The 71,769-nt window shown below is 46.6% G+C and overlaps 1 protein-coding gene and 1 non-coding gene across 2 annotated transcripts; both read left to right on the top strand.

The window, feature by feature from the left end:
• The first annotated feature begins 15,706 nt into the window (after positions 1-15,706).
• Positions 15,707-15,813, top strand: LOC130042490 (U6 spliceosomal RNA). The gene has a single exon (XR_008795238.1). It is a non-coding gene; the product is annotated as a U6 spliceosomal RNA (small nuclear RNA).
• An 8,653-nt stretch (positions 15,814-24,466) lies between these two features.
• On the top strand, positions 24,467-40,854 carry LMNTD1 (lamin tail domain containing 1). The gene is made up of 7 exons (XM_056134601.1): positions 24,467-24,514; positions 25,488-25,556; positions 29,129-29,274; positions 37,423-37,609; positions 38,048-38,167; positions 40,030-40,218; positions 40,684-40,854. The coding sequence occupies exons 1-7, from the start codon at positions 24,467-24,469 to the stop codon at positions 40,852-40,854; spliced, it is 930 nt and encodes a 309-aa protein (XP_055990576.1).
• The last annotated feature ends 30,915 nt before the right edge of the window (positions 40,855-71,769 follow it).

Genomic DNA, 71,769 nt, shown 5'->3' with positions numbered 1-71,769 from the left:
GAAAGAGGATAGCCAATGCATGGAGGAGACATCCGTGGGGACTAGCTGTGACCTAGTATTGGTGACACTTTAAGGACAAAGAAGAAGTAAGGAGAGAAAAGAGATTCCAGAGAAAGTCCAAGGTCATGACACGGAGAGTCTGGGAATTCGTCCTCTGTGCAGTAGCAAACTATTCGGTGTGGCGGGCACACTCAGATCTGCTTTAGGAATAGAACCTTTAAGGTGCCGTGGAATTTAGGTGTCAGGCTACCACAATTACCTAGGATTGACCTAATTGACTGTAACTTTGACGCCTGGCTGATATGACATCAAAGGTCACAGGATGTTGGGTGGGAACGATAGTACCCGCCCAAGGTAGGATCCTTGCCTTGCATACTGTCTACCCGGGTTTGATTTCAAGCACCATACATGGCCCCCCCAAGCCCCGCCAGAGTAAGCCCTGAGCACTGCCAAGCGAGCCCCACCCCCACCCCAAACAAAAACAACATGAAATAAAGACTGTGGTGTCAAGAGTCAGTCTCTTCCCCTATGTTGGCCCTGACCCACTGTCAAGGAGGTCAGTGACTACATTCCAGCCACCCAGCCACTGCCTTTGTAAAAAGTGGTCAGAAACTGACCCCTGTGTTTGGCCCAACTTTCCATTGGCCAGGTGGAATCTCATGGCCACACCCAGGTGAAGGAAAGCTGGAAGTGCTTTCCTATGGGGAATGAATGAGGTACTGGCAGTTATAATAAAGTTTTGGAAGTGAGGGAATCCATGGAAACTCGCCCTGCTGCATTGCATTCAGAGGGTGGAGGGCCAAGATGTGCAAGTCAGAGGGTGATGGTGGTTCTGGATGTCTGGCTTGACTGACGAAATAGAGATTCCTCAGTGGAGAATTTTTGTTCCATCAAAACGCAGAAGGGAAACAACAAAGACAAGGCAGAAACAAAACGTTGCTGTATGGAGTCCTCTGGCCTTTCTGGAAGTGTCATAAGCAAGGCTGGTAGAGCCCCTTCCATGCTCTGGTGGCGATGAGATGCAGTAACCGTGTACATCAAAATCATCAAAATCAACACCTTTGTAATACACTAGAAATTAATTTTTTATATAACAGTATAAAGACGAAAGTCTTTCGGCCTTTGCCATTACCCACTCACCAGAGCTTCCTCTGAAAGTCTGGATTTTACTTACAAGTGAGCGAAGAAATGCCAGAACCCAGATATCACAAGACTTTCTTCACCTCAAGATCCCAGCCTTGACTGTCACCGAGAAGAGCGTCTGGGGAGTGGGGTTGTCTTGGACACCTTGGTTTCCTCCTGGGTAAAGTCAGGCGTTCTGGTAGATGATATCCAAACTCATATCAGCTACAAGATTCTTTGGTTCACTAATCTGCCCAATCACCTCACTTAATCAGCAGCTCAACCAAGAACCTTGTCCCATACCTAAAGGAAAATAAAAAAGAACCAAGGCAATATCTCAAAGTTCAGTAAACACAATTTCCTATCTAATGGTTTTACATCTCTTTTTGTTTGATGAAAAAATTAAAAAAAACTATTTACTGTGGTCTGGTGGTATTAAATGTTGGCAAATTAAATGTTGGCAAATTTACAAAGTCCTTTATTAGAGAGGATTTTGCCAATTGCATCTCAATTACTTTAAAAGGTTTTGCAGGGGGCATTACTTTTTCCTGTTCTGCACACAGTCTACATGTAGTCCCTGAAAATATCTCCCTTGTGTCCAGAGTATTTTCCTGTTCCGTGGGTCGAATACACTTAGTTCCCTCTACTACAAAGGATAAAAAAATCCGTTTCGTGACAGAGAAAAGCAATGATAGCAGCATGGTACCTTTTTTTGGCATAAATAACACTTTATAATTGCTAATTTCCTATATCCAAATTTAGCTGAAGATTGCCGCCTGGATCCGTGGTATTTTGCAAGTCTTAACGAGCAGGACGCAGAGATGTTGCCAGGATTTCTGAAATGCCGGTGCATCAGGAAGAGCTTTGGGTTGCCGAGGGTGGGCCTTTTGGAAGGATTATTCAAGCCCAAGGCCTCGGACACCTTAAGGCTCCATGAATATGCCCGTCCAGTGTACAATAGGAGGACTCAGGTGTTTGCCTTGGCCACATTTCTCTTCTCTTCAGTTCTCCAAGGGGTTTGGTGCCAGTTGGCTGCCATCCTCAAGGTCAGCTGCTTTTAAAAAGTCAGCAACTTAAATGAGAAACAGTAATACTTTCAGCAAGTACAATCCATTTTACTTGGAAAGTGTTTCAATGGGTCTTTCTTTTTGATGCAAAAAAGAAATTTTTGGAAACCTGATAGAAGTGTTATACTTTAGAACTCATTGCTAGCAGAAGATTTGCGTTCTCGAGCCAAAGCAAAATGTTTCTTCCTGAACAGCATTAGATCCCAGTCTACAGGGAACATATGCTTTTTTCTACATGGCCAGAAGAAAATAGACTCCAAGGAGAAGACCATGATGATAGAATCAGTGTTCACTCCTTAGCTTTACGTTCCCTACGCTCCCAAAACATCTTCAGCCCTTTCAGTTGTATTTTTCAGTGAGTCAGAATATATGTCTTTGGTAACTCTCTCCCAGCTGCAGTGAGTTACCTTTGCAGGATGTTGGGCTATACCCGTCTGAACATGCATTCCCAACAAGGCCTCGAAAATACCTTGGACTTTGTAAACTTCAAGAGTTTGCTAAATCCAAATTCCCACTGAGCAATTTTCTGACCTAAAATAACTGTGTGTGGGAGGCTGTTGGGCCCAGAGAACTGGCTCAGTGGGCCGCTCCAGGCCATGTCTGCCCTTCCCAGGAGGACGCCCGGGTGGGCCAGGATGGTCAGCCTCCTGCACGGCTCATTTCTGCCTGTTTCAATGCAGTTCAAGAGAGAGGCATTCTCAGTGTGAGACATCTGTTTTCTATCTGGACATCTATACGCTGCGTGTTTACCTCTGCACAGATGAACTATCCTTATACGGATGTACAGGGACCCCTCGCTTTTGGAAAGATCATTTTCCACTGGCTCCCTTATGAAGACAGATTTTTTTTTTCCTTCAAATCAGAAGTAGTCCTAAGAGAATTGTCCCTTTGTGTGTTTGGGATCTGGGTGGGTGTGGAGGAGACCATGCCAGAAACAGCAACTCCCAGAGCAGCTGGGGGCCCCCACGAGCCCTCCCCGGGGACCTCCAACCCTTGCAGCCTTGCAGTGTGTGTTTCTCACAGTGTTCCTGCTCTGACCCCACATGCTGTGAGTTTAGGTCTCCTGTGCAATTTGGTAGGTGACTTTTAGTCTGGGAGTGCTCAAAAACTGTCCCTATAAATGAATGCTTCTTTGCTGCCGACTGCTTTGGCTTCTGGAAGGTTGGAGAAGAACACTTTCTTTCAGGTAGGGGACCTTACGTCTGTGGCTCAGTAGAGTGGCAGCTCTCCCGGCTAGGTATGGGGCCTCACCTCCTCTAGGCCTCACCCCTCCTCATCTCCCAGCCAGGCTTCGACCCCATCCTGGGCCCTGCTGCCACAGGCTGCCACCAGCTCTCCCAGGGCTGTGTGTCCCGGGCTCTGCTCTCTGCCTTCCGATCTCCTTCCTGTTATTGCAGAAACCATGGAAGTCCTGTTATTCCTCCACCCAGGGCCCTCATCAACCTTCCGTCTCAGAGTAAATTCAAGACCTTCCCTTGTCCTTCAGGCCCCCAAGTCTGGCTTTTTACTCAAGTCCCACTTACCTCCACCCCCGAATTCCTCTATGGGTTTCCCACTCTGTGCTCTCTGCCAAGTCTCACTGGTCCAGACACACTCCTGATGGGATGCCCTTCCTCTCCATCCACCCATCCCATTGTTGTCCCTTCACCTGTGTGTGACTTCATGAGGACCAAGTATTAGAATTGAGTCTACTGGGGCATGACAAACATTTACTGCTTTCGAAGCAAGTTACTAGCTCTTAGCGAGGTTAGGGGCTGACCAAAGCCACGAGGTTTATAAGAGATTTCCCCCAATTCCATTTTAGGTTTGCCTTATTCCAAAGCTGTGCTCTGTCCACTCAGTTTCAAAGAAGGAAAAATCATGCCATTACCAAATCCACTGGTTATATATCCAGCCCCAAATGATCAAATCATAGCAGAGTTTTGATCAGCAAAAGGTTGATGATCATTCTGATTTAAGGTAGGCAAACTTTATAGAGTAATTGTTGAGATGAAATGAACGCTACCTATCTTTGGTAGAACAGCTAATGGTGGGTGTCCACATTCTGTCCCTTTCTCCAAACCTAGAGGGAATCCTGGTCACCCAGTCATTTTACCAGTGAGACAGCTGCATGGGACAGCTCACACCCTTCAGGTTGCAGCTGCCGGAAGAGGCAGACCCGGGCTCACACCTGTGATCGGGAGTGCCATGTGAAACGTTAGACAACGGTGCTGAACAAGCAGGAGCCCGTCAGAACAGACACCGACCCACAGGCAGTTAACATTGCCCAAGTGTGACTCTGATGCCATATCGTCAGTACATCACAGCACAGACATGCGAGAGCACAGACAGAGAGAGTAGAGAGCAGGGGGAGAGGTGTTCCTACCTGGCCACAGCATTGAAAGGACACCGCACCCAACCCAGGAGGACAGGATGTTCCAGACAAAGCCTCCACATGAAACATGCAGCCACCCATAGGGTTTCAGAAATCGTGCGATTCGTGGAATCAAAGAACAAAATGGTGACTCCAGAGGCTGGGGGTGGGGGGACAGGGTATTAGTCATCAATGGTATAAGGGGTGACATAGCACTGTAACACTGTTCATCAATTTACTCGAGCGGGCACCAGTAACGTCTCCATTGTGAGACTTGTTGTTACTGTGTTTGGCAAATAGAATATGCCACGAGGAGCTTGCCAGGCTCTGCCATGCAGGCAGGATACTCTCGGTCGCTTGCTGGTCTCTCCGAGAGGGATGGAGAAATCAAACCTGGGTTGGCCACGTGCAAGGCAAACACCCTACCCGCTGTGCTATCGCTCCAGCCCAAGAAGTGACATGGAAGGGTTAAATTTGAACTCCATTGCAACAAAGGTTTCAGTAGAGCTACAAAAACTATAGGCATCTGCTGAACACATTGTACCAATAGTCAGTGAAGTTGTTTTGCGCACTTAAAATTTTAAGAGGCAGAGCTCAGGGTGCCGTAATAACGTAAAATTAATATAAACATGCACACCTGCAAACCAAGGCTGGAGAATACTGGGAAACGTCTAGTCATCTGTGGTGGTTAGATTCCAGGGTCAGGGGGACAAATTACTGGAGATCTGGGTAGAAAGTGGCTTTGGGTCAGATCCCAGAGAGAGGAGGCTAAGACTGTTTCAATTTCTTTGTGGGTATCAGAGAACTTAAATGATTGTATCTGTGCTCCGGGGTACCCTGGCGATGCTGTCAAGAATATAGGAATGGGAGAAATTATTTAGAGACTATTGTGATTGTTTGGGAGAGATTGGATAAGGTTCTTTGCTGGTTTTGTTGCAAAATGAAGGGGTTGGATGCAAGAGACACTTTCTAAGAAATGACTGAACGTCCTGAGAGGGAATAAAAAAGGAATATTTGAGGATGAATCTCGAAGTTAAAGCTCGTAGCTTGAGCAATGAGATCCATGTTTATTTGACATATAACTTACAAGTTAAGGTTTCAAAGAAAAATATATAATTACTTTGAAACTAAAATATGTCATTACTCCTCTTTTGGGAAGAGACTTTGATTGAATTGCATGGTGTGAGTCAATTCATAAATCAACAGCCATCATTTATAAATACCCGAGTGTTCTCGGAAACAAAAGTCGGCATATTTAGCTCTTTCACTGTCTTGATTGTGGCTTGCAAACCTCCCGAGGGAAGCCTTGGAAGCGTTTGCTTCTCGTGATGCTTCGCAGACACCCGAGGCCAGCCTAGCTTCAGCACAGCCGTGAGAGCTGCGTGTGGCTCTGTCTACACCGACAGAAGTGCATCCCCGCGTCACCAAGCCGTGTTCTCATAGAGCGTGCGATGCGGGAAGGACCTTCTCCATCTGTTTGGTTCTCACACCTGGCCAGGCTGCTGTGGAGGAGGCCAGAGAAAGAACAAAGGGTTCGTGGGGCTGGAGCAATAGCACAGCAGGTAAGGCGTTTGCCTTGCACGTGGCAGACCCAGGTTCAGTTCCCAGCCTCCCATATGGTCCCCCTGAGCAGCGCCAGGAGTAATTCCTGAGTGCAGAGCCAGGAGTAACCCCTGTGCATTGCTGGTGTGACCCAAAAAGCAAAAAAAAAAAGAACAAAGGGCTTGTTTTTTAGAACGTGCTACTTTCCCAGCCTTGAGGCACTTAAAACTCCTCAAGCTAAGAGCCAGCCCCTGAGCGGTGCCCCCCTTCCTCCTCTTCTTAGGTGTCATTTCCCAAGTAGGGGGACACTCCCACCGAGGGACTCAGGGTCAGTCTCATCTTCTGCAGTGGTGGGCCTGCCTTCCTGAGGGGCATGTGTGCCACGTCGTGTGATACCCCCCACCCCCGGCCTGTCCAAGTAACAGGGTTCTGCCATGTATGGTGGGTCAGGGAGAGGGTGAGGACGAGGCCAGGAGTGAGGTGAAGTGAGCTCTTCCTCGAGACTAGGGGGCCAGATCTCCCCCCCCCCCCCGCCCACACACACACATGGCTCTGCTGGGTAGTGTGGCTGTGTGTGTGTGTGTGTGTGTGTGTGTGTGTGTGTGTGTGTGTATGTTGCTTCCTAGATGGCTATCGGCCCTGGTCAGAACCTCGAGGAGAAGTTTGCTTTCACTCTGTGCCCTTCTCCATCCTTCAGGCGAGCACCCCTCCCTCCCGCAGGCTGTTCTCTCTCTAACAGCCTGAAGCTGCGGCACAGCAGGTGTCCTCGGAGTCTGGCCCCATCCTTGTTGCCCGGACTGAGGCAGGTACTGGGCGTTTCCTGCCCTGGTCACCTCTGGCCCCCAGAGGCAGTGGGCACCACAGACCGAGACTGCAGACAGGGCTTTAGGTCAGGCTGCTGGAGCCTTTTGTGGGTAATTCCACATTTCAGGTTTGCGTTTCCCCCCCCCCTCCTCTCTCTCCTCCTGGTGTTAAAGGTGAGAAAACCAAGTTGTGTCTGCAGGGGCGTGGTCCTGCCCCCCCCACCCCCTGTGCCGAGGGGTCTGACTCGCTTCCTTCTCTTGCCCCATTCCCCTGAGTGGTGGGCCAAAGTCGGGCCGTGTCTTCGAGGCATGCATGAGAGATGCCCAATCCCAGGATGGCGAAGGCGGTCACAGACAGACCTCAGCTCCCGCTCCTTCCTCTGGAGCCCCGGCGTCGGCTTCTGCAGGCCGCTGCCTGTCTCTCCCAGCCTGCCAGCGCCTCTCACACAACCAGGTAACACCCTCCAGATGGGTGATTCACTCTGTAATTTGAAAGGATAATGGGCTTTGTTAATTTGTAATTTCATCAAGATGTAATTTGTGAGTAAAGAGGGTGATAAAACTCTAATTGCCCCTGTGGTGGTTTTGTACATTCCTCTGGAAACATTTATAGGGTTGATTGTTGCGCACTGGGCGAGGATCAGAGAGACTCAAAGGAAGGGCCCTGACCTCACGGAGCTGAGTGTCAGGATGGGTCAGGTATGTGCCAAAATAAGATAAGGCGATGGAGAAAGGCATGGTGTGCGAGTATGTGTGTGTGTGTGTGTGTGTGTGTGTGTGTGTGTGTGTGTGTGTCTGGTGTGGGTGAGGGGAGGGGGGAACTTGCCCCCTGGTGTTCAGAAGAGAGAAGTCATTGCTAATTGGAAGAGATTAGAAATACTTTCTGGGAGACATGGCGGATGATATTATTATTAAGATAATAATTACCACTTATTATGCTGTAAGCACATTCTTTAGTGCCTTATGAACTAGACATTTGTTTTATTTTCTAAATAAGAATATCGGTGTTGAGAGTTGGGGGTGTGGCTCAGGGCTAGTTTTTACTTTGAGCAGAGCCCCAGCAGCTGAGGACCTCCAGAGCCAGCCACGGCCATGCTGGGACCACTCTCCACACGTCCGGACGGGCCTCATGCATGAAAGAACTGGCAGAGGAACCCGGGCATGCGGGTCCCAGGGCTGAGGTCTCCAAGCCTACTCGGATTGGGACTGGGCCTTCTCCACCCAGACCCCCCATCTTCCAGTAGGTAGGCGTCACACCCACCAGCTGCCACCAGCGCCAGGTTGGTCCCATCAACGGCCAAGACGCAGAGACTATAAAACCCAGCTCCCGGAAGCTTGCGGCCACATTCGCGGCCGTGCCACATCTTATTATCTTATTTTTCCTTTGGAGGACCTGGCAGGCTACCGAAAGTATCCTGCCCGCACGGCAGAGTCTGGCAAACTTCCCGCGTCGTACTCAATTTGCCAAAGACCAGTAACAATGATGGGCCTCATCCTCCTAATCCTGAAAGAGCATTGAAATGGCTCTTTTAAAATCTCAGGGCTAGGAAGAAGGAGACGTTACTGGTGCCTGCTCGAGGAAATTGATGAACAACATGATGATCGTGATTCGTGATTATGCCGTATGTACATTCTTTAGTGCCTTACGAACTAGACATTTGTTTCATTCTCTAAATAAGAATATCGGTGTTAAAAAAAAAAAAAGAGAGAATATCGGTGTTGAGAGTTGGGGGTGTGGCTCGGGGCTAGTTTTTACTTTGTCTGTGTGAGGCCTTGGGTTCTCTCTATGCCGTCACAAACAAAACTGGTCTTGAAGAACAGAAACATGTTTGGAGCAGAAGCGGTGTTGGGAAGGGTGTTGGTCGGCCACAGGGATAGCTAGAAACAAACACACGAAGGCAGATGAGGAAGGGCAGGTACAAGATGCTTCGCAGATATAGGCGGAATGTTAGGTGACTAAGGACGAGAAGCAAGAGAAATGGAACAGCATATTATTGGGCTTGGAAGCGGAGGAAGAGATATCACGGGCCATGAAGAGCGAAGGAAATTAAGCTTCTGCAGGTGGTTTTGGTGGGGTACCCGGGGACCAAGACTTGTCCATGACAAGGCAGCGGCTAGGAAGGGGAGGGAGGGAGGACAGAAATCTAGAGGACAAGGAGGAGACCTCTAGGGTGGGCTTGAATATGAATGTCCCAGCCTTCAGGGTCACGGGAGAGAGGGCTGGGGAGGCCCCAAGGTGAGACACAAACTTGCAGCATCCTCCACCTCTGGTCTCCCACATCTGCCAAAGTCCAGTTCTGTTCTGGGCAGGCCACGTGGCCTCACAGGAGGTCATGCCTAGGTCACTGCAGCCCCCAATGCAGACAAAGACCTTTCAGGGCCCAAGAAATGAGCAGAAAGCAAAAATGAGACACTAAGTTGGGAACTGGCAGGTAGGGTGTCTGAGGTCAAGGCCAGTTATCCATTTTCAAAGGCATAAGTGTACCCCAAGTACTCCAGTTTTTGGATTGGCAGAAGCAGCAGGGATCAGGGTGCCACAGAAGGGCCTTCAGGGGGGGCCCCAGTGGTCATTTCCATCCCACAGTGAATTGTATTCTTGGACATTGGGGACTGTTTGCCCAGTGACCTCAGGCGTGGGAAGGGCAGGTGTGGCTTTATTTCTAGGGGTCAGGGAAGGCAGCTAGTCTCTCCTGGGCTCACTTTTATCCTAGGGTGACCCCGGCTCTCTGTCCATTAGAAACATCCTTAAAATCAGGGACAGTGAGTTGGGTTGGAAAAATCCTAGTCTCACCGGAGGAATTGCTGCATTCGAGGTTAAAGGAGATATTAGAGTTATAAAATGGTTTTGCAGATACAAAAGAGAAAAAAAAACTTAGGGCAAACTGGAAAATAGCAAAGGACAAAACCAAAGGGGAGGCTGAGGACTGGGTCTGACACAGGACCCTCTCAATCTGGAGAAAAGGGGGGTTGGGGGGAGGGGCAAGGATCTGGAGGGGAAATAGAGGAGGACGTTTCAGACAATTTCAGAAAATTTTGCCAACGGAGTGGAATGTTCCACGAAGCATTAAAGCCACCAGAGGGTCACTTGAGCCCTCAGAGCAGGCGCGGTCGGTCCATGACAGCGAGCCAGCCAGCCGGCGAGGTGGACGCAAGGAGTCAACCCTGCTGAGACACTGGCTGTGCAGGGAAGGGAGGAGGAGAGAGAGGAGGGAGGGGGAGAAATTGCCAGCACGTGAGCTCAGAGTGGAGAGAAGATTTCCTGTTGATTTTTAAATCCCTGAAAAATGTCTTTGAAAATGTCCTGGCATTTCCTCCCTCCCTCCCTCCCTCACTTTCTTCTTCCCTCCCTCCCTCCCTCCCTTCCTTCCTTCCTTCCTTCCTTCCTTCCTTCCTTCCTTCCTTCCTTCCTTCCTCTCCTTCCTTCCTCCCTCCCTTCCTTCCTCCCTCCCTCCCTCCCTCCCTCCCTCCCTTCCTTCCTTCCTTCCTCTCCTCTCCTTCCTTCCTTCCTTCCTTCCTTCCTTCCTTCCTTCCTTCCTTCCTTCCTCTCCTTCCTTCCTTCCTCTCCTTCCTTCCTTCCTTCCTTCCTTCCTTCCTTCCTTCCTTCCTCTCCTTCCTTCCTCCCCTTCCTTCCTTCCTTCCTTCCTTCCTTCCTTCCTTCCCTCCTCCCTCCCTTACTCCCACTCTTTCCCCCTCCCTCCCTCCCTCCCTCCCTCCCTCTCTCCCTTCCTTTCCTCTCTCCCCCTTCCTTCCTTCCTCCCTCCCCCTTTCTTCCTTCCTTCCTTCTTCCCTCCCTCCCTCCCTTCCTTCCTCCCTTCCTTTGTTTTAACTTTAAGGCAACACCCCATGGTGCTCAGGGCTTACTCCTGGTTCAGTGCTCAGGGATCACTCCTGGCAGGCTCAGGGCCAGGTGGGCTCTGGTGATCTAAACTGTGTTGGCCGCATGCAAGGCCAGCGCCCTCCCCACTGTGCTCTGGCTCCTGTCCCAGCATGTCCCACTGTCCCGCGGCTTCTCTTTGCTTTCACAGGGCCCAGAACCCCGAGTCCTCGTGACAGTCAGGCTTCCCCCTTCCCATGAGGATTTCACTCATGAGCTCTATTGTCCTGGTGTCCTGGGCAAAAGCACTGTTTCTTGTGCTGACTTTGGGACCCTTCCTCCCCAGAGGTCAGGTCTAGCCCGTTGCGTGGATCAGGACAGAGAACTGCCCACCTGAGCTGCTCAGAGGCACCGACCCCCATCAGCTACCCAGGGGCTGAGCGCCAAGCCAAGGATAACAAGACCTTTTTTCATGCCAGTGGCCACATTTCCCGCGGCCTTGCAACATCATCTTCTGCTTCAGTCCCCTAATACCTGCAGTGACAGCTTTGAGAGCGAAGTGACTAGAACATACGAGAGAGTGGGGCCAAATGAAAGTCTCCAGCAACAAAATAAGGGAAGCTTGCCTCACCTCTGCCATCAAACGAGGCCCTGGGCTGCCCTTATTTCTTTGTTTGCTTTTTCGTCCAAGTACAGCACTAAGTGGACGTTTGTTCTCTTGACTGTAAACAAGTGGCACCAAAAGGCAAGTCAGTGTTTTTCTGAAACTGTAGGAGAATGAGGTGCTGATCATGGCAGCCCAGGTCTCCCAGGCTAATCCTTCGGAAGAGGACGACAAAGGCTGGGGGAACGGAACAGAACTAAGACACCAGGAAGAGAAGGAAATCAAACTCGGGATTCAAGACGCAGAAGAACATAAAGGCAAATCTGGCTTGACTGCCCTCAATATATAATATTTTGTCCTAGATTTCCCAGGTTATTTTAGGAAACGTTCACTGAGAGCACGAGCAGAAACGCCACAGATTTATGTGAGGTTGGAATTCAAGACCCAAGAGGAAGAAGGCTGGTCATGCCCCCTCGAGACCAGGGCCGGAACCTTGACGTGGCGTTCACACTGGAAGTGTACTAGAGCCAGATCGGAATTGCTCCAATCGTCTGAATTCCTGATTAATTATACCAACGTGGACGTTGGGCTGGAGCGATAGCACAGCGGGTAGGGCGTTCGCCTTACACGCGGCCAACATGGCCGACCCGAGTTCGACTCCTCCGCCCCTCTCGGAGAGCCCGGCAAGCTACCGAGAGTATTCGATATGCCAGACACAGTAACAACAAAGTCTCCAATGGAGACGTTACTGGGCCCGCTCGAGCAAATCCACGATCAACGGGAGGGCCTTTATTAACGTGGACGTTCTAGTTCCCCGGCCACTTACTAAATCCTCTGTGAAGGAGTATGACATCACTTAGGACTTGCGGTATGGCTAACGTTTCCATGAATGATGTTTGGTGCTCAGAAATCCTGAGAAACACCAGGACTGCGGGCATGAGGTGACCTAGACATGACAGAGGTCACTTCTGTGGTAGCACAGCTTGTGTGGTGAGTGACTAGAATAGCCTCACGACTCAAGACCAGAAGGACAAATACTCTCCCTTTAAAATGAGCTACAGCTGTTAGAAAAGATGAAGTCACGAAATTTACATACAAGTGGTACTACATGGAAAGTATCATGTTAAGTGAAATGAGTCAGAAAGAGAGGGATAGACATAGAAAGATTGCATTCATCTGGGGGACATAAAGTAACAAAATAGGAGACTAACACCCAAGAACGACCGAGATTAGTACCAGGAATTTTACTCCATGGCTTGGAGGCCAACCACACATGCTAGGGGAAAAGGGAGCTCAGAGAGAGAAGGGAGCACCAAATACAGGGTGTTGGGAGGATCCTCCCAGGATGGGAGAAGCATGCGGAAAGCAGATTATAGATTAAAACATGATTGCCACTCAATTCCTGTCTTGCAAAACAAAGCATCCAAAAGGAGAGAGAGAGAACAAAAGGGAATGCCTTGCCATAGAGGCAGGGTAGGATGGGGTGGATGAGGGGTGGAAGGGATACTGGGATCCGTGGCGGTGGGAAAGGGGCGCTGGTGGAGGGATGGGTATTTGATCATTGTATAAGTGAAACACAAGCACAAAAAGGTGTAAGTCTGCAACTGTACCTCATGATGTCTCACTATTAAAAATTTTTGTAATAATAAAAAAATAAAATAAATAAAATAAAATTAGCTACAGACTTGGGGGCTGGAGCAATAGCACAGCAGGTAGGGCGTTTGCCTTGCACGCAGCCAACATGGCCGAGCAGGGTTCGATTCCCAGCATCCCATATGGTCCCCCAAGCACTGCCAGGAGTAATTCCTGATTGCATGAGCCAAGAGTAACCCCTGAGCATCGCCGGGTGTGACCCAAAAAGCAAAAAAAAAAAATAGCTACAGACCTGAATAGACATCTCTCCAAAGTGTCCAAATGGCCCCCAGACAGAGAAACAACTCAGTATCCCTGAGGAACACTGCAGGATGGACTTAATCATCAGGAAACTGAGATCAGCCACAGTAAGACACCCGCTCGCACTTGGTCGGGTAACCATTATCCAAAGGAAAGTGCTAGCAAGTGTTGGCGAGGACCAGAGAACAGGGAGCCCTGAATGTCCACGTACACTGGGGGAGGATCAGCCAAGTGAGAGCTAAAACTACTATGAACCTGCACAGACTCTCTGGGTGTGTAAGTGGGTGTTTGCTGAAGAAAACAAAACACAGCCCAGGAGAGAGACCTGCATGCCCATGTCCATTGTGGTGTTGTTCAGAACAGCCAAAACATAGAGACGTGGATGAGAGAACACAACTCTTATCTATTTATGGAATATCTGTCACACTGTCACTGTCCTCCCATTGTTCATCCATTTGCTCGAGCGGGCACCGGTAACATCTCACAACAAATTGTGTTACTGTTTTTGGCATATTGAATACATCACGGGTAGCTTGCCAGGCTTTGCCGTGCAGGCGAGATACTCTCCGTAGCTTGCTGGGCTTTCCAAGAGGAGTGGAGGAATCAAACCCTGGTGGGCCGCGTGCAAGGCAGACACCCTACCTGCTGTGCTATAGCTCCAGCCCATTTATGAAATGCAATAGTACAAAACATCTATGTATGTGGGAATATTGTTTAGCCATAAGAAGGAAGAGTCTTGTTCATCTGCAGATGCGTAGAGGGTATTATGGGAAAGGAAGTGAGACAGACAGATAGGCATGTGTTGGGACACCACTTCCTCGCAGACATTGAGCAGGAGATGAGGTCATTAACAGGATTCCAGTACACAGGAACAGAAGGATGCAGGAGTGTGGGGGAGGGGAGATGGAGGCTGGCCAAAGGGTACCGGCCTTGTAAATGCGCACAGTGTGGTATTCCAATGCTTGGATGCTTGGCCTGATGACTATATTGTATCTTGCCCTGTTGACAAAACTATATTGTTCACAGGAGCTCTGCCGGGAGCATAGAGTTAGGCAAACACATCACACCCACAGAAGAATCTGTGCAGGCAACAGGCACAGCAAATGGCCTGCATGCAACATTTATTTCTTACTGTGAGTATATTCCAGAGGATCAACTGTACATTTAAAACACACAGACTTTTGTCACTCAGACCACTAGGGGAAAAGGTATCTCAGATAGAGAAGGGAGCACCAAATAAAGGATGTTGGGAGGATCCTCCCAGGATGGGAGAAGCATGCTGAAAGTAGACTATAGACCAAACATGATTGCCATTCAATGCCTCTTTTGAAAACCACAGCACCCAAAAGGAGAGAGAGAACAAAAGGCAATGCCTTGCCACAGGGGCGGGGTGGGATGGGGGAGAATGGGAGGTGGGAGGGATACTGGGATCCGTGGTGGTGGGAAGTGGACACTGGTGGAGGGATGGGTATATGATCATTGTATAATTGAAACCCAATCACAAAATATGTAAGTCTACAACTGTACCTCATGGTGTCTCACTAATAAAAATTAAAAAAATAAGAAAAGAAACAAGAGAACATAAGCAGATATCTGGGAGATGTACTGAGGGATGCCGGCGGAGCATGGACACAGAATGCCTGGCCCTCATGGGGCTTGAACTGTAGACTGTAAAGGAAGGAGAACATACGTGGTAACAACGCAGAGTTTTCCAAAGTGACTGGACATTAAGACTCAGGAAACACGGTGAGTGCTGAGCAAAAGGAAAACCACAACCAGACTCACTGGGGTGGGCGGGCCCTCCAGATAGAGCATAGCCCTCAGAGCCATCTAGAAAAAAAAGACTTTGCTTCTGGGCCGGAGACACAGTATCGTGAGTACAGTGCTTGCCTGACAGACAGCCGGGTTCAAGCCCCAGCACCAAGTACAGTCCCCAGAGCACCACCAGAGTGACCCCTGAGCACAGAGCAGGAGTAAGCCCCAGACTCCTCCAGGAGTAATTCCTGAGCAGAAAGCCAAGAGGATGCCCTGAGCATTGCCAGGTATGGCCCAAAAGTAAGACAAACGAAAAATGTTCTCTAGTAATTTCTTTAAACCTGTTTTGGACTGCGGATGCTTTTCTGCTACAGGTTTGCCAGCAGGTGACTGAAGTAAATAAAACCACAAAGCCGTTTCAATCAAAAAAACTCCAAATCAACCACTTGTCCATCACTCCTTAATTTGTTGGGTGTTTTATTTTAAGACATGTGAGCTGAAGTTTGAAAGTTTCTATAGCATGCAAATGACACAAGGTGGGTTTCTCTTGGCTGGTGGAAAACAAAATAGACGAAGTGAGCAGACATAATTAAAGTTTAAAATATTAAACATTAAAATAATTTTAAAATCTTATTTAAATATATTATAAAGGGTGCAGTACTCTGAGGATAATCTCTGGCTCTCCATCCCCTCTGAACAAGTTGAGAGGCCATATCTTAAAATAGCATTATATGCCTCTAAAGAACACGAGTAGTGCTCACTTCGGCAGCACATATACAAAAATTGGAACGATACAGAGAAGATTAGCATGGCCCCTGTGCAAGGATAACACGCAAATTTGTGAAGCGTTCCATATTTTTAACTCACTTAATCACTTAATCACTTAACTTCCCGTTAGTCGTCGATTTACTCAAGCGGGCGCCAGTAACGTCTCCATTTGTCCCTGTCGCGTGCTAGTGTAGCCCAATGGCATCTGTTCGCTCCGGGAACATGAAGGGCCTCAAACCGATCGTTCATGATCTTCACGAAGAAGTCTGACCATCTGGTAGGTGGGCGGCCACGCGGTCTTTTGACATCCCGTGGGATCCAGTCGGTAACAGCTCTAGTCCAGCAGTCGTCTTTAAATCTCATTACGTGACCAGCCCATCTGATTTTTGACACCTTGGCAAATGAGACAGCGTCCCTGATTCTTGATCGTCGACGGATGTCAGAACTCCGGATTTTTTCTCTCATTTGAGTGAAACGTGATATTCCAAGCATAGCTCTTTCTATTCTTCTTTGGGAGACCCGAATAGCGTTCTCATCCTGTTTGCGTAGGGCCCAGGTCTCTGAGGCATATGTTAATGCAGGAAGAACAGTGGAATCAAAGAGATGTGCCCGGAGCCAGAGGTTCTTCGTCCTCTTAGCTATTTCTTCGACGTTCTTGAAGGCGTTCCAAGCCGCTCTCTTCCTCTTGCGCAGCTCGGGTGCCAGGTCATTTGTCATGTTGACCTCTCGACCTAGGTACACATAGCTTTGCATTCGGAGATGGTCGTTCCATTGAGAGCGAATGGGGCGTCAGGAGCAAGGCTGTTTCTCATAAAAATTGTCTTCGTAAGATTCAGCTGTAGTCCTACCTTTCCACACTAACGGTCAAAGTCGGCCAGCATTTGTGCCGCTTGGCTGATGTTTGGTGTTATTAAAACAATGTCATCAGCAAAGCGGAGGTGGTGTAGTTGCCGACCATCTATCTTCACTCCCATTCCTTCCCATTCCAGTCGTCGCATGATGTTCTCGAGGGTGGCACTGAAGAGTTTCGGTGAAATGGTATCACCCTGCCGCACCCCTCTCTTGACATCAACGATCACTTCTTTGTAGAATGGTGAGATCCTGGTAGTGAATCCGCAATACAGCTCACGGAGGATCCTGATGTATTGGGCTTGAATGCCCTGATTGGCTAGGGCTTCAATGACCGCTTCCGTCTCAACAGAATCAAAGGCCTTCTTTAATTCAATGAACGTTAAACAGAGCGGCATCTTGAACTCCCGAGAAACCTCAATGAGCTTGGTTATCGTGTGGATATGGTCGATGGTGCTGAATCCTTTGTGGAACCCGGCTTGCTCGCATGGTTGTCCTTCATTTTTAACTCAAGCACAAAAATTTGTAAGTCTACAACTGTACCTCATGGTGTCTCACTAATAAAAATTAAAAAACAAAAAAGAAATTATTCACATCTATCAAAAAAAAAAAAAGAATGTGAGTAGGGGCCAGAGCAATAGTACAGCAGGGAGGGCATTTGCATTGTATGCAGACGAGCTGAGTTCGATTCCTGACATCCCATATGGTCTCCCAAGCACCGCCAGGCGTAGTTCCTGAGTGCAGAGCCAGGAGGAACCCCTGAGCATTGTCGGGTGTGACCCCAAAAGCCACAGAACATGAGTAGAGCAGAAGCTTGATGCAGATGGGCCTCTAGGGATGTCACTCTGAGATCCCTTTGCCTTTGACATGTAAGTGACATCTGCGGACTTATCACTGCATGAGTGCGGGCGGCCCCGCCAGACCACTCTCCAGCCCGAGGAGGTGGCCCTGGGATACGTAGGTGCAAGGAGGGACCAACCAAATAAAGACACAAGACACAAGAGACAGAGTGCAGTTTAGAAACACAGATAAAGGGACAGGACAGGACCGGACCGGACCGGACCGGACAGGACAGGACAGGACAGGACAGGACAGGGCAGCAGGGGTATTATATACTTTGTGATGCAGGAAACTATGCTTACATCACGGAAGGCAATTACATCACTAGGTCATATCATATATTGTTAGGAGAGTTACAAAAACTACATGTTTCATGTGCTTGATTAGTCAGTGTCAGTAAATTCTTATTCTTGGGCTAGCTGTGACAAATGTTTTCTTTTAGACAACCATACGTAGCTCAGAATATGCATAGGCTGTGGTTAGAGCAGACGCAGTACCAGATTTGCGCTAGTCAGGACCCGCTTGTTCAGGGTCACGTAGGCCAAGATAACCATACATAGCACAGGCACGTAGGCCCTTGGTCAGTTAAAGGGCCAGCTTCCCACACATGAGCACTGCCTGGGTCCCGGCCAAGGGGAGTGTCTGGTTGCCTGAGATCTTGTGAATGGGTAGACTCTGAAGGACAACGGAAACTTGAACGCCCCAATTAATAGGCGTTCCTTTTCCTCTTTCCTTTCCTCCTTTTCTACCTGCAGTAGAACCTTACCAGGCCCTAATGTCAAGGTCAGCAGTAGTATCATCTAGTGAGCAATGTTCCCATCTGTGGATCCGGGAGAAGGAAATGAAGTCGTGTCTGCAGCCCAGCACGATGCTTTCCGGAGGGCTAGCACCACAGGGCCTGTCTGTCCGGCTCCGCAGTGCTTCGTTCCTGGACCTCAGAGCACCCTGTTTCCAGCTGAAATTCTCAGCCGCATGTTCTCCCTATGGAAATCAACTTTGGTTTATTTCTCTGTGGTCTGAGAGGAGACAGAAATTGTCTTGATGTAAACAGCCATCATCCACCCAAGATGTTTTATTGCTGCTAGCCTCTTCGTAAAGCCCCTACTGTGAAAAAGTTCTCCACGCGTGGGGACAGAGGATCAGAAGGCATGAAGCAGGGAGCTTTTTAAATATTGCCTCTGTGTCAAGCTTTGTCTCTTTTAAACATTATGGGAAAATATGGTCTTTTGCCGCCAATGTCTATTCTTTTGATCAGCATAAAAGCACACGGTATAGCCAACCACACATACTAGGGGAAAAGTGAGCTCAGATAGAGAAGGGAACACCAAATAAAGGTGTTGGGAGGATACTCCCAGGATGGGAGAAGCATGCGGAAAGTAGACTATAGACTAAACATGATTGCCACCCATTGCCTCTTTTGCAAACCACAACACCCAATAAGAGAGGGAGAACAAAAAGGAATGTCCTGCCACAGAGGTAGGATGGGATGGGGGGATGGGGGGTTGGAGGGATACTGGGATTCGTGGTGGTAGGAAATGGGCACTGGTGGAGGGATGGGTATTTGATCATTGTATAATTGAAACCCAAGCACAAAAATGTGTAAGTCTGCAACTGTACCTCATGATGTCTCACTATATATATATATATATATATATATATATAAATCATTATATCAGAAAAAAAAATCTCACGGTATAAGACTCAGTTCTCAACCTTATATCTGCTCCCAAGGGCTTCAGTTTCTCAGGCAAAATTCTTCCATTTTCCCAATCAAGGGTGAGACGAGCTGGCCCAGGGTCCGGGGAATAATTCAGCAGAAAGGGGAGGGGAGGGTATCTGTATGCCCCAGAATGGTCTATATCCTGAACTCAGACTTGGGTGTTTGGGGGGAGCAACTCCCCACAAAAGGCAGAGGGGACTCCCTAGTCTGCCCTCCATGAGCTGCAGAACCCTGGCAATGTGATCTCTGAATCCCCACACACCCTTTGCCCGTCATTATAGGGAATTTTCAGCATTTACAGAGAAGGAAAGCAGGTGTGATGGATCGCGCCATAAATCCATCACCAGCTTCCGTAGGTAAAGCCAGACTCGTCCTTATCTTCTCTGCCCGCTCTCTGCCATCTGAGGGATTTGCAAGCAGAGCAGGCAGCCTATCATTTTATCTATATGCATTTCAGCGAATGTCTGATTTTCTTCAATACAATATGGCGCCACATCACACCTAAAGCATCTAAGTGACTTGTCAATATCATTAAATATCCAGCATGCTTCCATTTCCGGCATCTCATTTATGTTTTACAGCTCACTTGAATTGGGAGCTAAGTTACAGCCACAAGTTGCAAACGGTTCCCCGGAAAGCCTCACGTCTGTTTAATACCCGTGGCGAGTTCCTGTCCCCTGGGTTGGTATTAGGAGGAAGATACAGCAGACTCGGGCTGATTTGGGTTGTTATTCTCACCACTGTGTGGCAGGAGTCATATCTGCACCAGGAATTTCACTGAGCAGTATGGCCACCAGTGAGTGACTCCTGGAAATATGGGAATAAATGAAGATGCAATGATCGACCTGCCCCATGCACAGGACAAACTCTCTCCTTGGAATTTTTTGCATATGCTTAAAACATGCAAAAATACTTTATGTTTGCATGCAGTGTGGAATCGAACTTCAGGCTTACAGAACTAGAAGTTCGTTCTTTTCCCATCTGTGAAACATACGTCTGGCAAGTCATGTGCATTCAAGAAAATTTGTTGCACGTAGGATTATCTGCCACATTGAAGAAAGTTCAACCTTTCTACTCCTGGCCTCCGGATACCACCAGCACCCCCACCAAGTCTGTGTCCTCTCTGAATGCTCCTCTCTTTTAAATTTTTTTTTTGGGGGGTCACACCTGGCGACCCACAGGGATTACTCCTGGCTCTGCACTCAGGAATCACCCCTGGCAGTGCTCAGGATGCTGGGAATCGAACCTGGGTTGGCCGCATGCAAGGCAAATGCCCTACCCGCTGTGCTGTTGCTCCAGCCCCTCTTTTAAAATTTTTTTTTAATTTTTTATTTTTTATTATTGAATCACCACGAGATACAGTTACAAGCTTTCATGTTTGAGTTACAATCATGCAATGATCAAACACCCATCCCCTTCCACCAGTGCATATTCTCTGGTGGAGAATTGTCCTGTGTGAAAATATCCTGTGTGAATTCAAAATTATTGAATTATTCACACCAAGATTTCCTCAGTTGTCAGAACTTTGTTTCTCCAAACCATCTTGGAATTGTGAATAGGGTCTCTGATAAAAACAAATGAGGTCATAATAACTTCATGCTAATGTAAGACATTTTTAACAACTAGGAAGCTATTTTGACAAGTAGGATTGGGAAAGGAACAGATGGAGGAAAATACTATAACTCTAGTTTTCTTTTCCTAAGGTTAATTAAAATATAGTTTGGTAAATTTTAGTTCTATATTTACACACAAGGCTTATAAGGAATCGTGCTTTATCTCTATCATCACTGTGAAGAAAATGTCATCAACTATTTAGTCTCTTGCTTAATTGCCTCTTACTCTGATATACTTCTTGTCTTTTTTATTCAAATTTACTTTGTTTATTGTCCTTTGCTTTTAAGTACTGTTCAATTCCTAGCAGGTAGTCATTTTCAAATTTAACTTGAAAATGCAATTTCCTAAGGCAGGAATTGTTTATCCATAATACTTAGCCATTGTTGTTTTATGGAATAGAGGCTCAGTTAAATGTGATATGCTCTACTCTGTCCATAATTATCAGGACCAATGTTTCTTTATCACTGCATACAATGATGTACTTTCACTTGTGTTAATTTTATTCCCACCACCATTTTCATGACACAGTGTGGGCCTTTTTACTTAGACTCCAATCTGAATTAAATGAATTTTTCAAAAACCTGCTGTTGGCATACCTAAAAAATTTAGATATCGAGACTTTGATTTCACTCTTTCTATCAATATGTTTCTTGTTGTCTTAAAACTGCATTTCCTGTTCTTGTGGATTCCCATTTTTGTGTTCAAATGTTCAGAGGTATTTGTAAAGAAAACCCATTATAATTCCTACCTCTTGATCCTCAGAAATCCAAAATAGGGCAGCAAACATTTCAGTGGCAAAGATGGTCTTATGGGAGACGTAGCTTACCCATCAGCAAGCTAGATTATTCCGTGTCTGCAAAGTGCCAGGCAGCTACCTTACCCACAGAGTGGTGGGTCAGTGTGGAGCTCTGTAACTATGGAGACGTTCCATCAGAGTGTTCTACTGGGCGTTCGCCAGGCCTAAAGGTTGCAGTCACAAAGGTAGTGCTACTGGGTAACTGTCCTTCTTGAACAGCTTCTGGTGATGGCTTCACCCATTCATCTTGATTTCGCCAAAATCCCTCTCCAGTATCTGGGTTGGCCAGTGAGTACTTAAAACACTGATGTTAGAATCCTTGGCTCCAAACAACATGGTAAAGAACCTAAATCTGGCAGATACTTTAACAGGTAGTCAGCCGACCAGGTGCCACGTAAAACAAAAACTCTGCCTTGACTCTTTGCTGTCCTCATTGCCCACTGTCATGATTTATTTCGCCAGGAAAGAAAAGTGACTCTCTTCTAGCTCAGATGAAAGAAATGCAAGCCAGCCCGGGAACAGTGGAGACCCTAAAGAGAGAAAGCTATGACCCAGCAGAAGAAGGGAGGAACCAGACCCAGTAAGATTGATAAGCTCATGAGGAGGGGCTGAGTTTGAGAGGAAAGTGGTGGAACTTGGCCTCCTGTTCCAAAGTCTGAAGTGGTTTGAACTAGAATGTTTTCCACTCATTTTCTGGAATTCAGGAACTGTCCAACTCTCCCTCCTGGTTTTATACTAGAAAGCCCACCTTAGACAGATCTCCGTCATCTCATGGCTGTCAGACATTCCAGACCTCCCACCTAACACAGCTTCCACACTCGGTACCCAAGGGCCCTTTCACTGACCCAAAGACAGAGAACTGCTCAAGGGTGACCTTTTCTGGCTCACTCTTCAAGCCTGTGTTCCCCCTTGAACATTTATCTTGATTGTTTGTCTCTCTGTCTCTTTGCTACCTCCTTCCACTATGAAGCGACCCGTGTTCTCTTTTAAACACGTTTTCCTCTCTTTGTCTCATCTCATGTATAAGTAAATTTTTATTTTGTTCAATAAAAACTATCTTGCATCACTAATTTTTTTTCCATTTTGGCAATATCTATGAGGAGGTTAAATATGTTTGGGCTGCTAATGTTACTCATTCTATTCACTAAAGCATTGGTTTTCCCCTGTTTTCTTTTAAATGACTGCTAGCATTGAATATGTACCCTATAGTGAATGAATGTTATTCTGGACCTAATAAGCTTGCATTAACCATCTCTAAAATATTTTCTCATAGAGGTCAGCTGAGGAGTTATTGTTGGGCTTGCCAGTGTAGCACCTCCCAAAATAACACTGAAGTCCTGGAGTATAGTTTTTGCATCTTCCCCTGGCTTAGTGCAAATCAACTACAAAGGAAACAAATGCCAAAGAGGCACTTGGAAAATTCCACATGGGAAAAAGAGCATGATCTAAACACTAGTGTGAGTCTTCTCCATTCCCAAAGGAGATTTGGTGGGTAGTGAGTTCAGGCCTCCGACAAGCTGAATCACACAGCGATTTGAGATGTTTCAAGTCTTCCAAAGGTGTGCCCAATATTTTAAATGTTCTCTTCAATGACAGAGATCTAGACGCCAATATAAACAACAAAAATATACATGCCACATTTCTTCGATTTCAATATTTGTGAAGATTTTGAGAACTTTCTATAGAATCAAATTTATTTGGAAATATCATTATTGTTTTACTGGAGAAAGAAGGCCGGGGGAGAAACCCGTGAAGTCTATAAAAGGAACATGTTGAAAATCTATTGCGTTTATGAGTAATGAAACCCAGATGGAAGGGTTTGGAAGGGGAAAGTGCATTTCCTGCTGATTCTAGCCCTTGTAAGAGAGAAATCAGAGACTCTGGCCCAGACTCGGGGCGGGGCAGAGACGAAAGGGCTGTGGCATGATTGTTGGCCCTTGGGTGTCCTTTCCCACCCCCACCTTGGTCCTTACCTCATATTCTAGGCCAAGTCTTCATGCACTGGAACTTGCCATGTGAACAGAATGGCTAGCATCTGAGCTTACTGAGTAGGGGGTTTAAAGCCGGTGCCATTTGTTTCTGTAAAATTCCCTGTGCCTTGGATAGTACAGACAATTTGACAAAACCAAACATAGAAGTCTGTTTTGAGCACAAAGGTTTCCAGATGTATTTATTTCTTTATTTATTTGGTTTGGGGGCTACACTTGGCAATGAGCAGGGCTTACTCCTGGCTCTACACCCAGGAATTACTCCTGGCAGTGCTTGGAAGACCGAATGGGATCCCAGGGATCAAACTTGGGTCTTCCACGAGCAAGTCAATCTCCCTACCCACTGTGCTCTAACTTGAGCCCTGCCAGATGTATTATCTCTGATAAAGGAATTTACCAGCTCCAAAGCAAAATGTCAACACCTCTTGATAAACTGAGATGGAAGATTAGGAAATTCCAGATATTTGTTCTGTTGTGGAAACCTTAGAGAGAAGTAAACTGGGAAACAGAAATACAGATAACTTTAAGAACTTTAGAGAAACTCTGGGAACCAGAGAGATCAGAACCAACACAGTGATGTTCATAGAAAGATTTATTTAGTTGCTCGGGTCTGGAGAGACCACTGTGGGTTAGACGTTATTCTCACTCTCTTTCATGGAAAGGGGTCATGGATTAGGGAGGGGCCAGGTAAGGGGTCTCAGTAGAACAAGGAAATGGGCAACTGGGCTCTGGGAAGAAGCAGATAGAGCAGAGGTGAGGGGGTAGTTCCAGGGAGACGTATGGGGCCCACTAGGGAACATTTATCAGAGTTACTTATTTCAGGTCTGAAACAGCATCAAGAGCTGCCCTGCAGGTGGATTCCTGAGCTCTGGGGCTGGGTCTTGGTCAGCCAATGGCTCCATGGCCAAGTCCTGCAGAGGTGCAGGAATCCCCAGGGAATGGAGCAAATGGAGAGGGTGTTTGAGGAAGACTTCAAGGTGGTGTGGGTACGGGAGTGTGAACCCACAGGAGACTGATGTCGCTCACTCAGGGAGCCAAGGTGGCCATCCAGAGGCCAGGACAACGGCCTGGGATGCAGGGGCCATGGCAGAGCAGGTCAAGAACTGAGATGGGTAAGGCGGTTCAAAGGAGAAACTGGCTGCCTGAGCAGAGGAAAGGGTGCGAAGGCAGGAGAACAACATTCACTTTGTATGTTAAAATTCTACTATAACAGGGACTGGAGTGATAGTAAAGTGGGGAGGGCTTTTGCCTTGCACCCAGCTGACCTGGGTTCAATCCCCGGCATTCCATATGGTCCCCAAGCACTGCCAGGAGTAATTCCTGAGTGCAGAGCCAGGAATAACCCCTGAGCATTGCCGGGTGTGACCCCCAAAATATATATCTGGAGAATAACTTTCTTCTCCATCTTTTCTGCCATTCATTTGACACCCACACACACAACACATTGGTGTGTTTTGATAGTTATTAATTTGCAGAATTCATTTGGCAGCAGGCAGAATCTATAAAGCACAGGAAAATGTGTCAAGCAGCAGTTCTGGACAAGAAGATGTAATAAACAATTATATCTTAAACAAGGACTACTGCCTTGTATGTTGCGGAAAAGGGGAGATCTAATGAATCTTCACAGTGGCCTTCAGATTGTTTGCAGATGCCCTGTTGAGAACAGAAACTGCATTCGAAGGCTGGGAGGAAAGGCTAAACCAGGTGGGCGTCTTCACGGCAACTGTCATTTCCTGCCTTGACATTTTTTTTTTCAAAACCATTGACGAAAATTTGAATTCTAAGTAGAAAAAGGATGAGGTTGTGGTAGTTAGGCAGGTAAAAGGGCATGGGAGGTGTTCGATGTCTCGGCGCGTTAGAGAGTGTGCCTTTTGAGGAGCAGAGCTCGGGAGCACTGGGCTGTGAGCATCCTGCGGGCATTCGACTCTGCTTACGGTCCTCACTCTTGTACACAGACAGGACCAAGTCCGCGACCAGTGCGTAGGGAGACAGCAGTCTTCGGTGTTTCGCCTTCCCAAGAAACAGGATCTGACAGCTGCCACACGGTCCTTTTCAAGCAAGTACTCCTTAGCGACACTGCTCAGCCATCTGTCCGCTAGCTCTCTGAAGGTCAGTTCAATTCCCACATCAGAGGTTACAAACCTGATTGCAATGAGCTGGATCCGCTCAGATAACCACACAGGTAAGCGATGCACACAGCAAGTCTTTTAAGCAATATATATATGACAAACGCCCGGTAGCACAGCGGTAGGGCATTTGCCTTGCAAGCCGCCGGCCTGGCTGAGCTGGGTTCGATTTCTCTGCCCCTCTCGGAGAGCTGGACAAGCTACTGAGAGTATTTCGCTCGCACGGCAAAGCCTGGCAAGCTAGCCGTGATGTATTCGATATGCCAAACACAGTAACAACAAGTCTCACAATGGAGACGTTACTGGGCCCGCTCGAGCAAATCAATGAACAACGGGAGGACAGTGATCCAGTGATCCAGTGATATATATATACATATATATATATGTATTTTAAATTTCTATTTGCTTTGGGTTTGGGGCCACATCCTGTGATGCTTGGGGTTACTTCCTGACTCTGCACTCTGGAATTATTTCTGCTGATGCCTACGAGACGATTCAGGATGCCAAAGATCAAACCCAGGTTCACCGCATGCAAGGAAAAAACCCTGCCCTATGGCACTGGCCTCCTTTTTATGAATATTTTAAGGGGCTGACAAAAAGTAGGGCAAGAAGGGTGTTTGCCTTGCACATAGCCAACCCAGATTCCATCCCCAGCATCCCATATGAGCCCCCAAAACGGCCAAGAGTAATCACTGAGCACAGAGCTAGGAGTAAGCCCTGAGCACTGCTGGCGTGTGCCCCTCCCCACCAAAATAATATTCTTAAATAATATTTCAAAAAACGTTTGTGGCCCTAGAGAATAGAACAATGTTTTGTTACTTGTCACCAATAAGACTAATTTCTTGATGTGGTGTGCAAGGCAACTTAACTATGCTCACTGGTGAGCCAACCCAGCCTTGCAGTCCTATTCAGGTCATAGAATGTAGGTGGTCAAATGCACGATACATCATCTCCATAATTCAGATACCTGGAGTTAACAGAATGGAGGATGGGCTAACTTTGAAGATGCTCTGGAGTTGCTGGAGATATAGTAGAGAAGGCAGAGGGCAGGGTATTTGCCTTGCATATGGGCTGGAGCGATAGCACAGCGGTAGGGCGTTTGCCTTGCACGCAGCCAACATGGCCGACCCGAGTTCGATTCCTCCGCCCCTCTCGGAGAGCCCGGCAAGCTACCGAGAGTATCTCGCCCACATAGCAGAGCCTGGCAAGCTCCCCGTGACGTATTCGATATGCCAGACACAGTAACAAGAAAAGTCTCCAGTGGAGATGTTACTGGGCCCGCTCGAGCAAATCAATGGTCAACGGGAGGGCCTTTACCTTTTACCTTACCTTTATGGTCAACCTGGGTTTGATCCCTGGCATCCAATATGGTCCCCCAAGCACCACCAGGAGTACTTCCTGAGTGCAGAGCCAGAAGCAACCCCTGAGCATTGCTGAGTGTGACCCAAACACACACACACACACACACACACACACACACACACACACACACACACACGAGATGCTCTGGAATTACTAGATAATTTAAAACTTGAATATATAGTGTTTGCTGCCCTTCTTCTGCATGTGGTCAGAAGGACTGAGTAATGTTTTGTGTGTTTTGTCTTTTGGACATTTACAGCTTCACTAAGGAAAAGACAGGACAAATGAAGGAGGAAATTTAAATGCCAGACTCTGGTAGACAACTATCTTCCTTATCTTCAGGTCCTTCTATTGTATTCAGGAAAATGGATTATGGGACAGTTTGAACCCATTTACTCAGAAAAGAGCTGAAATCTCATTAGGGGTCTAGAAAGACCCCATGAAATATCTTTGGGTATTCCAGGATGCCTTGATGCTCTCTCATCTCAAGAGGAAGCTCTGTGATGTGACTTTCTTCATATAAACAAGATTAGACTTACAGGGGCTGGAGTGTATAATGGATGGGGCATATTCTTCGCATTTTTTTAAATTTCCAGACTTAGTACTTGTTTATTTAGATCACCTCACCCATATGGTTTTCTTTCTTCTTCTTTGTTTTTTTTTTTTTTTGAGTTTATCACTGTTACTGTGTTTGGCATATCGAATACATCACGGGTGGCTTGCCAGGCTCTGCCGTGTGGGCAAGATACTCTCGGTAGCTTGCCGGGCTCTCCGAGAGGGGCAGAGGAATCGAACTCAGGTCGGTCATGTTGGCTGCATGCAAGGCAAACGCCCTACCGCTGTGCTATCAGTCTAGTGGAGTTTTTATTATTATTTTTTAAATTTTTATTAGTGAAACACCATGAGGTACAGTTGTAGACTTACAAATTTTTGTGCTTGGGTTTCAGTTATACAATGATCCGGTACTCATCCCTCCACCAGTGCCCATTCTCCATCATTTACATTTTTTAAAAAATTTTTGTTAATGAAACACCATGAGGTACAGTTGTAGACTATTTGGCCAAGCCAGGTTGAATCCCTGGCAACTCATATGCACCCCTGTCACCAAGTCTGTTAGGAGTAAGCTCTGAGCACTCCTGAGTGTGGACCCCAAACCAAACCAAACAAACAAACAAAAAGATTTACTTAGCCCTTCTGAATGAGTAGGTTGTGGATAATTTGCATAATAATTAAATTTGTAGGTTTTTTTTATGTGCAAAATTATATGGTCTGTGTTAGTACCTGAGACTTAGTTGTGAGAATTTTTAAATTACTTATCAGACTATGATTGATCTTTTTTTTTTTTTAAGTCTAACAAAGTGTTAGGGTTGATTGTAAGAAATTTGAGTTATTACCTGAAAAAAAATACTAATGCTTGATTAGCAAGGACTCATTACAGGCGTTAAGTTATGGGTGACAACTAAGCTAGAACAGCTAATATGATTTTAAAAGTCATTTCTGTTTCGGCATAACATATCTAAATTTGAGACGAGTTTTTGTTGTTGTTGTTGTTGTTTTAACATCCCCAACAACTCCCAATGCTTTTTCATTCATTCATTCATTCATCATCCTGTTAATCGTCGATTGCCTCGAGCAGGCCCCAGTAACGTCTCTTTCATCCTAGCCCTGAGATTATATTCAAGGCTTTTTAGGAGAATGGACAAACTTGCAGGCTATCGAATATAGCCTGCCCACAGGGCAGAGTCTGGCAAACTCCCCGTGGTGCACCAAATATGCCAAATACCAGTAACAATGATGGGTCTCATTCTCCCAATGCTTTTAGAACAATTAAATAACCTGTTTCAGATAATGGTGCTGCTGTAATTGATAGTTTAAAAATCACTGAAACTGTTATTTTATAGACTTTTGTTTAAAGTTTTTTGTTCTCACTGCGTTTGACAGTGATAATAAAATGTATAAGGAATATTGTTTTACAGAAGCTAAAAGTAATAAAGGTGACCCTGGGTTCCTTCGCTATCTGTTCCTTCTCACTCATTTGCTTCCCTCTGTTTCTTGGAAAAAGTTGACGGCTTCATGAATTCTGCCAAGAAACACAGTCTGGGGCTCCACTCGGAGTCAGCTGTGATTGGTGAAGGGGAGGACTACTTCCTTTCGCTGTTCGGTCATTCACGGAAAATGCCCGCACACCCGTTATACAACAAGAAGAAGTGGACGCACTTCTCTATGATTCTGGAAGACCTGGGCCAGACTAGACGCAGGTACATAACTCGATACGAACTGTTCAGCTTCCCTTTGAGAGCATATGTCTGTTGGGGTAATAAATTGGACCCAGTGAGTCAGCCGTAAATAAAGCTCCAACGTGTTAGGTCCATGATTTCATCGAAAACCCTAAGCAGTTCTTTGAAATAAAACTCTTTCATGTTCTGAGCAATTAAAAGTAATCAATACAACTCTCCAAGGAACCACACAAGGAATGTTAACTCTTCAAAGATGCCAGAGAAAATAGCACTGCATAATTCCAGCAAAGAGAGTCAGCTTAATTGTTCAAGCACCTTCTCTTATTATTGGCAAATCATTCAAGGGGATGGTTTCTTCTAGTCAGTTCTTTTTTTTTTTTAATTTATTTTGTTTTGGGGCAACACCCAATAGTGCTGGAGGCATGCAAGTTGCTACTTGGCTCAGGGGTCATTCCTGGTGGTGCTCACAGCATCAAGTGGTACACGGGATGGAACCAGGGTCAGTGAGATGTAAAGCAAGTGCCTTGACCCTTTTACTACATCTCCAGCCTCTCTACTAGGTTCTTGACAGGAGAAATGAGGCGTTTCCACACTGGTTTGTTTTTATAATGGTTATTCTCTGTGGTGAAAGAATTGATCCCAAGAAGTTGATTTACAACTAAAATTAGAGCTGTTGCATGTGTATATATTTTTATTTATGTTTGGGCCATAAACAGCAGACTGGACTGTGACTTGTTAGTAATGAACCATCGATAGTGCTTTGCTAGGATAAAGAGGCTGTTAACAGAGCTGAGGTCAGACATGGAGGAGACCTCTCTCTTCTGAAGTCAGATTCCCTAAAATCAGTGCTATTACCAGAAAGCTACAGCAGACACCTAAATGTCCTCTCAAAAAGCAACAAAAAGCACTTATTCAACTTGTGCATTCATTGTCTACCACATTAAAAATAAAAATAATGACTGAGGTACAGTTGTAGACTTACAAGTTGTTGTGCTTGGGTTTCAGTGATACAATGATCGAGTACCCATCCCACCACCAGTGCCCATTCTCCACCACCAATGATCCCAGTATCCCTCCCACCCCCCCATCCCCCATCCCACCCTGCCTCTGTGGCAGGGCACTCCCTTTTATTCTATCTCTCCTTGTGGGTGCTGTGGTCTGCAGAAGAGACACTGGGTGGCAATCATGTTCGGTCCATAGACTACTTTCAGCAGGCATCTCCCATCCTGGGCACATCTTCCCAGCACCCTTTATTTGGTGCTCCCTTCTCTATCTGAGCTGCCTTTACCCCTAGAGTGTGCAGCTGGCCTCTAAGCCATGGAGTGAACAACTTGGTATTTATCACAGCTGTTCTTGGGTGTTAGTCTCTTATTTTGTTACTTTATGTTACTCAGATGAATGCAATCTTTCTATGTCTGTCTCTATGTCTGTCTCTATGTATGTCTCTATGTATGTCTGTCAAATGACTCATTTCATTGAGACCTCCCACCAAAATTTTTTGGTTTTTAGATTTAGGAATAATGACCTGCAGAACTTTCACCCAGATTAATCAGGGAAGAGCTGCAGGTGAAGATTCAGAGCGACAGGTTGAGGATCGGGGCATTCACGGGAAAGACTTATTCCAGTAGGGAGTGATCTGGGCAGATCTGTGAAGGTGTTACCTTTTCCTTTACATTGAAAATAGAATTAAGTCTTGCATATGCAACTTGAAGTCTATAAATGTATTTTCCTCCTGGAGTTCTCAACCTACATAAACAAGCAAGTCATTGCTGGAGCATTGAAGGTCCTGACCTCACCCTTCACCTCTATCTACACCTCTACCTGGAGTTTGATCTTTGTTGTAACTGTGTCTTTCTACATTTGTGTTGTGTGTGTGTGTGTGTGTGTGTGTGTGACTTAGGCATGGTGTTCACAATACCATTAAAAATAGTTTCAGGCTTATGATTTTCCAATTCCAAACTCACCAAAGCTGTTAGTGTGCCTCCACCAATGTCCTAAGACCCCTCTCTAACTGCCCCCTGTGCTTCCTTAGCAAACTCACTTATTTTTAATTTCACTATTATATTGTTCTAGACCCTCATCTAATGTCCTTCTGTTAGTTCCAGTCTGCCTCATCACTCCCCACTCCCTCACTTTCCCCTGTCTTGCCATATTCAGTACTGTAACACAGGGTCAAGGGTTACAATCATTTGATATCTTTCATTCCCTTGTCTTGGTGCTCCAATATATTTCACACATGAGTGAGAATATTTGGTATTTTATCTTCTCCCCCTGACTTATTTTATTCAGCATGATACCCTCCAGATCCATCCAAGTTGCAGAAAACTGCACAATTTCATTTTTTACAGTTTCATAATATTCCATTTTGTACATATACTACAACTTATTGTCTATTCATCTATAACTGGACATCTGGGTTATTTTAAATTATGGCTACTACACTCGCTGTTTCATTGAACATAAGTGAGCATGTATCTTTTCAAATGAATGGTTTCAGGAGTAAATACTCAGAAATGGCTGAATCCTGTGGATACTTTTTTTTTACATACTTTTCCCCATAGATATTGAACCAAATGACAGTGAACAGGGATGATGTTGTTCCACAGCCCTTCCAACACTGATTGTTTCCAGTCCTTTTGATGTTACATTTTGCTTTTCACCTCGTAGTAATTCTAATGCACAGTCAGAGATAAGACTCTTGAGCCTTCCCCAAAATTTGAATCTTTTGAAAGAGTGTGACTTATTTCATAGAGAGGATGTTGTCTATCCTGGTAAGTGTTCTGTCTGCATTAACAAAATCTATGAAGTCTATTGTTGATGTTGAGGATAATGAATGTCCCCCAAGCCAAAACGGCTCATGATGTTAAGTCTGTCCTTGTGCCTAATTTCTATTTGCTTGTTTTCTCATTCATTGAGAAAAAGTGATCAAAACAACTGCCATTGTTGATTTATTTCTCCTTACAGTTCTACCGGTTTCTTAATCGGCAGTTTTTGTATATCGAAGTTTTGTTATTAAATGTACAAACACTTGGCTTTAATAGAGCCTCTTGACAAATTACTTCAATATCATTATGAAATTTTCAATATATTTTATTAATATGTCACCTCTTGGGTTTACTCTTGGCTCTGCATTTAGAGATTATCCCTGGTGACCCTCTGGGGACCACATGGAGTATCAAGGATCAAACCTGGGCTGACCACATGTAAGGCAAGTGGCCTGCCTGCTGTAGTAGCTCTCTGATCCCCAATAGTTTTTGCTTAGAAATCTACATTATTTGATATTAATATAGACACTTGAGCGTTTTAAGAAAACTCAGTTAACATGAAATATATTTTTCTATGCTCTTATATTCAACCTATTTCTTGGAATTTTTCTATCATAAAAGGATGATGAATTTTGACAGATGATTTTCATGGTCTTTGGCTTCTATTATGTTAGTTGGGTATAGCTTTTTTATATTCCAGGAATAAACCCATTTAGCTGTTATGTATTACCCATATAAATTCTACTGGATTTGGTTTCCTGGTATTTAAGAGAGGATTCTTGCATCTATTTTAGGAATCTATTGTCCTGAAGTTTACTTTCATTGGCTTTATTTTTATAGTTTAGTTTATTTCTGTCATGTTTTAAAATCAGTGATGTTAGCTTATAAAATTAACTTAGAGGAGGTCTTCTTTTTCTATTTTTTGGAGGAATTTAAGAAATATTGGTTTTAGTTCCTTAATTTTTCTTCACAAAATTCACCTTGAAATTGGCTACCTGGTACCTTGCTTTTGTTGTAAATTTCTTGATAACGAATTCAATCTCTTTGTTATTGACCTGTTCAGTTTCTTCATTGTTAAGCTTGTGCAGATTGTATGTTTCTAGAAATTTATTATAGGTTATTCACTTTGTTCATTCAATTTGTTTGGAATAATTCAATTTGTTCACAACGATTTCTTACGATTTTTATTTCTGTAAGTTGCTATAATATCTCGTTTCATTTTTGTTTTTCCCTCTTAAGCTAAGGGTTTGCCAATTGTATTTATATTTTCAAAACTCCAGCTATCAGTTTGAATTTTCTATATTTTAGTCTATTTTATTTCTACTTAAAGCTTAGTTTATTCTGCTTTGTTTGAACTTCTGTATTTCTTTTATTTCTAGTTACTTGAGTTTGTAAAATTTAGTTGTCTGTGTTTTGTCTTGTTTTCTGGGGGAAAAAATGCCTCCTGGAGGTTCTCAGGTCTTACTCCTGGAAGACTTAAGGACCGTACTTGGGGCTGGGGATTGAACCTGAGTCAGCGGCATTCAAGTCAAATACCTTTCCCTCTGTACTATTTCTTCAACCCCTTAAACTATTTTTGATTCCATAATTTTTAAATGATTTTAGTTGATTCAAGGCATTTCAAACTTTTGTTTCTTTGATTTTTGAATGGTTTTTCAAGAGTGTCTCACCTAGTTTCGATGTATTTGTGAATCTTCCTGTTCTCTGTGTGTCATTGACTTCTTTTTCCATTCCCCTATGATCCAAGAGAATGCTTGGTGCTGTTCTTAAGCTTGGTGAGTTGTTTTGTGACCTATCCTGGAGGACATATCATGGATTCTTCAGAAGGATGTGTATCCTGCTTCTATCTGGTGGGGCATTATGTATACATTGTAGCAGCTTTGTTCAAGTAAGCCATCTGCCTAACGATTTTGTGTTCTGGGAATTCTATCCATTGTTGAAAATGAGAACACAAAACCAACTGTTGTTACACTGGTCTCTCATATTTACCAGATTTGCTTACGTGCAGTGCTGAGTAGACACACAGATTCACAATGTTTCATCTCCCTGTTGAAGTGAACCCTTTGTCATTATATAACTACTTCCTTTATCTCCAGAAATGGTTTTACGTTTAATGCCTATGTTGTCAATTGTAAGTGTATCCATCTCTGCTTTTTTTGAAATTAGCCTTTGCGTGGAATCTGTTTCCCATCCTTTCCCATTCAATCTGTGTGCCCTTATATCTAAAGGGAGTCTCTTGTCAACTCCTGCAGCCATTTGACTCTTTCACAGTTTAATAGGGAGTTGAAGTCATTTATATTTGAAATTGTTATTACAAGTAAAGACTTAACATTATGTTGATTCTTTCCTAATGCAACTCAACACGTTTTGGGAGGGGAAAGAGTTGGGAAAGGAAGAAACAAAATTGAGACACAAAGAGAATTTTTACTAATTGCCCTTGGGCTTTCTTCTCACATCCAAGACCTTCTCTTGGCTCCGGGATAAGTTCTAGATGCTTCGGGGTGCCTAAGCTTTATTTGGACTGCTGTCTCACCAGTCTCTATCTCTAAAACCAGATAAAATCTAGTGTCAGGATGGTAATAACTTGGGAAGTAAAATGAGTTTCACCATGTCTATGCCCAAACTGCATAGATAGTTTTGATGTAAGACCTCTTGCCATATTAAAAATGTGCTCAATGTCAAAGAACTGATTTGTACTAACTCCTATTTACTCTTCCTTGGATGATTTACTAGCAGGTGGAAGTGATTTATAAACTTCTTAACTTTCCATTTCATCTGTCCTCAAAGTTTGAGTCTGGGGTCTTTTCTCTTGTACTCCCACTGACTGTCACAACCCCTGTCTAAGTTTACTTAAGAAATTGGGAGATCCCATAGGCTGCTTCTTTTCACTAGTGCCCCCCCTCAATACCCCAGCTAAAGAGGGGCCAGCATCTGTGGCTGACGTGTGCTAAAAGAATTGAAGCTCTATAGAGAATTATAGCCACCTACTATCTCATTTTACAGTCTCTGAGTCTTGGCCATTGATGGGATTACACGGATTAAAACTACAATAAAACCCAGCTCCCGGAAGTGCGCAGTCGCATTCGCGGCCACATGACATCTTATTATCTCATTCCTACCTTGGACAAACTGGCAGGCTACCGAATGTAACCTGCCCACATGGCAGAGTCTGGCAAACTCCCCGAGGCATACCCAATCTGCCAAATACCAGTAACAATGATGGGTCTCATTCTCCTAACTCTGAAAGAGCCTTGAATATGGCACTTTTTAAAAAAAAATCTCAGGGCTAGGATGAAGAAGATGTTACTGGGGCCTGCTCGAGGCAATCAACTATCTCGTTACAGATCAAACCGAGGCAGACACTGATGACAGAGTTATCAGAATATCTCAGTACAGTCTAGGAAATCTCAGCAGAGAGAAAGGCATTGTATGTCCCTATCCCACGGAAGGCAAATGGAAAAGCTTCTAGGAAGGAGGTTTGGGTAGCTACCAAAGGTTCTGGCAGAGTAAACCCTTCCTTTGAATTTACATATACTGTAAAATACTTGCTGTAGTTTGGGTCCTTATATCAAATGAAAGGCAAACAAAATTCCGATCTCTGATCTAGACAATGTTCTTTGCTGTGGATGAAAGCTAATTTATTCCATGTGCATAAAATTTTAAGAAAGTAAATCACTGAACAGCTCACTTGAATAATGAAAGATGTTTGAAAAGCAACTATAAATCTTCATTTGCATATGTGATGACAAAGGGACCATAGCTAGGCGAGTCTTGGCTATTTCTTTACAGGTAATGATCAAAGCAGTCTTCATTTCCCAGGTAGAAAAAGCAACTCTGGGGCTAGAGAGATGATAAAACAGATGCTTTAACAGGAAAATCTGTTTCTAAGCTTTCTTGAGTTTTTGGTCAAATTCTGTTCCGTTTGGTAATCAGACTGGGGTCCCCATTTCCTTGCTGACAGCTGATAGCCAACATTTGTATCTACTGGCTCCCTCTGGTCCTGGCATGTGACCCCCACTAGTGCCCAGGGCTCACATCTGTTCGGTAATGAGCATTACCATGCTCAGATGCTCTTGAAATCCCCTCCTCCTTCCAGTTCCAGCTGGAATAAAAAATTCTCTGAGTTTCAGGATACATGTGATGTGATTGGACGCACATAAATCACCCTGGATAGTCTCTGTGTCTTAATATTCATATCTTTATGTCCACAACATGCATTTTTTCATGTAACATCCCTTATGCACAGGGCCCAGGTGTTAGAGCCTAGACCTCTATGCAAACCATTCTGCCTAACACAAAGCATTTAATTCAAACAGTCAACACTCAGTGAAAAAAATAAAATGAGCAAAGTCATATCCAGCCAAAAATCAAGACTTAATATTAAGAAATAGAAATGCTGGGGCTGGAGCAATAGCACAGCGGGTAGAGTGTTTGCTCTGCGTGCGGCTGACCCAAGTTCGATTTCCAGCATCCCATATGGTCCCCTGAGCACCGCCAGGAGTAATTCCTGAAAGAGCCAGGAGTGGCCCCTGTGCATCGCCGGGTGTGACCCAAAAGAAATAGAAATGCAAATTGACATAGAATCAACAGCTAGATCATGAGGAAGAATAAAAAGCCTTAGAATATTCAGAAACAATAATAGTCCAAGGTGATATTCCAAATCAGCAGGAAGATGGTGACTATGTTAGCATAGTTAAGAAAATGAGCTCTTTTTGTGAAGAATACATCCTGTGTGCACAAACTAAGGCAATGAAAAGCAAATCCTTGAAATGTTTAGAAGAAAATAAAATATGAAAGTAGGAAACAGTTTCTTAAATAGGACAGCAAAAAATTGTAAAGGAGAAAAAGAATCCATTTCACCCAGTGAAATCATAGTTTACATCTCTGTATTGTAAGATATAAAGATGCAGTTTAAATATTTTTCTTTCTAAAATACACACACGTAGGTAGGGGTGGAGAGACAGTATGCAGGTTAAGGAGTTTGCCTTACATGTTGACCCCTGTTCAATCCCTGGCACCACATGTAGTCCCCCAAGCACAGAGCCAAGGAGTAAATCCAGAAAAAAAAATTAACTAAAAAAAATTTTAATTGGGGAAAAAGAAGACTAAAAAGTAGAACACATGACTTGCTGTAGAAGGGAAACAGTTCCACAAACAGGATCTACCCAGCTGAGGCAAACAGCACAGACACAGAAAGAATAGGATGTTTTTACCCCTCCAAAGGCAAAGGTCTAAAGTCATTCTGGTCTAGAGTAGACTAATGGCAGTGGGAAGGGCTAAGGGGGGCTGGGGGGAGGGAGGGCAGACCTAGTGGCAAATTTAGGAATCGGCTAATTACTGGTCATCCCTTAACATGTGACATGCTAACTGGAAGTCACCTATCACCCTGTGTTTTACTTCCTAGTGCTCTTGGAGACGTTAAAATAGCTGAAGTGAATAACAAGGGTTTATTTGTGAAGCTCGTGAACTCTTCCCTAGATAAAGAACTGGAAATTGGAAGTCATATTCTCCAGCAAAAAGTGAAAGGACAGACAGTCTCTCTCTACCAGTTCATTCCCAATGTCATCATGCAGGCCCAGGCCACCGTCACGGTGAGTGGGAAGGGGGGGGTGGCTGACAGGTGGAACAGGAGCTGGCCTTGGTGCCCGTCTCCTCATGCTTGCTCTCTATGTCGAATGCGGTTTTCTGTGGAAGTGGTTCATCCAGCCCATCCAGGCGCCTTGCCCTTCACGGATGAGTCCTGAGTCTCCCATTACCTCTTTCAGTTTGTGCGCAACACCTTTAGTTGTAATGATTTGACTATTAAGAGAAACTATTTAGGAACTGAGTTCCTAAAATGAAGCAAAGCAAACATCCATGGTTCGCTTAGAGCAAGACCATCTCTTGCCACGGGAGGTTTCTCCTCTCTCATTAGACCCCGTCCAATTGCACACAGCCTGGTGCCATGTTCCCAGCCTCATCCTCGAGAGCCTTTGGTGCTCAGGGGCACACGTTGTAGTGACTCTCTGTGACAGACAATTTCCCCACAGGTGTGGGCAGCAGCCTCAGAAGCCCATCACCAGCCACCTTCGGACTTTCTGTGGAAGGAGCAAGAGACGTTCAGAACAAGCCCAAACTGCACAACCATCCTGTGTCAACCGAACGGTGAAGTTAGTGTCCAGCTCTCAAGAGTGGCGTGTAGAGAGAGAGCAGGCAATGTTCCTGTAGCTTTCCCTCTTCTCAGGGCGCTCACTGGCTCAGGTCTCCAGCCTTCAAACTCCTGAGCACTGGGGCTTCATGACCCGCTGGACTTGGCCAGGCCAGTCAACCCCACCCGCTAGCCCCGATCAAAGACCTCCCCCAGCTGGGGAAAGAAAAGTCCATGTTTCTAAGAAATTGCTTCGACTTTCAGAGTCCAAAATGAATTTTGCTTATACCTAGCTTGAAGAATGGAATGAGAAAAATCATGTGTGTGGATCTTCTTCTTCTTCTTCCTCCTCCTCCTCCTCCTCTTCCTTCTCCCCACGCCCCCCAGCTCCCTCTCAGCAGCTGTCTCTCGTCTGAGGGTTGCAGGAAGCTCTATCTCTAGGCTGCGTCTAACCTGGTCTCTGCACTCGCCCGCACACATGCTAATGAAAGCCCTTGGGTCTAATTTGGTCTAATTCTCTTCCACATAAAAATCAGGGCACTGGGAATAATTCTGGGTAACTCATTCCCAATATTGGCAATTTCATCTTGTGACTCTGCTTTCTCCTTGCTGTAATATTCCCCAGGACACACCAGTAAATTTTAAAGGTGTCTCTTGCCACTATAACAACAACAAAATGTTAGTCCTCTTCCAAAATCATTCTATTTTCCCTTTAGTATCTGTCTTCTTGTCTTACTGCCAATCGAAACAACTCAAAATCATTACTCCACACAATAAACTGGCCCGAGTCTTCAAACTGTGTGCCTGAGTTTAGCAAGCTACGTAGATCTGTTCCTTAGAACACTTGCTAATAAATCCAAAGATGTTTGACATCTTTCTGCATCTTCCTGGAAGTGGTTGTCACTGTGTAAGGAGGGCTCCCATTAGATAGAATTCCAAGCCTTCACTAACTTGCTTTATTTTGGTGAACTCACACTAAATTTTATATCACTTCCGATCATTTTCACTGGTAGAGAAAAGACCCCTGCTCAACCTCTGAGGAAAACCCAGGTGAGAATTCATGTCCAAAACCCTGCTTTGGACATCTGACCACCTTTGGGCCCCCATTTCCCTTCTCAGCAAACATGTTCAAAGCTTCTACTTTGATGCACAGTCCCAGGTTCTGTGCACGGATCAGAGAGAGGAACCCTGAGCTGCTGGCTGGGCATTTTAATAAACTGTCGCTCCCTGTAACTCAATTATATTTTGAGTTATACTGGACCTTTCCATGAGGGGGTTCACCCCATTATGCTATTTCTGCCAGGTGAGAAGAGCGTGAATCAATTTGTTTGCTGTTGCGATCATAGCTGATGGACCATGGCTGTACTATGAGAAACTCCTGCTCTTAGGACACCCCCAAGTAGAAATTGTTACTTATCAATAAATAATTGTGTTATAGGGAAGCGATGCTTTAATAGAAATAGATGTCTAGGGGCTGGCGTGATAGCACAGCGGAGAGGGCATTTGCCTTGCATGCGGCCGACCCGAGTTTGATTCCCAGCATCCCATATGGTTCCCTGAGCACTGCCAGGAGTAATTACTGAGTGCAAAACCAGGAGTAACCCCTGATCATTGCCAGGTGTGACTCAAAAAGCAAAAAATAAAAATAAAAAATAAATAGATGTCTAGCTCCTTGGCCCATCAGAGATGTGCATTCTGGAAAGCGAACCCCCAGGTAAACTTCAGAGAGGAGATACTAGTTCTGAACCTGCAGAAGTAGAGGGTGCTCTGCCAATTGGCCCAACCCCCACTGGTCTTTCCCCATCCAGCTTGCCAACAAATTTCAGTAGTATTTGATCCCCTAATTCCAGTAGTATTTAATACCGATAAATCTTTTATTTTAAGGCTGTCGCCTGGTACACTCCTGTTCACTGGCAACAAGCATGGGAGAAATTAGAGACAGACATTGACTTTGATAGAAACTTAAGATCAAATGCGACGTCCAAAAGACGCATATTTCAGTGGCCCAAAGTTGCAGGTATTGTTTCCAGAGAAACAGAAGATTGGTGTGAGAAATCCTCTGTGATGTGTCAGGTGAAACAGATGACTCAGATTTCTCTTATGAGGTAAATGTTGTTTGTATAATGATTATGAGCTATAGTTTGGAGTTGGGGGTGTTATTTTGCTTTGGGTTTTTGTTGTTGTTTGTTTGTTCTGTTATGGGTAGTGAGCAGGAAAATGACTGGATAACAATAGTTGTGTGAAAGGAAGGGAAATGAATGATGATCCAAAACCCTCATTTTGGAAGGACTATGAAAACCTTCAAAGAAGGGAGACACTCCCCTGACCATAAAGCCAGGAGCCAGTGAGCCCGCTGACCACTGGCCTGGTTTGGGGGTGCTGAGGGTACAGAGAGGGGCACCTTGCTGTGGAACTTTGTGTGGGTCAGGAGCTGGTTGTGGAGGAGGGGGATCTGAGAGCTGCCTGGGGGCCTGGCAGAATCAGACTCTTAGAGCGGGCTTCCACCTTGAGGCCTCTTCCTGACTCGTGTGTCCACAGCAAAGGTCTTCTGGAAACGTGAGCTCGTCTTTCTTCCACAGGGAACAGGAGACCCCGCCACTGCTGTTTCCCCACAGCAGCCCTTGGTGCCACAGTTGCAGCTGCGCGCCACACCCCTACTGTTCCCTGATAGAGTGTGATGAGGATTCTGGGAAACAGGCCCACAGATAGGCCAGGCCTCACTTCGCCGGGTCTGAGGGAGCCAGCCCTGAGCCAGCCCAGGTGAGTGGAAGGAAGCAGACGCAGCGGCGAGCACGGGTCCCTGCTGGTGTTGGCCTATGTGCCTGTGTGTGAGTCTGCATGCCTGTGTGTGCACTTGGGTCTGTATGTGTGTCAGCGTCTGTACACGTGTGTGTGTGTGTGTGTGTGCTCATGTGAGTCTGTTCAGGGTGTATATGTAGGTGTGTCTGTATTTATGTAGATGTGTGTACTTGTTTGTGCATGTCTGTGTACCTGTGCAGGTGTGTATGTGTGTGCTTGCATATGGGTATGTGTGTATGCATCTGTGTGCGCACATGTCCATATGTTTGTGCTCATATGTGTATGCTATGTATGTATGTTGAGAAATGAGGAAAATCTGCTGGGTATTAAAAATGTTTTCTCACTCCCAAGAATAGGTTCTAAAGCAGGTATTGTAACACCATTCACTGCTATTTCTCAGTGAACTTTGCCTCTTTGTAGTGCTGCAAAAGAAACCGGTGGCCAGTAAGACTCTGGGACTCCTGGAGTTTGGTCAAAAGTAAAGCTTGTTGCCCACAGTCTCCCCTGAACACATTCTACACCTCTCTCTCTTTCTCTCTCTCTTTTCCTCTCTCTCTCTTTCTGTCTCTATCTCTTTCTCTGTCTCTCTCTCTCCTCTCTCCCCCCCACTCTCACATTTCTCTGAATTTCTTTCAATGAAAGATTTTTGCTTCACTAAAATACAGTTTTCATTTCATTAGGCAGGAAAATTGGCCATCGCGTTATTCTGTGCTAAAAAATCCCCACCTTTCCCAAGCACATCCTACTGTTGATCTCAAATTCTTGCTCTTTCTTTCCAGGAGTGTCTCAGTTAAGACCTTTAAGTAAAGTATTTAGAGTTAGGGTTATTCGCTCAGGATCTGTGGATGGCTGTCAGGGAATCTGGTACAAAATGTATGCCAGTGTGTTTCTGGAAAATGTTCCCAGGGCTCTCAGCTGACCGCATGTTTCAGGAGGGTTGATTCCAGTGGGGCAGCGGCGGGGGGTGGGGGGGTGGGGGGGAGCAGGGACCAGACAGCAGCTGCCGTGGGTGACATGCTCATGGTCTGCAACCTTCTCTTTGGGGGAGGGATGCTTCCAGTGGGGGAGTGGGGAAACTCCCAAGAGGTACTTAGGAGACCCAGGGGCCCCACTGGTGATTCTCAGCCAGCCAGGCTATGGTTTGGAACCAGGTGTTGCTGGGATCCTGGGCACATACTTGGCACTAATCACTGGGCTAACCCAGCCCCCAGGATTACCTCTTTCATCGAAAACTTTGGTTGGCATATAAAATGAATAAACATACATCTATCTAGTTTGAAGAAGTGGGGGGATGAGCCCCACTGCTCGTGAGGCACCTTCTTCCATCACTCCTTCCTGCCCCTTGGCCATCGCTGTGACCTGTGGGAACCAGAATGAAAGCTACTGCACTGACACATTGTTGGAAAATACCCTCTCCCCAAAATCATTCTTTTTAGAGGTGGATGATGGGGCCAGGAAGTCACTCAAAGGGCTGGAGTTCACGTCTTACAGCTGAGAGTTCCAGGTTTAGTGCTCCGTACCACATGGCTCACGGGCATCCTCGGGAGCACCCCACACCCCCAACCCAGGAGGAGTCACTTGGCACTGATGGGCATGGCCCCCAAATTAAACAGGACAGAACCGTAGGACTAAATGGAAAGTTTGTAAATTCTTGAGTCCATTTTATGTCATAGGATTAAGTCATGAATAGATTACTGCCTGAGTTTCTTCCTCTGCAAAGCTAGAGACTTGCTGGACCATTTGTGAATGTGGGTTTCGTTCTTGAAGAATCTCTACAGAGGCTGCCCCAGTTTCAAGCTTCCAACGGTAGAGCATCGGGACGTCTTTTCCTCCCTGCCCTTGAGTTCTGTTCTTTGAAACACGGCATCCTCTCTGGTGTGAGGCAGCCAATGCCTCGAGTTCTGAGCTGCCTTTCCCAAATGTCAGCGAACCCCTATTTCTGCGTGTTGGCGGGCTACGTCTGTCCAGTTTTTCTTGCCCGTCTTAACAATTGGGTTGCTTGTTGGTATTTTTTGGTGTTGAGTTGTATGACCTTTTGATGTATATCTCAAGTATCATCCCTTGTCAGATGATTGAGTTACATATATTTTATCCTGTTCAATAGGATGTCTTTTTATTTTGATGATGTTTTCTTTGGTGGTGCGTTATTTTGGGTTTGATACCAGACCGTTTGTTGTGTGTTTTTGCTTTTGTTCCCTTGCCTTTGAGTCTCCACAGACTTCTCTGAGGCTGATGTCATGAAGCATATTGTTTCGGTTTTGGTGTGACATGCAAGTATTGAATCCATTTTGAATTAATATAAGTATGTGGCACTAGGTGTGGTTTCACTGTTTTGTATATGTCTGTGTCTTCCCAGAACCTTTTGCATACTCCCTTGTGTGTTCTTGACTGCTTTGATATAGATTGTCCTCATATGTGTTACGTTATTTCTGAGCTCAATATTCCATTGGTCTTTGTGTCACCTTTTATTCCAATGTCACACTATTTTGATGATTATCCTTTTGTCACCTGGTTTGAAACCACAGGGTATCATGCCTTCGTCCTTTCTCTCAAAATTTGTTTGGCTTTTAGGGGTTATTTGTGATTTCATATGTTTTAGTAATTTTTTTTGTTTTTTGTTTGAGGACCATATCTGGCAATGCTCATGGGTTTCCTCTTGTCTCTGAACCCAGGAATTACTCCTGACAGTGCTTGGGGGAGCTCTGTGGAATGCCAGGGATCCAGTCAGCCTTGTTCAAGGCAAGCACCTTACCCATTGTACTAGCCTCCTAAATTTTAATAGCATTTATTCTATTTTCCTTGAAGAATGTCATTGGAATTTTGACAGCAATGGCAGTAAATATGTTCATTGCTTTGGGTAAAATGACCATTTAATAGAGCTAATTCTTCCATTCCAGGAATCAGAGTAACTTTTTTTTCTCCAAACTGGGACCACGCCCACAGATGCTCAGCCCAGTGGTGTGTGTGTGTGTGGCCCAGTGGTGTGTGTGTGGGGGGGGAGGGGCCTGGAATTCTGGAATCAAACCCGTCTTCCCACACGCAAAGCATGGCCTGTGAGCCAGCTCCCCCTCCCACCTCAGCTGCTGAGGTGGGGTGTTGCACACTTCCAGGGGGTCCCCGCCCCAGATTCCACGATACCCTTGGACGCTTGTCCAGCTGCAATGGACTCCTGTGGGTGGGGGGGAACTACTATAACCATGGGAATGGAAATGTTCCCTTGTTTTAACAGTTGGCCTACTTGAAACTAAGTCAAACTAGAGCACAGATGATGTGATTCTGCAGGAACAGGACATTTAAACCTCATCAATGTAAGCTCCTACGTCAGGATCACACGTAGGGAACTACGAGGTTTGACTTTGCTCAGACTGTGGATGGTTACTCACCATAGTTCAACAGATCTGCCTCAGCTCTGCTTCCTCATCCTCCCCCATGAGATTATTTGGAAATCTAATTCATGATGGAAACAAAGGGGGAAAAATAAGTTTAAAAGAAATGTCCTTTGTGTCACCTTCATGTTTGGTATTCTGTTTATTGATGTTTCCATCTGTATTGCATTGGTCAATTGAGAATTCAGAGTAACCAATAACAAGTTAGCATTATGTATATTATGGACTGCCAGAATCAGTCGATAATATAACTAGAACATGTGAGTTGATACATAGAAAAATTTTAACAAAAAGCCTGACTGCCCTGCAGAAGAAAACAGACATTTACTTGAATCGCATATGAACAGATGGCTTAATAAGTCTAATTACTTGAAAGAAAGCTAGAAAGAAGGATTTCTCCCCATGTTTATTGCCAAATACTAGCATAAAAAGTAAGCAATTTCTTATAAAGGAAAATTATGTTACATGTTGTATTCTAGGGGAATTATTTTTCTGTTGCTTACTTTCAGAAAATTTAGATTGTATTATCACCAAATTCCTGCAGGACTTTTTTTGAAAAATTATGGACAAATGAGAACCACTTAAGTAACTCTTCTTACAGCTGAAATAAATGCCTTTTTAATGAACAGACAAAGAATACCAAGATATTAGTTCTAAGATCAGACTGATTGCATAACTTCAGGATTAGATTTTTCACTTCAAAAACGTTTCAACATTATAAAACAAAAGTATTTTTAATTAATTTTCCTTTCATTATAAACAATTATGAACTTTGTTTGGAAATACACGTCATTTCATCACTCACTGTCACTGTCCTCCCGTTGTTCATCGATTTGCTCGAGCAGGCCCAGTAACGTCTCCATTGGAGACTTTGTTGTTACTGTGTCTGGCATATCATCACATAAGTAAAATATATATGTGCGCGCGCGCGCACACACACACACACACACACATCAGGAAACCAGTGTGCAGCTTAAATCATGGGTGCCAAATGTTTCTGTTTCAAATAAACCAAAAAAGTGCCATCATCTCCAGAAACTGATGTAAAAAACATTACTATGAATAATCCTACTATTAAATTCTAAAAACAGTGAGGTAAGAATTTTCTAGACAGGCTTTTGCCTCTAAGATACTGGACTTAGCTCAAATGCAGGCTGGTGGGTGCATTGCGCAACTGGGATCCTCAGACTAGTGAGTCTGGGAGAACGTGTATAAAATATTCACAAGGTCTGTTTCCTGCAAACAAATTGTTCCAGAGAACCAGCAGCGAGGAGCTAGATCCTTCTTTGCATCTCAGCCTCTGTCCATGGGCAGGAAAATACCTTGGAGTCTACTTAGGTCCCAGGTCCCTAACTTCCTCTTTGATGTGCCCAGTCGAATTCCCAGACGGTGCTAGCAAGAAACAGACTGCAGTGGGATCCTGCAGGGCCCGCCTTGTTTCTCTCCCTCCAAGCTGGCTTTGTAACTCATCCTTCTTCTCCCTTTGCAGAGAACCACGAAGGGCTGGGCGTGACTCAGGCGCCACTCCTGAAGATGCTTTTTCCGGAGGAACTTGTTGTCCTCTGGACCCAGGATGTTCTCCTGCTTTCTCTTCTTGCGTGTTACAAGAATAAAATAACATCTCGTCTCTGGCTTATGTGTGTCATTTGCCCTTGAGATCATCGCGCTTGCTGTTTTTGACTGAGACACTAGTTTTCTACGGAGAGATTGTCTAAAGGGTGACTTTCAGTCCCAGCATAGCAGAGAGAGCCGAGGGAGGTCACCAGGCTGGACTGCACTGAAAGGGGGGAGTGGCTGACGCCAGTTGGCTGCACCCCTCTGTCCAGCCTGCTGGTGCCCCTCCCTTTATCAGCCACTTCCTCCACTCCTCCCTGTGCTCATCCCAACCCCGGTGTCTTTCCCCCCCCAACTCCTGTGCACCCTTCCTGGTGCTCCCCGCCCCTCCCATCTCCCACCCCCTCCCCACTCGCCCCTCCTGCGCCCCCCTTTTACCACTCACCTCTCATTGCCGCAGCTGGGGCGAGCAAGCTCCTCCCACACGTGGAAATTTCTCCTCTCCAAGTTCCGATCAGTCATGTCTTGATCAGCCATGTCTTGAAATACGTTTCCGTTTTAAGCCACTTATTGAAAAATTGGGCTTAATCGTTCAATACTAACTTTCAAGTGGCTGTTACACCCACCCTTTGGCACGGTCGCCCTTGTTGAGATGTGCCAGAAGGGTACATGGTGGCAGTGCTGGGCTGGGGAAGGAGGTGACGGGGATCGAACTCCCGTCTCATGCCTCCCAGGTTTGTCCACTGAGCCACATCTCCAGGGCCCTCATGTGGTCCTGAGCAACTTGGTTTAAATTTCATTCACTACAGATATTAAACTTTAGATTTCTTCTTCAAAGGAAAGATTTATAGTTTATTCCAGGATTTTTTTGTGAAAAAAAAATGTTTGTCATATTAGACTGAATTCCTGCCAATTCTTCTATTTTGTTGTTGTTGTTGCTGTCGTTGTTTTTGTTTTGGTTGGCAGATATTTACAGAGTCCAAGGAAAGCAGAACATCTGAGTTACAAACCAATAGGCAGCCAGGTCAGTGTTTAAAGGTAAGTAGCACTATTGTAAATTTGCCTTCTCTGCAGAAAAATAATCGAGTATAAGTATTTTCGAGTATCTATTATGAGTCATCAAAACAGGTTGTTCTCTTGTACCCTGTAGTCATTCATCTGGCCACATATTTTTGCTGCTTTTGTGACTAAACGTTTTCATCTTCCCGTTTGCATGATGAACTGCCTCAGATGGGAAGCAGGGGGGATGTCACATTGTTCCCATCAGCCTTGTCCTTTCCTTGTTTATCGGTGAGAGTGTGGAAATCCACCGTCACCTGAAGTACTAAACCAAGCAGAAAACAAAGACCAGTTCCCAAACCCCCACAGCAGTTCTGTTTCTGTGCAGAGCTGTTAGTGGTGCAACCAGCTCTCGTGCAGTGCAACGGTTGTGCACTCTGCCATGTGCATGTCTGTGTTTCCGTTTAACGTCGGCATGTGGGAAGAGCACTGCCTCTGGCCGCCTCTGTGGCCTTGGCAGATGCAGCCCAGCCTCTTCCCACAGTGCTCAGTAGCCTAGGGTGTCTCACAGTACCCAGCTGCTTTCGGGTGGGTAAGTGTGTTTCGACACCCTCCCCACACTCCACCCCACTCCCCTGCCACGATGATTCAGGGGTCACGGGTTCCTTTCAGCCAGGACCCTCCTCTAGCCGCCATCCTGTGCTGGCCAGGTCCAGCCCAGGATTCATCCGTCTGTCTTGTTTTCTGCTCTTGGTGCCCTCCTTGATTTAAGAGTAAGAGACAGCGGCTCGTGGATAGGGCATGTGTGTCTCGCACTTGGGAGACCCTGGGCTTGGCCCAGCACTGCAAAAAGTAACATAGATAGAAGTAAATGATTTTTCATTGTGGACCCAAGGCTGCCCACCCCCTAACTTGTCGGCATTCTAGGCTCTCCAAGCACCGACAGTGGCCAGCATGGCCGCAGCCCTACCCCTGGCCTTGGCCATGTGTGCCAGGGCTCAGCTGCCCAGTACATTTCAGTCTCTCCTCCGTCACTGCCACCTGTTTTCCCAAAGGGCCCCTCTGTTCTTTGACAAGTCCACTCTCCGTGCTCTTAGTCTATCACCCTTGATTCTCAGAACTGCTACTGCTGCAGTCTCCACCATCCCTCAATGCCTCTCACGGCCCCTCGGCACTGAGTAACATCTTGTCCCAACCACCTCATTTCACAGTCAAAGAAACAGAAGGTTGCTCAGGTACCCCTCATGCTGGAGACCCTCGCTGTGCCCCCCCCACAGGCCACACCCTGCTTAAAGAACTTTCTGAGAACTCTGGGGTCTCCCCACTCCCCCTGTGTCAGCCATGCTGATTGGGGTGTGGTCATAAAACAAAAGAAGCATCTGAAGTGGAGTCACTGCACTTCTACCCCTGCCCCTCTACTGGCTGTGGGCAGCAACTGTCTGATGAGGTCTAAGGGGGCCTTTCGCCAGATCTCAGGGTGAAGGGCTTTAGTCACCGAGGTAACATTCGTTTACAAATGGGCCTGGCTCTATGGTTCTAGTGGTAAAAGGAGTTTTGACTCGCCTCCTGGGATACCGATGACCAAAGGCTGGCCCCTGTGGTCTTTCTCCAGTGCTAACTTTTCCTCACTTCTTGCCTTACACCCCTCAGGGGGAAGCTTCTTTCTAAATTATATATTCTTTCTCTCTTCTGGAAACTTCCCGGCCATCTGAGATGCCTGCCTTCTTCTCAGCAACTCAGTCCTTCTCTCAGGTGGCCCTTTTGCCATGTGGCCCTTGGGGACAGCCTAGAGTTGACCTCAGCATGCCTCAGAGTTCTTCTCAAGTCTTTCCTGGAGGAAACCTGACAGGTCTGTCAGTGAGTGGCCCATAGCTAGGTGACCTGCCTGTGAGTGACTTCATGTTCAGCCGGGTCCTACAGCTGACCTGTGTGGTCAGGATCACCTCAGACACCTCATGGCTTGAGTCTCGGGCGCTATGAGCATATTGGTGACCCATGGAGTTACCTGCTGGACAGCCTCCTGCCACACTGGCACCTGTGGGATGTGAGGCTGAGAGTAGCTCCTTGTGGATGGAGAAACGTGGGCTCAGAGGGGCTCGATGACTTCACAGCCTAGGAGGGCAGAGTGAGGCCGGGCTTTTGGTGACCACGGCTGCGGTCAAGCACTGTCTGGAAGAAAAAGTTGCCACGGGCTGGAGTGATAGTACAGCAGGGAGGGTGTTTGTCTTGCATGCGACCAACCAGGGTTCGATCCCTAGCATCCCACATGGTCCCCCAAGCACCACCAGGAGTGATTCCTGAGTGCAGAGCCAGGAGTAATCCCTGTGCATCGCCAGGAGTGACCCAAAAAGCCAAAAGAAAAGAAGAGAAAAGAAAAGAAAAGAAAAAAGAAAAGAAAAGAAGGTGCCTTTTTTCAAAGAAGAGCAGGGCTGAGGTTTCCTCACACATGGGCAGGACTGAAGTTTGCTCAAATATACACGCATGCGCATGCAAACACCCCCCCACACACACACACACACACATACATACACACAGTTGGCTGCCACAAGAATCTTGAGACTGTTCCAAGCTGCTCATTTAACAAAATTCTCATTATTGACACAAACACAGCAAATGAAAGCTGAGTCTTGGGCCTCTGCCAGTCACTTCCCTGGCACCGCTCTGCCTCAGTCTCTGCCCTGTGCAGGGCACGTACGGGAGACTGGGGTGTGTCGGTGCCATAGTGGAACAGGTGGCAGTGAGCCTGCCCAGACCAGAATCCCCTGGAGGGAGCGCTGAGGTGCCCTTCAGGGGCAGCCCGAGGCGGGAGAAAACAGGGCTCGCCCACTGCCTCTGAGGCTCTCCCCCACCCATGGGCCCTGCCCGAGGCCTGGCCAAAGCCACAGCTCCCCATACAGGGAGCCCAGGCCTTGGGGACCTTCGGGGGATCCCATGTCCCTGTGTGTCACCTGGTGTATGTTACTTTGGGACCCTCCTAGATGTTCAGTGAGAAGAAAAAGAACTGGGGTGCTCCAGTTCTTTTGGGGGCACCCCTGGCTGCTGCAAGGAGGAAGTGAAGGGTGAGAAGGTTCAGAAATTCTGTCCCAGCCTGGCCGTGCTCTGATGTCCTGGGGGTTTCATATAAGAGCAGCACGAGGGGCCAGGGCTGGAGCCGCACCTGTTGTGTCTTGTGGGTCCTCCCTCTGTGTGGGCTGCTCTGTGCTCCCTGAGAGGGTGCCAGGGGTGAGAGGACCCCAGGGTCCCTGCACCCCCACAGCCAGCAGGAGACATCTGCTTTCGGGAAGCTTCAAGGGTTTTCTCTCTTGGAGAAGGCAAAAGAGCGGGCAGACAGGTCAAAGACATTAGTTTTCTGGGCTGCTAAGGAGAAGACGGGCCCAGAGAGAACTTGGCCACTCCGTGTGCATGGCCTACACCCAGCTCTGGGAGTTGTGCGGCTGGTGGGCAGGTGGGGAGCCAGAGAGGAGGGAGGGACTGAGGGGGGAGGGACAGAGGAGGGAGGGCCAGAGGGGGAGGCTGAGCTGTCAGACAGGGCTGCTGCGAGAGTTGGAAGGAGGGGCAGGGACTGCCAGGCTTAATGTCACTGAGCCCAAGGGCAGCTGGGCACGCATCCCCCCAGCTTTCCCCAACACACACACACACACACACACACACACACACACACATCACCATGCACAGTGCTGAGTCCTGGTGGTCATACCACCTTATTACCTTCATGCCGTGGTCTTGGACCCTCAGGAGTAAATGTGTCTCTGGGGTCGGGGAGCAACAACCGCATCTCTGGGGAGGAGTTTGGAGTCACAGGTCAGTCACATGGTGGTGGGGAGGTGGGGCTTCCCGAGCTTCCTCGGTTGTCATAGAAACTGGGCAGTCATGATGCTGCAAGGAGCCGGCTCAGGGTGTTCGAGAGATGACGGGAGAGTCAGCTCGTTTTAGGCTTATGATGTCTTCCATCTGCCTCAGCCGGGACCCATACTCCCCCACCTCCATGACCTCCAAGAGAAACAGGCAAGTGCCTGCAAGGCCCACGGGGCTCCAATGACTCCCCTCCCCAGCACAGAGGACTCCGAAACCCAAACCACCTCAGCCAGCACTGTGTCATTTCAGGAGCAGGTGCTCCCTCCCACATGCACCCTCAGGAACGAGCCAGGGTCCTCCCTGGATGCTCCCAAGGTGCTCGGCTAAGATAGGGCTGATTTTGCGACATGCTGGTTTAGAAAGGAAGAACCTTTGGCCCATGTGATAAATGTCTGCACCAGTTTCCTGGAGCGTTAGAACGTGCTGGGGTGCTCTGGGGGCCTGGAGCTGTGGGCGTTCACCACCAACACCTGAGCTTAGTGCTCAGGCCAGGCTGCTCAGATGAGAACGGAGCCTGGGGGGTGTCACTGTTCCCCTGCATTTCCATGACGTGGACCACGTTTCTGTTCCCCTCTGAGCCCTTCCCACCTTGATACCTTCCTGTGCGTCCCATCCTACCAGTTGGCCCCTCATCATGTGCGGTGCCTCCTCCCCCATTTACACAATTTTCACTGGTGATCCCTTGGGATAACCTGAGGGTCCGCAGGGGACCTGGTGTTCCCCCTCCTCCCCTAGGAGAAATGCTGGTTTGCACTTTGGCAGCCCGGGCTGCTCCCTATCAACAAGGTTCCTCTGTGGGGCCAAACTCTTGCCCCTTCATCATTGCCCCCTGCAGTTGAGTAGTAACCCTCTTGCCGCTACTCCAGTGACGTGCTCTGTAGACAGGACCCACCACAGAAGGAGACAAATTCATCCAAAGATGGACCAACTAGATGAAATGCAAGGGCAAAGAAACCCAGAACTCTAGACTGCTGGAAACTCCCCCAAAGAGGCGACCTTAACTTAAAGCCCAAAAGCACCCTCTCTCTTGACCCCTACCCCTAGCCGCCTTCTCTTCCTCTTCTCCCCCTCAATCCCTTTCCCTCCCTTCTCTGACACACACATTAGGATTCGGACAGGAAACGGGTGTAAGAAGTGATCACGAATCACGATCATCCTGTTGTTCATCGATTTCCTCGAGCAGGCACCAGTAACGTCTCCTTCTTCCTAGCCCTGAGATTTTAAAAGAGCCATTTCAATGCTCTTTCAGGATTAGGAGGATAAGACCCATCATTGTTAATGGTATTTGGCATATTGAGTACAACACGGAAGTTTGCCAGACTCTGCCGTGTGGGCAGGATACTCTTGGTAGCCTGCCAGGTTCTCCAAAGTAAGAATGAGATAAGATGTCACGTGGCCACAAATGCGGCCGCGCGCTTCCAGGAGCTGGGTTTTATAGTCTCTGCGTCTTGGCCGTTGATGGGACCAACCTGGCGCTGGCGGCAGCTGGTGGGTGTGATGCCTACCTACTAGAAGATGGAGGGTCTGGGTGGAGAAGGCTCAGTCCCAATCCGAGTAGGCTTGGAGACCTCAGCCCCAGGACCTGCATGCCTGGGTTCCTCTGCCAGTTGTTTCATGCATGAGGCCTATCCGGACGTGTGGATGGCCGTGGCTGGCTCCGGAGGTCCTCAGCCACTGGGGCTCTGCTTGGGGCGTGGAGAGGGGAGAGAAACTCAACCCCCCCCTCCAAGGGGCCCCAGGCACGGGGGCAGGAGATTTTGAAGTGATAAAAGAAGTAAGTAAGTAAGAAGTGATAAAAGAGTAAATAGTGTCCAGATGAGGAGTGTTTGGGGTTAATTGCCAGGGAGCTCTAAAGAGGAACCCATCTTTTCAGTTTACTAGCGGGAGAGCGTTCTTTTAGAGATCAACACCTCCTCTTGGCACTTTATCCCCAGTCGATGCAAGGGCACCGTCGGAACCCGACCAGTCACCAGGGCACTTGTTCAGAGTGTTGGCTGGGTGGTACTTGGTGCTGGGGAGCACATAAACAGTCATGTCAGGTATGTTTGTGAAAACACAGGAGCCATCCCTAGAGCTGTTGGCACAGCCTTTGGAACACAGTAACCAGACAAAACAGATACAGTATCAATTTTGTTTTCAGAGTTTTGCCGTTCTCATATATCACTTTCACTGTTCCTAGAAAAGCACACGTGTGAGACACTATCAAACAGGAAGTGGCTATAAAACCTACATCATGGAACAAATAGGATATTTGATGAGACTGGCCATAGGCTTCAGAGTCACTATTCAAAGAAGGCAGCGGGGTCTGAGTGGTGGGTGCTCCTATACCAGGAACTCTCACTTCCCCATTCCTCTGGGAAATTGTTGGTGACCTGTGGGATACTTTCTGCTAAAGAGTTGACTGTGAGTTCCTGACTTGCTTTCTGCATCGCATTGCTGCAGGCTGGGCACCCGAGTCCTCCACACTCCCAAACACTTGCTGTGCCAGGCACGCGCAGTGTCAGAGGGCTACAGGAGGCCACCACACAGTGGAGAACTTGGAGTGTCCAGCATGCCTTTCTGAAGTGTGGGGGACCTTTTAGGGAACCCCCCCATCACGAAGCCTGTGGCCCCATCAGGTGTTCTTCTCAGCCACGTTTCCTCGCCTTCATAGTCCCGTCCCAACACTCCACCCACCCCACCAGGGACATTCCCGTCCATCCGCTGTGGAAAATTCACCTTTGTGGCTAAATATTCCAGCACTTTCCCCAAGGGGCACTGATACCCGGGTTTAAGTGAAGGCTTGCTGCGCTATGCTGGGGTGCTCTTCTCCTGCCAGAATCTGCAGGAGTGCGACGCTGAGGGTGGCTTCCTCAGAGCACCTGTTCCAGCAGCTCTGAGCACTGCCTTGTGCAGGCTGCTGGGCTCGTGTCAGCTGGGCTCATCTGCCCGGTCTCTGCTATGCCCCCATCCGGCTGCCAGGCACTGTGTCTGCCTCCACCCCACCTGCACGGCGGCTGGCCCACACCACTGGCGCATGCAGTTGCTTCCTGCTCTTGCATGCAGCCAGACACAACTGTCCAGGACACCATCCCTGGAGTCTGCTCCTGTTGTCACCCTTCCCTGAGTGGCACAGGAAGTATGAGCCTGTTCTGCTTGCTTCTCATTTCAGGAGCTTCCCAAATGCTGTGATCTGATTATATATATATATATATATATATATATATATATATATATATTGGTTTTTCAGTAACGTCATTGGATCGGGGTGGGGAGCAGTATTAACATAAACTGTACAAGTGGCTTCACGGGCTTCAAACTATTTAAATGCGTATTGTGTTGAGTCTATCAATTTATTTATTCACCTGTGGGACACTATTGCCCAGATGTTTTCTGTTGTAAGCAATGTCTTGAGAAAGATATCCATGCAGATTACAATGTGGAACTATTTGTCTCTCCACAAAACGCTAACGCACAGGGGCTGGAGTGATAGCAAAGCGGGTAGGGCTTTTGCCTTGCATGCAGCCGACCTGGGTTCGATTCCCAGTATCCCATATGATCCCCCGAGCACCGCCAGGAGTAATTCCTGAGTGAAGAGACAGGGATAATCCCTGTGCATCACCAGGTGTGACCCAAAAAGAAAAACGCACATACTTATTTCTTAAAAATGAAAACCTTCTATTAAACAGAAGTGGAATTTCCCAGTTCCAACTTCAAAAAGAATTGTTTAATTTCTTCCAGAACCTTCCCCCTCCCCCCCCATCTGAGTAACTGTGCAGGTGCCTTTAACAGCTGCTTTTTTTTCCCCCTTCCTCAATTACATGGAAAATTTGAGTGCATCCCCTTCCTGGCTGAAGAGACACGACACAGCCTGTGGGATTAGTCTGGATTGTGGAACTGCCTTGGGGTTCACGTTTAATTTTGCTCTCCAAATCGTCTGTCAGCAAAGAAGCGTGTCAACACTGGTGTTAGTTTTTTTGCTAACTCTCGAATCTCACAGGGCTAAGCGTTCTCACCCCAGGAATCTTGGCTTCAGATGTCAATCCCATTTCTTCCATGTCCCCTGGCTGTTCTTCAAACCCTTCCTTCCCTCTGCCTTGCGTCACCCAGTTCCATCATCCAGTGTGATGAGTACTCATTGTGTTCATCGGTCCTCCCATCCACAATCATGGTCTCAAAAAACTACCAGGGGGCTAGTGGGGGGAAATCCATAGCCCTTTACTGAGGTCGTTCATTTAACTTTGGCTTTTCTTCATGTTTAAGAGAATTCTCATCATGGAAGTCATTTTTCTTCCTTTCTTTTTTTTTTTTTAACTGATCATGGTTCTGTGATCTACTGATGGCTTCCATGTACATAAGTCCACCGCCACACCCATCCCAGTGCTCCTCCCTTTCAACACACTCCCCTACCACCTCAGTTGTGTGGATGATTTCTTTCCTTTCCTTTGGCCCTTTGTTGTTACTTAGCTGTGTATTTTTTAAGCCCCACATATGAGAGATCATTCAATATCTATCCCTTTTCTTCAGATTGACTTCACTCAGCATGGTCCTCTAGTTGTACCCATGTTGTTGCAGATTATTTTTGTAGACCTTGAAGATGATCAGTCTGTGAAAACTGGCATGACAGAGAATTGCAGGAAAGCATAAAATTGCAGTTGATGGAGCTTGGGAGGTGTACGTGCTTCCAGGATCCCACACAGAAACTGAGCCAGTACCAACACATGGTCTCCGGCTGAGTCTCATCTAACTCGGCCACCATGCAACAAACCAACCTAGATGTCTGGGTCAGGCAAGTCCTCGACAGAATGACATTTTGAGTGGGAGCTATTGGTTACTGATGGGTTTGCTGCATTTTATTCTCTTCCTTGCTCAGACCTGTTTTCTGATTCTTGCAATCTGCTCGCATCTGCATGGAGGAATGTCCATGAAGACATTCAGTGGTGCATGTGTGCAGATGGAGCCGCCATCAGAAGAGGAGAGAGTGCTAAGGAGAGGTTTAATCACAACTGCCCTCCTCGCCTCACTTCCCGAGGAAATGGGGCAGCAAGTGAAGTTTTGATCTGAAAACTGATGTTCTCAGAGATGGCTGTACACCCACCCTTCGATTGAAAGGATTGAAAAGGAAATTTCTGTAATTCAGCTATTGCTTCTCTAGACACAATTTAGCCCCCAGAAGAGGTATGTTCTATAGGACCACACTGACTTCTAATGGCTGTTCCCTTGTCTGAATCCCCTACGTTTCTCCCCAGCCACTGCATGGGGCCCAGAAACTATGCCCAGATTGCACAGGCATCTGGAAGTGGCTTTGTAAGTGTCACCAGATCTTCCCGGTGGAGGTTAGACTTTATGTACTCAGGATCTTGAGAGCAGTGGGAAGCGTTGCTGGCATCCAGTCTGGGCAGAGCTCCCTCTGGCTCTGACGTGGCTCAATGCCCCTTGTTGGACACCCCACAGGGGGAAAGCAGCAGCTCAGCTTCACTGGGTATATCTTTTAGGAGAGGGAGACAAAGAAATGAAGAAGACAAGTAAGGATATGCTGTGTGTGTTCGGTGCATGTGCGTGTGTGATGCTGGAAGCTAAGACAGGGCTATGATGTGTGACAAGGAAGTATCATGGTACGTTAACTGTAGTGTTAAGTGAGCCTGACAGGGAAAAGTCACTGAGAAGGGACCCTGTCAATCATTATTAAAGCAGCTGGGGATGAGGCACGCAGAGACAAGTGTTTCAGAGAGGAGAGCAAGCAGAGTCCCCACTGGGAGTGGCCCTGGTGTGCCGTAGGAAAAGTGTGGGGAACCCAGGGCAGGCGGAGGGTGTGCTGAGCTGCTTGTCTAGACAGGAACCAGGGATGTCCCTGATGCTCCTTCCATCTCTCGGGTGGAATTTCACTGTCTTGGATAGGACACTTATCAGTCCTCCCTCTAACTCCTGTGGTCATGTGGAAGATCAAATATGTATCAAAAGCTACCAACCAGCTCAGGTCACACAGGAAGGGCAAAGAAGGGAATGAGACCCTCAGTGGTTGACTGGTGATGGAAAGAGAGACGCGGAGGAAGGCCCAGAGAAAGCCTCAGGATGCTGAGGACAAGAAGGAGGTTGCACAAACCCCACATGAATCCACACACAGTGCAAGACCAAGGAGGGAGAAGCCTCAGTGCCAACCTGAGGGTGCCATGTCTAGATCAGAGGCCGCACAGCAGGCTGCAGTTAGAGGTCCTGGAGTTGGCAGGAGCAAGGGGTGCCCAGGACTCCAGCGTCCTCTCGTTCTTCACCCTGTGTTGAAGTGCCAGGTGCATTTTGCCATTCTCCAGCCTTGAGACATTGCCCGTGAGAAAAGCAGTTAAACTGACAGCCGCTCATGAAAAGTGTCTTGATTCGTCAAATTCTCCCTTCCACTGAAACGAACCATGGGGGCCCCAACTCATCCAATTACATGTATCTAAAACTACAGTTTTCTGGGGGAATAATCTACAGTTGGAACCACTTCATCTGTTTCTTTTTCCATCATTTGTATGTGTCTGAAGATTCTGAGCCACACCCAGTGGGGTTCAGGACTTCCGACTAGCTTTGTGCTCAGGGATCATTCCTGGACACGGCCCTGATGCTTGAGATCATGTAAGACAGCTGGAAGTAAGACAAGGGCCTCATCCTCTGTATTATTCTCTCTCCAGCCCCATGTTTCTTTATATCATCCAGTTCTTTCTTAAAAGTTTGGAGAGCCAAAAGACAATACAAGGATTAGTGTGCTGGTGGGCACCTCATGGTCCCCTGAGCATTGCCTGGTACACCCTGGAAGCCCCCAGCACTGCAGGATCACCCTGGATATCCCTGGAACTGCAGGGCCTAAAGAGCATTGCATCCCCAACTGTTCCATTTAACTGCCAATCTCATGGGCTGAGAATGACCAGTGTGGCCAGAGATCCCCTGATCTCCTCTTGGAAGCCCCCCACCCCCAAATAACTTTAATGATGCTTTTTTTTTTCAAATTTTTTTTTTTTGCTTTTTGGGTCACACCCGGCAATGCACTCAGGAATTCCTCCTGGCGGTGCTCGGGGGACCATATGGGATGCTGGGGATAGAACTAGGGTCGCAAATGGCCTACCTACCCCGTGTGCTATCACTCCAGCCCCGATGCAAGTTATTTTTGTCCTCAGTGACCTTCCTACCCATCAGCTGCTGCACGGGGCATTTCTTGCACTGTAATTGCTGGCTCATTCCGAGACCACCCTTCGTCCAGAGTCTGACCCCAGCCCTGTCCACCTCCCTCTTCCACGGCTTGGAGGCGGCATCAGACGAGGCCTCCTTCCTGCAGGGCGGGAAGGAGAGAGGCGAGGGACGGGGCCCGCATTTCCTGGTCTCCCCACCCCACCCTGCCCCTGAGGTCACTGTGTCCTTCTCCACAGCCCACGCACTGCGGAAGGCCTGGGCGTCCACTGCCCGGTGCCTCCTCCGGCCCTTCCGAGGTCCTCGCTGAGGTGAGTCTCCCCCCACCCGACAACCCCACCCCCGGCCCATTTCCCCAGAGGTGGGCGCAGGGCGGCCTCTGCAAGTGGCTGCCAGAGATGGAGCGTCACCCTCTCCTCAGGTCCCCTCACGGAGCCGCGTCCTCAAAAAACGAGGACATCCTGCCCGTGGCCCCGGCTGGACAGTCAGGTCCAGCCAGGCTGGGCGGCAATTCTCGCTGACGAAGCGCAGCCTGCCCACGTGACGCGAGGGCACTTCCTGTCACGTGACACTGACGGTGCTTCCCCTCGCTGGGCGTGAGCCACGTGACATCCGCTGGCAGTGCTCCCTGCCTCGCCAGCTGCCGGCCCACGTGACGCGAGGGCACTTCCGGTCGCGTGACACTTCCAGCCCACGTGATGCTGACGTGACGCTGATGCACTGACCATGAGCCCAGAGGGGAGAGGATGCAGCTCTCAGGCGGGCAGCCCGCGTGGACGCCGATCCCTTTGTCTGATGGCTCCGGACTCGCGGGTGTTGGGCAGCCCCTTGGTCAGGAGGCGGCTGCTGGGCCTTGTCTGGAGATCCTGAGAGACTGGGAGAGCGCCAGGCGGGCCTTGTGTGGAGACTCCTGAGACTAAGCACACCCAGCCAGCCTTGTTAGGAGACTCCTGAGAGGCTGAGAGCGCCCCGGGGGTCTTGTCTGGAGACTCTTGAGAGACTGAGACAGCGCGAGACGGGCCTTCTGTGGAGACTCCTGAGAGACTTGAGAGCACCGGGTCTTGACTGGAGACTCTTGAGAGAGTGACAGGGCCCAGTGGGCCTTGTCCAGAGACTCCTGAGAGACTGAGAGCGCCCCGTGGGCCTTCTCTAGAGACTCGAAGAGTGCCCTACAGGCCTTGTTTGGAGATTCTGAGAGACTGAGAGGGTCAGCGGGCCTTACCTGGAGCTCCTGGTAGACAGAGCACCCCGTGGGCCTTGTCTGGAGACTCCTGAGAGTCTGAGTGCAGTGGGTTCCTCAATGTGGGCTCTCTCATGGCCACACTCCAAAACTGGGTCCAACTTGGAGACCCTGCCACCTCTCCTGAGCAGGTTCAGAATGTGAAGCCATATTGTGGTGGCAGTGGGGACACGCTCCCAGCAGTGCCCCCCCCCCCCATGTCTGACAGCAGAGCCCCCTCTCCTGCAAGCTCTGCCACAGCCCAGTCCTCCCGGGACTGCAGAAGCCTCCGGCTTGGGGCCCACCTACATGGGGGTCTTCTGCATCCACACCACACCCTGACACTTGGCGCTTGGGTGGTTCTCATAGGCCGCTTGCAGAGCACGTGCCACCCCCCACCCCCCAGAACAGACTCGGCCAGCAGGAAGAGGATGAGTCTGGCTGGCAAAGATTTTAAGCACCAGCTTGGTCAGGCTTTGCTCACAGTGACCCTCCAAAGTGGGGCCTGAATAATCGCTCTCCACGGGACCAAGTGAGCAATTGACCAAGTGACCAATTGTGACTAGTCATAATTCCATCTTGCAGCTCATCAGGTTGGCCTCGCCCGCATGCCCTCACGTTGCCACCACCATGAGAAGTCCAGACCTCTTACTTCATGGGGCAAAGAGTTTCAGAAGCTGCTGAGCTTCCTGTCCTGCACGAGGTATAACTCTATAGATGGCCTGTGGATTGCACTCATCTCACTCAAAGTCCCAGGGAGGCCATAAACAAGGGTCTTGTCCCAGTGGTGCTGGAATCCCAGTGACTCTGGGCCTTCTCCGTGGACAAAGTTCTGTGGAAACAGTTGGCGTTTATTTCTGACCATCACGTCCAGACCATCAACAATTCTGCAGGGAGACTCCAAGAAGCAGCAGCCCAAGGTAAGTAGAACAGGAGTTCCTCTCCCTAAGTCTGTCCCGAACGTCACTGGACATGAGGCTAACTGAGTCCCTCCGGAAGTCCAGCGTGCTTTCAGACAGAGCCTCTGGGATCGAGATTTCCTCATTATACCCTTATTTCTGTCAGTCCACGCCTGGCAATTGCTCAACAGCTTACAGGACTGACGCAGACCCTAGTGAGAATACTGCTTATCCTCTGGGAGTCCTGGTCAGCAGCTTTAGTCTAGGACAGTCCAGGAATTTAACCAGAACTCATTGTTCCCCTTCCTCATTCTCTTCAGGTACTGTTCGTGGGGGTGGCCGGCCACGGGGGGACAAAGTGGCACTCACTAAATGGGAACAAACACACAAGTTTTATACCCCTGCCTCAAAATCTTGGAAACACTGGCTTTTAGAAGGAATGGAGCCAGTGGAGATACGGATCTCGAGAGGGGACTGGGGAGAGCTTCCTTGCACAGGCTCCCTGACTTCATTCTCGCCACTTCCTCAGACCCCCAGCCACAGTTACTGAAGCTAAAGCTCTGCAAAGTTGCTCCCCGATGTGTTTGGGGCTATACCTGGACCCATGAACAGAGTATCGCCTGTCCATGTTATCACCTGCCCATAACAGTAGCCCCACCGGGATGATCCTAGGACTGGGACAACACTGTGTCCCCTGCAGCCTAGGACCCCCTGAAATCAGAGCCTGGGACAGACAGCAGAGGAGCTGCGGCCCCATCCTCCAGACCAACCTCCAGATGGGCTGATGTGCTGCATTCCCGTGAATATGGCGCGAGCATTCGGATTTCCAGGAAGCACTCACCAAAGTCTGCAACCCACATTATAAGGATGGGAAAGGGGAGAACCAGACCCCAGGAGGCTGAACCTCAGATCAGGAGAACAGTGCAAGTCATCACCTTCATTTGTCAGTGTGACACTTGTTCTAACTTCTCTCTCATGGTTACTTTCGTGTCAGTAGTATACAACTCTGCATGTTGCAGGGGTTCAGCTTTTCACCTGTGTGTGTGTGTGTGTGTGTGTGTGTGTGTGTATGTTCCACCACCCCCACAACAGGGTTCTTATCTCCATCCACTGCTTTTCCACTCCCCCTCACCTCGACCCCCAGACCCTTCCTCTCACCTCCCCATTCTAGTCACCACCATTCTTTGGTAAGTATCTAAGGGTTGTTTGAGCTATTCATTTACTTTTTTCCCCCAATTTTTATTCTATTAAAGGACTGTGAGTTACAGTTGGGTTTTTGACACGCAGTGTTCCGTCACTGATCTCACTACCAGTGTCAGCGCTCCTCCACCAGTGTTCTCAGCTTCCCTTTTCTACCCCAATCCCCTGCCCCAGCCTGCCATCTTGACAGGAACCTTTTAAGTTTGGTTATTAAAATATGAGCCCCGTCATTTATTTTCCTTATTATCCATCTCTGAGTGAGATCATGTTAGTTAGCATAACCATCTCTAGCCCATCTAGGTTACAAATAACAGGGTCTCACCGTTCATAGCCCACACCACAGTGTGTCTGTCCCCTCAGCTCTGGTTGGCCACAGGTTGTTTCCAGTTCTGTAAATAGCTGTATGGTGAGCATTAGGAGGACAAATACCTTTTCAAATTAGTGTTTTGTGTTCTTTGAGTAGTTAGAATTGGAACTACTGAGTCCTACGATGGTTCTATTTTTAATTTTCTGAGACCCGTTCACACTATTTTTTTTTAGTTTTGTAAAATACATTGAAATTTTTAAGAAGTTGACTTATAGGGTAGGAGTGATAGCACAGCAGGTAGGGAGTTTGCCTTACACGTCGCCGATACAGGTTCAATTCCCAGCATCCCATATGGTCCCCCGAGCACTGTCAGGAGTAATTCCTGAGAGCAGAACCAGGAACATCTGAGCATCGCTGGTGTGACCCAAAAAGGAAAAAAACAGTTAACGTACATAACAGGAAACCAGATCAAACAAGAAGCAAAGAACACAATCACACAGAATTACAAACAGTAATGTCTGACATATCCTTCTAAGTCCTGTTTTCGTACACAACTAAGTATTCATTATGTTTTTTAACAGTATGGTTATGGTTCATGCCTCTTTACACACCATGAATATTCCTTATTTCAGAATCCCAAGCTATACAAGTATTTGGTAATGTAGAAAACACAACACTAACTCAATCTGGAAGGAAGAAATACATAATCTAGCCTTTCTTGGCAACAAAAAGTTCTTAAAAGACAAAACTGGCAACAGACTTCTAAAAATATTGCCATAATTACAATTAAAATACCGCATTAATTAATGTTTAGTTGGAAATGTGTCAAAGCAACAGAGTAACAGTGTACAAGCTTCTAAGAGAATTCATTATCTAATCCGTACTAGTACAATGTTTGCAAGGAAAGGAAATAATAACTGAAATACAACAGTGAGATCCTGCATGCAGCCAGAGAGACACACAACACGAATAAGCATCATCAAATATGTCCGGGAACAGCCCCTTTGCATGCCCTCCTGCTTTTCTGTCACCAATTGATGGGAGAACTTCTGAAGGACTCAGAGATGGCTTAATTTTATGTCCAAGATGCTCCCTTTCTATTAGTTATAACAAGGAGATATAAATAAATTGATTAATTTCACTGGTTCTGTTAGCCCAGAAGCTGATTTTCCTGCACTGGGGGGTTCTTGAGAAATTTATGAAAAAATTGCATACAGAACTCAGTAGATTAAAGGTTAGTTTATGGTACAGATAAAGTAGATGGACCCGGGTTCCTCCCCGTACAATATCCAGGCCTTTACTCATGAGTGACATCACTGGTCCTGTCCCTGACACTGCTCCTGTCCCATGATCAACTCTCCTATCTTGTTTCACACAGTCTACTTGCCTCCTGTGAACGCCAGCCAGTCCTGTCCCTGCGCCACTCTCTTATACCGTGCATGCTCTCCTCAGTCTCGGCCATGGCCATGTGTACATGAGTGAGATCCCTGTGCTCTGTACCTGTTGCTGGGCCTCCCAACCATACCCTAGCAGTTTCTGTCATCCTGTCCCAGCTGTCCTAGTCTCCGGCCAAGGCCATGTGCATGTGGGTGACACTCCCGTGCTCAGCACTTTGCCACTGTCTGGGTGTCTGAGCCCTGACACAACCTGAGCTTTCCTGGGTGTCTTAACCCCTGCCTTATTCTGCCCCTGTCTGGCCCTGAGTGTCCAGCTTTACTGTCCCATGCATCTGGGCAGGTACAGCCCTACCTGATCCTGGAAGAGGGGAGAGTCCAGAAAGTGCATGCTGAGAGGGTGGAGGGGAGAGGGGGCCAGGGCTTCTTTTTATCTGCTGGCATATCCCACCCCCAGCCATCTCATTCGGCTTTCTGCTTGGCCACCTTTTCCATGGGCAAGATTTAAAGTAGCCTGATGCTCCACACTTGCCCTCCTGCTGTATCAGTTCGACTTTTTATCATACATATATAGGGTCTGCGACAGGGTCGTGGAATGGAAGAAACAGAGTCCAAGAAAGAATTAGGCTGAAATGGGGTTTTATTGAAAGGGAGCACTCCCAGACAGACCTCACAAGCTACAGGGTCATGGAATGGAAGAAACAGAATCCAAGAAAGAATTAGGCTGAAATGGGGTTTTATTGAAAGTGAGTACTCCCGGACAGACCTCACAAGGCTGTAGTGGGGCTAATGAAGACCAGGCTCATGCATGTGTAGTAGGGTGGTTTATATGAAAGTAAATGAGGTCTGAGGTGGGAGAAGGGATGCTCGGTTAACTCAGGACTGGTCTAGGGGTTGGTTGGCCAGGGCCAAAGTCACTTTTGTTGTGAGTTCCAGGGATTCCGGAGGGGGCCCCTGGGTGGTGGTGGATCTGCATATGAAGACTTCATAGTGTTCATCTCTGGGCAGACCTCACATTCTGGCCTTTTCTTTATAAATGGAGTGGGGGTGGGTTCAGTCTCAGGCTACTTTCTGCTGTTTGGGGGTAGCACAGAGAAGGGAAAGGTCATGGATTTGGGTCAGCAGGGGCTATGGATGAAGTCATGGGCAGCCAGGTATGGATGAAGGAACAGCTGGTCTGGGAATATTTTCTGGATGCATGACTAGATGAATTTAGAAGACATGGGATGAGAATAAAAAATACCATTATTAAGAGTAATGGCCCTAAAGTGGATACACAAACCAGGCCATAGGTCAGAGGTGGAATAAGAATTAAGAGCTGTTAAAAATTCATGTTCTCCAGCATGGTACTGGAACAAAGGCAGAACTGCAGACCAATGGAACAGGGTTGAATACACTGACATCTCCCCTCAGTCAAATGACCATCTAATCTTTGATAAAGGTGCAAGAAATGTGAAGTGGAGTACGGAAAGCCTCTTTAACAAATTGTGCTGGCATCACTGGACGGCTACATGCAAAAAAAATGGGCTCAGAACTCTGCCTAACACCATGTACAAAAGTAAGATCAAAATGGATTAAAGACCTCAACATCAGACCAGAAACCATAAGGTACATTGAAGACAAAGTTGGCAAAACCCTCCATGACATTGAAGCTAATGGTATCTTCAAAGATGCCACGCCACTGGCCAAGCAAGTGAAAACAGAGATAGATAAATGGGACTATCTTAAACTAAGAAGCTTCTGCACCTCAAGAGAAACAGTGACCAAAATACAAAGACAGTCTACAGAATGGGAAAGGATATTCGCCGAATACACATCTGACAAGGGGTTGATATCAAGGATATACAAAATACTGGTTGAACTCCACAAGAAGAAAACATCCAACCCCCTCAAAAAATGGGGCAATGAAATGAACAGAAACTTTCTCAAAGAAGAAATCCGAATGGCAAAAAAGCACATGAGAAAATGCTCTACATCATTAATCATCAGGGAGATGCAGATCAAAACCACAATGAGATACCATCTCACACCTCAGAGACTGGCCCACATTCAAAAGAACAAAAGCAACCAATGCTGGCGCGGATGTGGCGAGAAAGGGACACTCCTTCACTGTTGGTGGGAATGTCGACTGGTTCAGCCCTTCTGGAAAACAGTATGGACGATTCTCAAAAAATTAGAAATTGAGCTCCCATTTGACCCAGCAATACTATTCCTGGGAATATATCCCAGAGAGGCAAAAATGTATAGTCGAAGTGACATCTGCACTGATTTGTTCATTGCAGCACTCTTTACAGTAGCCAGAAACTGGAAGAAACCTGAGTGCCCAAGAACAGATGACTGGTTAAAGAAACTTTGGTACATCTACACAACGGAGTACTGTGTAGCTGTTAGAAAAGATGAAGTCATGAAATTTACATACAAGTGGTACAACATGGAAAGTATCATGCTAAGCGAAATGAGTCAGAAAGAGAGGGATAGACATAGAAAGATTGCATTCATCTGGGGGATATAAAGTAACAAAATATGAGATTAATACCCAAGAATAGCTGAGATCAGCACCAGGAGGATTACTCCATAGCTTAGAGGCCAGCCAGGCATTCTAGGGGAAAGGGCAGCTCAAATAGAGAAGGGAGCACCAAATAAAGGATGTTTGGAGGATCCTCCCAGGAGGGAAGATGCATGTTGAAAGTAGACTATGGACTGAACATGTTTGCCATTCAAAGCCTCTTTTTCAGACCACAACACCCAAAAGGAGAGAGAGAACAAAAGGGAGTGCCCTGCCACAGAGGCAGGGTGGGATGGGGGGATGGGGGTGGTGGGGATATTATCCATGGTGGTGGAAAATGGGCACTGGTGGAGGGATGGGTATTTGATCATTGTATAATCGAAACCCAAGCACAAAAAATTGTAAATCTACAACTGTACCTCATGGTGTTTCACTAATAATAAAAAAAATTCATGTTCTCTATTTGCCTTGCATGCTGTCAACCTCCAGCACCTCATACACTTGCTGGAGCACCATCAGGAATGACTCCTATGCATAGAAAGAGGAAATAGCCCCTGAGTTCCACTGAATGTATCCTACCTGCGAAAAATTAATTTTCTCAGAAATGTGCATCATGAACAAGTATTATGAAGCTAAAACTAAAGCGGATATTGTGAACACTTTTGAGCATTATTGTGACACTGAGGTGAAAATTGTGCCAAACGCCTCTAAGTCCTCATAGAACTAAGAACAAATACTTAGAACCAGTTTAGATGTTCTTGAAAGTCCCTTGGCCTATTCACAGGCTCACAAGCATGTCTACCTTTTCAGCTGTTGTTCCCCTTGGTAAAACTCTGGCTTCAACTCTCCTGGTCAGACAAGTGACTACATTGAATTCCTTAGAGACTGTGCTAATTACCTACAGTCAGTAAAACAACTTTCATCCAGATTACCCAAGGGTGTGCCTTTTTGTTGTTATTGTTAATGATGATAAAAAGATGAGTTTTTATTTCAAATTATGTTTTCCAGAAACTGAATAGAAAAATGAATTGATTTTTCTTATATATCACTTTGCACACTTTAAAAGAATGTTTCTTTTATGTCATTGTGTATAAAGGTCACATAATGAAAATGTATACAATATTTAATTTTATGCTCTGATGAAAAAAATGTCTTAATCAAAAATTACATCCAGGGATTGGAGCAATAGCACAGCAGGTAGGGCATTTGCTTTGCATGCGGCCGACCGGGGTTCGATTCCTAGCATCCTGTATAGTCCCCCGAGCACCGCCAGAAGCAATTCCTGAGTGTATGAGCCAGGAGTAATCCCTATGCATCGACGGCTGTGACCCAAAAAGCAAAAAAAAAAAAAATTACATCCAGTAATCTTCCATGATCAGCTGACTATGAACCCTATAAAGAAATGCTATTTGAAATTTGAAGACTTCAGCCTATATTAATTTATATTGTCTCTATAAAACAAAATTTTGAAAATAAACTGAAACCTGAATTCTTATTCACATTTAGTAGAATTGCAACAATATCTCCCAAAATGTCCACTGTTCACTGGCTAGACTCACTATCTGCAAAAAAAAAAAAAATTAGAATTTTCTCACAATCATATTTCCCTAAGAAAAAGTCAAATCATATGCAAGTTAAAATACAGCTTTTAAGAAAGTAGAGATTTTTTCAAAGTAATTTTAAAAATAGAGCAGAATCATAAACCGAGGGTGGTGGTTCCAATTATATACTTTCTGTGCTTGGTTCGCTCTAGACTCAAGAGAATATTGAAATGAAAAGGAGCTTTCTTTTTTTATTGAGTCACCGTGAGATTCAGAGTTACAAAGCTGATCATGGTTGGGTTTCAGTCATACAGTGTTCCAGCACCCATCTCTCCATCTACATTTACCACCACAATGTCCTCAGTTTCCCTCCCATCACCCTTCTCCCAGCCTGTCTCATGGCAGGCTCTCTCTCTCTCTCTCTCTCTCTCTCTCTCTCTCTCCCTCCATCCCTCCCTCCCTCCCCCTCTTCTCATTATGGTTTGCAATACAGATACTGAGAGGTTATCTCTGTTGTTTCTTAACCTATTTTGAGCATGCAGTTCTTTTCCAGACTGATCATTTCTAATTGTTTTTGTCATGGTGGTCCCTTCTCTATCCCAACTGCTTTCTTCCCCAGCACTTGGACATTGGTCCCAACGGTGGACCCATCTTCCTCGCCCTGGTTTCTACTGTTCTTGGGTATTGATTTTATCTCATGCTTTTTTATATCCCACAAAAGAGTCCAGTCAATTTATGTCTATCCCTCTCTTTTTGACTCATTTCACTCAGCATGATACTCTCCATATCCATCCATTTATAAGCGAATTTCAAAAATTCATTTTTCTAACAGCTGCATAGTATTCTGTTGTGGAAATGTACCATAGTTTCTTTAACCAGTCGCTGGTACTTGGGCGCTCGGTTGGTTCCAGATTCTGGCTATTTCAGTGCCATAATGAACATAGAAGTGCAGATAGCATTTTGCTGTGTGTTTTGGGCCCCTGGGGTATATTCCCAGATGTGGTATTGCTGGATCATATGAAATCTCAATTTCTAGCTTTTTGAGAAATGCCTATAATTATTTTCCAAAAAGGCTCAACCAGATGGCGTCCCCACCAGCAATGAAGAGTCCCTTTCTCCCCACATTCACTCTGGCATTGGTTGTTCTTATTCTTTTTGATGTGCACTGGTCATCTCTATGGTGTGAGATAATATCTCATTGTTGCTTTGATTTGCATCTCCCTGATGATTACTGATGTAAAGCATTTTTTTCTTGTGTATTTCTTTTTTGAGGAAGTTTCTGTTCACTTCTTCTCCCCATTTTTTTTAATGAATCACCATGAGGTACAGTTACAGACTTGCAAACTTTTGTGCTTAAGATTCAGTCATACAATGATCGAGTACCCATCCCTTTACCAGTGCCCATTCTCCACCACCGATGTTTCCAGTATCCCTCCCACCAACCCCATCCCACCACCCTTCCCCCCGCCTCTGTGGCAGGCACATTCCCTTTTATTCTCTCTCTCCCTTCAGGTGTTGTGCTTTGCAATACAGGTATTCAGTGACCATCATGTTTGGTCTGTAGTCTACTTTCAGCACACATCTCCCATCCTGAGCAGGCCCTCTAAAGCATCCTTTACTTGGTGGTCCCTTCTCTATCTGAGCTGTTTTTCCCCCAGCATGTGAGGCCAGCTTCTAAGCCATGGAGCAATCCTTCTGGTAGTCATCTCTACTATCCTTGGGTGTTAGTCTCCCATTCTGTTACTTTATATTCCACAAATGAGTGCAGTCCTTCTATGTCTGTCCCTCTCTTTCTGACTCATTTCACGTAGCGTGATACTCTCCATGTTGATCCATTTATATCAAATTTCATGACTTTATCTTTTCTACCAGCTGCATAGTATTCCATTGTGTAGATATACCAAAGTTTCTTTAACCAGTCATCTGTTCTCGGTCACTCTGGTTTTTTTCCAGATTCTGGCTATTGTAAACAGTGCCGCAATGAACATACAAGTGCAGATATCATTTCTACTATACTTTTTTGCATCTCTGGGATATATTCCCAGAAGTGGTACTGCTGGGTCAAATGAGAGCTCAATTTCTAATTTTTTTGAGAAACATCCATACTGTTTTCCAAAAGGGCTGAACCAGTTGGCATTCCCACCAGCTGTGAAGGAGAGTCCCTTTCTCCCCACATCCACGCCAACTCCGGTTGCTTTTGTTCTTTTGGATGTAGGCCAGTCTCTGTGATGTGAGATGATATCTCATTGTTGTTTTGATCTGCATCTCCCTAATGATTATGATGAAGAGCATTTTTTCATGTGCCTTTTGGTCATTCATATCTCTTCTTTGAGAAAGTTTCTGAACATTTCATAGCCCCATTTCCTGATGGGGTTAGATGTTTTCTTCTTTTAGAGTTCAACCAGTGCCTTGTATATCCTTGATATCAACCCCTTATCAGATGGGTATTGGGTGAAAATCCTTTCCTGTTCTGTAGATTGTCTTTGTATTCTGGTCGCTGTATCTTTTGAGGTGCAGAAGCTTCTTCATTTAAGATAGTCCCATTTGTTTATCTGTTTCCACTTTCTTGGTCAGTGGCATGTCATCTTTGAACATACCTTTAGCTTCAGTGTCGTGGAGGGTTTTGCTGACCTTGTCCTCAGTGTACATTATGGATTCTGGTCTGATGTTGAGGTCTTTAGATTCTGCCTTCTGGAACTGTGAGTTACCATGAATGGTCTTGGTCGACATGATGAACTCAGACAGTCTCTCACCCTGTTCGTTCCATTCTAGGCCATGGGTCCCGATGTGAAGTTCTTCAGCTGATCTTCTCGGTCCTATCTTGGCATTAAAATCACCCACGATGATCTTGTAGAAGGTGTGGTCTTCTTTATAGAACTTCTCTAGCTCCATGTAGAACTTCTCCATTTCTCTTTCATCATAATGAGATGTTGGTGCATAGACAACGAAGATAGAAACTGCAGGCAGTGAGCCACATCTATTCAAATGTAAACGTCCGATTCCGGTTGTTAGGCATTCGAATGAATCAATGCTCTTGGCCAAGTTTGTGTTGACAAGGACACCGACGCCTCCAACACCTCTTTTATCGCATGTTCCGAGGAACAATTCTTCTCCAGTGTCGAAAACGGCATGGTGAGATTCATGCCTTCTTGTCTCGGTCAGACCAATGATGTCGTACTTGATCATTCGCGCTTGTACCATCAGGTCCTCGATGGATGCATCTGATGCTAGCGTACGTGCATTGAAAGTACAGACGATCATTTTTGTCTTCCTTCGTTGTGGCAGCCTAGGTCGGCCTTGAAATTTTGTCAGCCTCTCCTTTCTCATCCTTCTCAGTGCTGCCATGTCGGTGAAGCCTTCAGAGTCAGGTGAATGAGACCAGTTGTAGTTACTGGTTTTGGCATATCGAATACACAACGGATAGCTTGCCAGGCTCTTCCGTGTGGGCGGAATACTCTCGGTAGCTTGCCAGTCTTTCCGAGAGAGATAGAGGTTTTTGGGGCGACCTCTAATGACCCTTGTAGGTGTTACCATATTTGAACCCTATCAAATACGGTACGACAATTCCGGAAGATGGGTATTTAGTGTCTTATGATGTGCCGCGCGGCCGCTTCACGGCCGCGCGGGTCCAGAAAGCGTCCTGAAGTGTGGCGACGTCTGGGTAGTGGAAGTAGTGTCCATGGGAGTGTCCCGGTGGACGATTCCACAATGAAATAGACCACATCATATTCAATCAACGGTTTTGCCTGACCGATGTCGCTGTTGTCCCAAAATTTCAAACAGGATCGGACCACCGTCTCCTTCGTGCAAAATTCTACTTCACAGAGCGGGGAGAAAGGGCTGCAAAGTTCAAAAAGAGAACTCCCAGAATGACCACCAACTGGGAACTCTTTGGTACTATTGCGGCAACATGGGAAGATGCCATTGTTGACAACATTGAGGAGGAATACGATCGACTGGTTCAGCACCTCCATGAATGTGCAAGGAACGCCAAGAGAGAGATAGCCACAAAAAATCGCCTATCTTCGAAAACTCTTGAGCTAATTCGCCAGCGTGGTTTGGCACATGCCTCAGGCAACCGCAAGCTAATGTCTGAGCTCGCAAAGCAGTGCAGAGATGCGATCAAGGAAGACCTCAAAGAGAGAAGAGCAGAAGTACTGGTAGATGCGGCAGAAGCCGGGAAAAGTATTCGTAACGCCCGCCTGTCCTTCGCCAACTACAAGACCAAGATGACTGCCCTCCGACGTCCTGATGGATCCATCACATCCTCCAGAACGGCAATGGAGAAGATTATCCATGACTTCTACTCAAATCTCTTCGATAGCCATGTCCACTTGCCGACATACCAAATTCCACAGGATGGATATGTCGTTCCCAACGTTCTCCCTTCCGAAATCCAACACGCCATTTCGTCGGTAAAGAAACAAACAGCACCCGGCCCAGACAAGGTCAGACCTGAACACCTGAAGAACCTGCCGTCAGAACTCATCAATACACTGGCTCGGCTCTTCACTCGCTACCTGTCTGAATGCAAGGTTCCGTCCCAATGGAAAACCAGCAGGACCGTACTACTACTGTTCAAGAAGGGAGACATCCATGACATTGGCAACTATCGCCCGATCTGCCTATTGTCTGTCATCTACAAGTTGTTCACTCGAGTCATCCTAAATAGGATTGGCAGAACACTAGATGAAGGACAACCATGCAAGCAAGCCGGGTTCCGCAAAGGATTCAGCACCATCGACCAGATCCACACGATAACCAAGCTCATTGAGGTTTCTCAGGAGTTCAAGATGCCGCTCTGTTTAACGTTCATTGATTTAAA

This window comes from Sorex fumeus, unplaced genomic scaffold (assembly GCF_029834395.1).
Source record: "Sorex fumeus unplaced genomic scaffold, SorFum_2.1 ptg000100l, whole genome shotgun sequence".
Taxonomy (NCBI): domain Eukaryota; kingdom Metazoa; phylum Chordata; class Mammalia; order Eulipotyphla; family Soricidae; genus Sorex; species Sorex fumeus.
Note: the sequence above shows the minus strand (reverse complement) of the source record. Positions and strands in the feature narration are given on the sequence as shown.

What these genes read in the sequence shown, in the direction of transcription:
- LMNTD1 (XM_056134601.1), top strand. Translation starts at nt 24,467, where the DNA reads ATGGAGCAAATGGAGAGGGTGTTTGAGGAAGACTTCAAGGTGGTGTGG. An exon ending in AAGACTTCAAGGTGGTGTGG is followed by an intron (nt 24,515 to 25,487) that starts GTACGGGAGTGT and finishes GTACACAGACAG; the next exon opens with GACCAAGTCCGCGACCAGTG. An exon ending in TGTGTCAACCGAACGGTGAA is followed by an intron (nt 38,168 to 40,029) that starts GTTAGTGTCCAG and finishes TTTTATTTTAAG; the next exon opens with GCTGTCGCCTGGTACACTCC.